Genomic DNA, 72,089 nt, shown 5'->3' on the forward strand with positions numbered 1-72,089 from the left:
GTCGACATAGCATTCCTTCAGGAAACACACCTCACCGGTTCCCATACCCAGCTTAAGGGCAAATGGTTCTCCCAGTCCTACTTCGCCTCAGCAGACTGTAAAAAACGGGGTGTGGCCATATTAATTCACCGTAACATCCCGTTTATCCACTCTAGGACAGTGACAGACCCAGATGGACGGTTCCTTATGGTAATGGGTACCCTCCGCTCTATGGCTCTCACTTTGGTCTCCACCTATGCCCCCAACCAAGACCACTCTCTGTTTTTTGACTCTCTCTCTAAACGCCTATCACGAGAAGCACAGGGAAGTATTATCATGGGTGGTGATTTTAATACCATCATTGACCCGTCGCTAGATAGATCCGGCCCCCCACCTCACACTTCCATGACGATCCTACCTCGGGCCTCCCGCACACTTACCGCCACCATGAAACACCACGGTCTCTGTGACACCTGGCGTTCCCAACACCCCCACACCAAAGATTTTACTCATTTCTCAGCTCCACACCAACACTATTCCAGGATCGACATGATCCACATCACCTCTGCCCTCGTGCCACTGATCTCGGATACGGGCATCACACCACTGACATGGACGGACCACGCTGGGGTCTACCTCCTCATAGATATTTACCGCACGCCTCGCAGAAAATACAAATGGCGTCTTGACGACTCGCTTCTGCAACACCCCTCAGCACTGGAGGAAATTAGACTAGCAATCACACACTACTTCACCGAAAATATGTCTCCCGACATCTCACTTTATGTCCTTTGGGAAGCTCACAAAGCTACGATTCGCGGCGCCTTACTGGCGAAATCGTCAGCAATTAGAAAAAAAAACGCGCAGGAGATATCCTCCCTCGAATCAGAAATAGCCACCTTACTATCCAAACATAAAGCATCCCCCGATCCTTCCCTGCTCACTCAGATTGACTCCCTCCGGGGACAACTTAATACCCTCCTTTCCAACCGCGCGGCACTAATTCTTCGGAAACTGCAACAACGCTTTTATGACAAAATGGATAAAATAGATTCCCTACTGGCCAACAAACTACGTCGCAAGCAGGCGCTGGGCGCAATAGATAAATTGTACTCGCCACAAAGGGGAACCTATACATATGACCCTGAAGTGATGGCCGAAGATTTCCGCCTGTTTTATAGCTCCCTTTATAACCTGCCTGACCCGCACCCTCTGTCTCCTGACGGAGCTGGGGGAGTACGCTCATACTTGTCTGATACACCCCTCCCAACCCTATCTGACACTCAGTTAGAAGCCCTTAATAGTCGAATCTCGGAGGAGGAGACAATAGCCGCCATACGTTCCATGCGCTCGTCAGCCGCTCCAGGTCCGGATGGTTTCACAGCCCAATATTATAAACTGTTCGCGAAGGAGCTGGCCCCACACCTATCCTCCCTATTTAACGGTATTCTTAAGGGAGCCTCCTTTCTGCCGGAGACGACCCGGGCCGACGTAGTGGTGATCCCAAAGCCTGATAAAGACCCGACTAGTTGCTTAAACTATAGACCAATCTCACTATTGAATGTCGATCTGAAGATTTACGCGAAAATATTAGCTAACCGTCTGGGTCCCTTGATGCCCGGACTGGTCCACCCGGACCAGGTCGGCTTCATCCCTGGACGCCAGGCGTCTGACAACACTAGAAGGGCTATAGATCTAATTTACTCAATTCAAAAATGGAAATCTCCCTCTCTCATTCTGGCTCTCGACGCGGAGAAGGCCTTCGACCGCATATCGTGGTCTTTTGCCTTTGCAGTCCTTGACAAAATGGGATTCTCTGGAAAATTCCTAGAGGGGATCAAAGCACTCTACCGCTCCCCATCGGCCCAGGTTATGGTTAATGGTCTCCTCCTCCAGTTTTGGGATTGCCAGTGGTACCAGGCAGGGATGCCCTCTCTCCCCTTTAATTTTCGCATTAGTCATGGAGCCCCTAGCAGCAAAGATCCGTAATAACATCACTATCCATGGCATATCCACAGGCCTATCCGAACACAAGATAGCGTTATACGCTGACGATGTCCTGATCTCCCTCACAGACCCAGCCCAATCTCTCCCCGCTCTCTTATCTGAGATCAGTTCATACTCACAGTTCTCTGGCTATAAAATAAATGTTAACAAAACAGAGGTCCTCAACATTCATCTCCCGGCAGCTCTCAAACATGACCTTCAAACTATCCTCCCCTGTAACTGGTATACAAATAAAATCAAGTACCTCGGTGTGTACTTGACCCACCATCACCACCAGCTTTTCCAAGCAAATTATCCCCGCTTGTTGCAGACAATCAAGGAAGATTTATTGGAATGGTCCAGCTATTTCATCTCATGGATAGGCAGAATTAACTCCGTCAAGATGAGCGTGCTCCCCCGACTTTTGTATTTATTTCAGACCCTCCCGATTTATGTTCCTACCTACGTCTTTAAGACCCTACAACGCCAATCCTCCCTTTTTATCTGGAATCATAAGTGTCCCCGCGTTAGACTTAAATTGCTTCAACGCCCCTCTAGAGGCGGGGGCCTGGGTATTCCGGACTAAAGAAATATTTCTATGCTGTGCAACTCTCTCAATGTGCACAATGGTGCAACGAGGGTGGGACGCGGAAGGTCTGGGTGGGGATAGAGGCAAAGGAGACGGGTCTAGCTACACTATCCTCCCTATTGTGGCTCCACCGGAACCAGCGCCCGCGTGCGGCCTTCTCGCACCCTGTAGTAAGTCGCTCGTTAGAGACATGGGACCTGACAAACAGACGGTTCAATTTGGCCCCATACCCGTCCCCGCTAATTCCATTATTTCATAATCCAGCCTTCCCCCCAGGTATGTGTAGAGCCTCGCATACATCCTGGCGCTCGAGTGGTATACTACATGTTAACGATATCACCTCCAATGCTACTTTCCCACAATTCGCAGATATCCGTGAAGGAACAGTAATCCCCTCTTCGGACTTCTTTCGTTATCTGCAAATTAGACATTTCCACTCCACCATTACCACTACCCTTCTCCACAGGCATCTATCCCCCTTCGAATACATTAGCTGGAAACGCACCAATACTAAGGGCCTCATATCAGATATTTACACCTTACTTGACGGCCACCCCACTATATCCCGGGCCCCCATGAGTTGGCATGGGAAATAGAGTTGGGATTTACTATAGACAATGAAGACTGGGTAGATATCTGGGATAATGCGGCCTCCAGCTCTATATGTGTGAGAATTAAAGAAAACGTCTATAAATTACTCTACCGCTGGTATTATGTCCCTTCCCGTCTACATAATATGTTCCCAGACACCCCAGATAGATGCTGGAGGGGTTGTGCGGATGTTGGTTCGTTCTTACACATATGGTGGACTTGCCCAAATTTTTTTAAAATCTGGGGTGAACTCATTACTTTACTCTCGCGCTTATTTGACACCTCCATCCCCCCTGACCCCAATACTTCTTGCTCCCCATGACTCTTCCTACTCTCAATAGACACCAAAACAAACTATTTCGACATGTAGTTTCGGCAATGACATGCCAAATAGCCACGGACTGGAAGAGCCCGACCCCCTCACCAATGCCGGTGATAATCTCCCGAATTTGGTATGTCCACAAAATGGAATATATGACCGCAGTCATACGTAACACGTCGAAACAATTTGATAAAGTATGGTCCCCGTGGCTAAACCTACAACAGGCTCCTTCCCCATTTGCAACCTGACATGGTACGCCGCGGTTCTATCCACCTCCTGCCCCTGAAGGCCACCCCTCCACCCCCCCTCTGCCCCCCCTCCTTTTTTTCCCGATTGGACGTGCTCTGTCTCCTATACCTTTCTGTCCCCTTCTACTCGCTCTCTGCGTATTCTTTTCTTCTCATTTCCTCTGCTGACTCTCTTTGACGGAAGGCCACTCCGTCGCCGAGAGTTACCCACTTCAAATGCCTTAACTTTAATCTTTAAAAATTAAAAAAAAAAAAAAAAAAAAAAGGATCCATTTTGTTGATGTAACAATTTATTGTAGTTGCATTTGTTCTTTAAACACCCATTTTGTCCGGGTGTTCTGTTATTAATGTAACCATTTTGTGATCCATCTAATAAAATGTGTTTAAAAAAAACAAACATGTTTTCTTAAAGGTGAAGAGCCGCATAGTAATACAGGCTTTATATTAATGAATTTAAAAAAAAAAGCTGTCTATATATGAAATTCTAGAAAAATGAATTATAACTTTTTTGTTTATGAAATTGTGTAAAGAGTATTAAACCCTTTCTATATACATTAATATATAGAATCATATGTACATTCTTTATCATTTTTTTATATTTTTTTGCTAGTGGTGCTACGCATCCCCAACACAAAAAAATTTTTTCTTTAGTTTACTGCCTTGAGGTTGGCAATTAGAGGGAAGCAGCAGCACACACTAACAAATTGATGAATAAGTAATTAACCTGAACTCCACCCAGGTCAGCGCACTTGTTTTGTTTGTGTTTTGTGTAAGAGATGAGATGCGAGTGAGGAGTGTGTAAGAGTTTGAGATGTGAGTGAGGCCTGTGTAAGAGAGGAGATGTGAGTGAGTGGTGTGTAAGAGATGAGATGTGAGTGAGGGCTGTGTAAGAGAGGAGATGTGAGTGAGGAGTGTGTAAGAGATGAGTTGTGAGTGAGGGCTGTGTAAGAGATGAGATGTGAGTGAGGCCTGTGTAAGAGAGGAGATGTGAGTGAGTGGTGTGTAAGAGATGAGATGTGAGTGAGGGCTGTGTAAGAGATGAGATGTGAGTGAGGAGTGTGTAAGAGAGGAGATGTGAGTGAGGCCTGTGTAAGAGAGGAGATGTGAGTGAGTGGTGTGTAAGAGATGAGATGTGAGTGAGGGCTGTGTAAGAGAGGAGATGTAAGTGAGGAGTGTGTAAGAGATGAGTTGTGAGTGAGGGCTGTGTAAGAGATGAGATGTGAGTGAGGCCTGTGTAAGAGAGGAGATGTGAGTGAGGGCTGTGTAAGAGATGAGATGTGAGTGAGGAGTGTGTAAGAGAGGAGATGTGAGTGAGGCCTGTGTAAGAGAGGAGATGTGAGTGAGTGGTGTGTAAGAGATGAGATGTGAGTGAGGGCTGTGTAAGAGAGGAGATGTGAGTGAGGAGTGTGTAAGAGATGAGTTGTGAGTGAGGGCTGTGTAAGAGATGAGATGTGAGTGAGGCCTGTGTAAGAGATGAGATGTGAGTGAGGAGTGTGTAAGAGATGAGTTGTGAGTGAGGGCTGTGTATGAGATGAGATGTAAGTGAGACCTGTGTAAGAGATAAGATGTGAGTGAGGGCTGTGTAAGAGATGAGATGTGAGTGAGGGCTGTGTAAGAGAGGAGATGTGAGTGAGGGCTGCATAAGAGATGAGTGAGGGCTGCGTAAGAGATGAGATGTGAGTGAGGAGTGTGTAAGAGAGGAGATGTGAGTGAGGCCTGCGTAAAAGAGGAGATGTGAGTGAGGAGTGTGTAAGAGAGGAGACGTGAGTGAGGCCTGTGTAAGAGATGAGTGAGGCGTGTGTAAGAGAGGAGATGCGAGTGAGGACTGTGTAAGAGATGAGACGCGAGTGAGGGCTGTGTAAGAGAGGAGATGTGAGTGAGGGCTGTGTAAGAGAGGAGATGCGAGTGTGTGTAAAAGAGAAAATGTGAGTGAGGCCTGTGTAAGAGGAGATGTGAGTGAGGGCTGTGTAAGAGAGGAGATGCGAGTGAGGACTGTGTAAGAGATGAGACGCGAGTGAGGGCTGTGTAAGAGAGGAGATGTGAGTGAGGACTGTGTAAGAGAGGAGATGTGAGTGAGGACTGTGTAAGAGAGGAGATGTGAGTGAGGACTGTGTAAGAGAGGAGATGTGAGTGAGGACTGTGTAAGAGAGGAGATGTGAGTGAGGGCTGTGTAAGAGAGGAGATGTGAGTGAGGGCTGTGTAAGAGAGGAGATGTGAGTGAGGACTGTGTAAGAGAGGAGATGTGAGTGAGGACTGTGTAAGAGAGGAGATGTGAGTGAGGACTGTGTAAGAAAGGAGATGTGAGTGAGGACTGTGTAAGAGATGAGATGTGAGTGAGGCCTGGGTAAGAGAGGAGATTTGAGTGAGGAGTGTGTAAGAGAGGAGGTATGAGTGAGGCCTGTGTAAGAGAGGAGATGTGAGTGAGGGGTGCGTAAGAGATGAGATGCGAGTGAGGGCTGTGTAAGAGAGGAGATGTGAGTGAGGAGTGTGTAAGAGATGAGATGTGAGTGAGGAGTGTGTAAGAGATAAGATGTGAGTGAGGAGTGTGTAAGAGATGAGATGTGAGTGAAGAATGTGTAAGAGATGAGATGTGAGTGAGGGCTGTGTAAGAGAGGAGATGTGAGTGAGGGGTGTGTAAGAGATGAGATGTGAGTGAGGAGTGTGTAAGAGAGGAGATGTGAGTGAGGCCTGTGTAATAGAGGAGATGTGAGTGAGGGGTGTGTAAGAGATGAGATGTGAGTGAGGGCTGTGTAAGATAGGAGATGTGAGTGAGGAGTGTGTAAGAGATGAGTGAGGGCTGTGTAAGAGATGAGTTGTGAGTGAGGGCTGTGTAAGAGATGAGATGTGAGTGAGGCCTGTGTAAGAGATGAGATGTGAGTGAGGAGTGTGTAAGAGATGAATTGTGAGTGAGGGCTGTGTATGAGATGAGATGTAAGTGAGACCTGTGTAAGAGATGAGATGTGAGTGAGGGCTGTGTAAGAGATGAGATGTGAGTGAGGGCTGTGTAAGAGAGGAGATGTGAGTGAGGGCTGCATAAGAGATGAGTGAGGGCTGCATAAGAGATGAGATGTGAGTGAGGGCTGCGTAAAAGAGGAGATGTGAGTGAGGACTGTGTAAGAGATGAGATGTGAGTGAGGCCTGCGTAAAAGAGGAGATGTGAGTGAGGAGTGCGTAAGAGAGGAGACGTGAGTGAGGAGTGTGTTAGAGAGGAGACGTGAGTGAGGCCTGTGTAAGAGATGAGTGAGGCGTGTGTAAGAGAGGAGACGCGAGTGAGGGCTGTGTAAGAGATGAGACGCGAGTGAGGGCTGTGTAAGAGAGGAGATGTGAGTTAGGGCTGTGTAAGAGAGGAGATGCGAGTGTGTGTAAGAGAGGAAATGTGAGTGAGGCCTGTGTAAGAGGAGATGTGAGTGAGGAGTGCGTAAGAGAGGAGATGTGAGTAAGGGCTGTGTAAGAGAGGAGATGCGAGTGAGGACTGTGTAAGAGATGAGACGCGAGTGAGGGCTGTGTAAGAGAGGAGAATTGAGTGAGGACTGTGTAAGAGATGAGATGTGAGTGAGGGCTGTGTAAGAGAGGAGATGTGAGTGAGGACTGTGTAATAGAGGAGATGTGAGTGAGGACTGTGTAAGAGATGAGATGTGAGTGAGGCCTGGGTAAGAGAGGAGATGTGAGTGAGGAGTGTGTAAGAGAGGAGGTGTGAGTGAGGCCTGTGTAAGAGAGGAGATGTGAGTGAGGGGTGCGTAAAAGATGAGATGCGAGTGAGGGCTGTGTAAGAGAGGAGATGTGAGTGAGGACTGTGTAAGAGATGAGATGTGAGTGAGGAGTGTGTAAGAGATAAGATGTGAGTGAGGAGTGTGTAAGAGATGAGATGTGAGTGAAGAATGTGTAAGAGATGAGATGTGAGTGAGGGCTGTGTAAGAGATGAGATGTGATTGAGACCTGTGTAAGAGATGAGATGTGAGTGAGGGCTGTGTAAGAGATGAGATGTGAGTATGGGCTGTGTAAGAGAGGAGATGTGAGTGAGGCCTGTGTAAGAGATTAGTGAGGCGTGTGTAAGAGAGGAGATGCGAGTGAGGAGTGTGTAAGAGATGAGACGTGAGTGAGGACTGTGTAAGAGATGAGACGCGAGTGAGGGCTGTGTAAGAGATGAGACGCGAGTGAGGGCTGTGTAAGAGAGGAGATGTGAGTGAGGGCTGTGTAAGAGAGGAGATGTGAGTGAGGGCTTTGTAAGAGAGGAGATGCGAGTGTGTGTAATAGAGGAGATGTGAGTGAGGCCTGTGTAAGAGGAGATGTGAGTGAGGGCTGTGTAAGAGATGAGATGTGAGTGAGGAGTGTTTAAGAGATGAGATGTGAGTGAGGGCTGTGTAAGAGATGAGATGTGAGTGAGGGCTGTGTAAGAGATGAGATGTGAGTGAGGGCTGTGTAAGAGATGAGATGTGAGTGAGGGCTGTGTAAGAGAGGAGATGTGAGTGAGGGCTGTGTAAGAGAGGAGATGTGAGTGAGACCTGTGTAAGAGATGAGATGTGAGTGAGGGCTGTGTAAGAGATGAGTTGTGAGTGAGGGCTGTGTATGAGATGAGATGTGAGTGAGACTTGTGTAAGAGATGAGATGTCAGTGAGGGCTATGTAAGAGATGAGATGTGAGTGAGGGCTGTGTAAGAGATGAGATGTGAGTGAGGGCTGCGTAAAAGAGGAGATGCAAGTGTGTGTAAGAGAGGAAATGTGAGTGATGCCTGTGTAAGAGGAGATGTGAGTGAGGGCTGTGTAAGAGAGGAGATGTGAGTGAGGAGTGTGTAAGAGAGGAGATGTGAGTAAGGGCTGTGTAAGAGAGGAGATGCGAGTGAGGACTGTGTAAGAGATGAGACGCGAGTGAGGGCTGTGTAAGAGAGGAGATGTGAGTGAGGACTGTGTAAGAGAGGAGATGTGAGTGAGGACTGTGTAAGAGAGGAGATGTGAGTGAGGGCTGTGTAAGAGAGGAGATGTGAGTGAGGGCTGTGTACGAGAGATGTGAGTGACGACTGTGTAAGAGAGGAGATGTGAGTGAGGACTGTGTAAGAGAGGAGATGTGAGTGAGGAGTGTGTAAGAGAGGAGATGTGAGTGTGGGCTGTGTAAGAGAGGAGATGCAAGTGAGGACTGTGTAAGAGATGAGAAGCGAGTGAGGGCTGTGTAAGAGAGCAGATGTGAGCGAGGAGTGTGTAAGAGAGGAGATGTGAGTGAGGACTGTGTAAGAGATGAGATGTGAGTGAGGACTGTGTAAGAGAGGAGATGTGAGTGAGGCCTTGGTAAGAGAAGAGATGTGAGTGAGGAGTGTGTAAGAGAGCAGATGTGAGTGAGGCCTGTGTAAGAGATGAGATGTGAGTGAGGGCTGTGTAAGAGATGAGATGTGAGTGAGGGCTGTGTAAGAGATGAGATGTGATTGAGACCTGTGTAAGAGATGAGATGTGAGTGAGGGCTGTGTAAGAGATGAGATGTGAGTGAGGGCTGTGTAAGAGATGAGATGTGAGTGAGGGCTGCGTAAAAGAGGAGATGTGAGTGAGGCCTGTGTAAGAGATGAGTGGGGCGTGTGTAAGAGAGGAGATGCGAGTGAGTAGTGTGTAAGAGATGAGACGTGAGTGAGGACTGTGTAATAGATGAGACGCGAGTGAGGGCTGTGTAAGAGATGAGACGCGAGTGAGGGCTGTGTAAGAGAGGAGATGTGAGTGAGGGCTGTGTAAGAGAGGAGATGCGAGTGTGTAATAGAGGAGATGTGAGTGAGGCCTGTGTAAGAGGAGATGTGAGTGAGGGCTGTGTAAGAGATGAGATATGAGTGAGGAGTGTTTAAGAGAGGAGATGTGAGTGAGGGGTGTGTAAGAGATGAGATGTGAGTGAGGGCTGTGTAAGAGAGATGTGAGTGAGGAGTGTGTAAGAGATGAGTTGTGAGTGAGGGCTGTGTAAGAGATGAGATGTGAGTGAGGGGTGTGTAAGAGATGAGATGTGAGTGACGGCTGTGTAAGAGAAGAGATGTGAGTGAGGAGTGTGTAAGAGATGAGTTGTGAGTGAGGGCTGTGTAAGAGATAAGATGTGAGTGAGGCCTGTGTAAGAGAGGAGATGTGAGTGAGGGGTGTGTAAGAGATGAGATGTGAGTGAGGGCTGTGTAAGAGAGGAGATGTGAGTGAGGAGTGTGTAAGTGATGAGATGTGAGTGAGGGCTGTGTAAGAGATGATATGTGAGTGAGGGCTGTGTAAGAGATGAGATGTGAGTGAGTAGTGTGTAAGAGAGGAGATGTGAGTGAGGAGTGTGTAAGAGATGAGATGTGAGTGAGGGCTATGTAAGAGATGAGATGTGAGTGAGGAGTGTGTAGGAGATGAGATGTGAGTGAGGAGTGTGTAAGAGATGAGATGTGAGTGAGGAGTGTGTAAGAGAGGAGATGTGAGTGAGGGCTGTGTAAGAGATGAGATGTGAGTGCAGAGTGTGTAAGAGATGAGATGTGAGTGAGGGCTGTGTAAGAGATGAGTGAGGGCTGTGTAAGAGATGAGATGTGAGTGAGGGCTGTGTAAGAGATGAGATGTGAGTGCAGAGTGTGTAAGAGATGAGATGTGAGTGAGGAGTGTGTAAGAGATGAGATGTGAGTGAGGGGTGTGTAAGAGATGAGATGTGAGTGAGGACTGTGTAAGAGATGAGATGAGATGTGAGTGAGGGCTGTGTAAGAGATGAGATGTGAGTGAGGGCTGTGTAAGAGAGGAGATGTGAGTGAGGAGTGTGTAGGAGATGAGATGTGAGTGAGGAGTGTGTAAGAGATGAGATGTGAGTGAGGAGTGTGTAAGAGATGAGATGTGAGTGAGGGCTGTCTAAGAGATGAGATGTGAGTGAAGAGTGTGTAAGAGATGAAATGTGAGTGAGGAGTGTGTAAGAGATGAGATGTGAGTGAGGGATGTGTAAGAGAGGAGATATGAGTGAGGGCTGCGTAAAAGAGTAGATGTGAGTGAGGCGTGTGTAAGAGAGGAGATGCGAGTGAGAAGTGTGTAAGAGATGAGACGTGAGTGAGGACTGTGTAAGAGATGAGACGCGAGTGAGGGCTGTGTAAGAGATGAGACTCGAGTGAGGGCTGTGTAAGAGATGAGACTCGAGTGAGGGCTGTGTAAGAGAAGAGATGTGAGTGAGGAGTGTGTAAGAGAGCAGATGTGAGTGAAGCCTGTGTAAGAGATGAGATGTGAGTGAGGGGTGTGTAAGAGAGGAGATGTGAGTGAGGGGTGTGTAAGAGATGAGATGTGAGTGAGGGCTGTGTAAGAGAGGAGATGTGAGTGAGGAGTGTGTAAGAGATGAGATGTGAGTGAGGGCTGCGTAAAAGAGGAGATGTGAGTGAGGCCTGTGTAAGAGATGAGTGGGGCGTGTGTAAGAGAGGAGATGCGAGTGAGGAGTGTGTAAGAGATGAGACGTGAGTGAGGACTGTGTAATAGATGAGACGCGAGTGAGGGCTGTGTAAGAGATGAGACGCGAGTGAGGGCTGTGTAAGAGAGGAGATGTGAGTGAGGGCTGTGTAAGAGAGGAGATGCAAGTGTGTAATAGAGGAGATGTGAGTGAGGCCTGTGTAAGAGGAGATGTGAGTGAGGGGTGTGTAAGAGATGAGATGTGAGTGATGGCTGTGTAAGAGAGATGTGAGTGAGGGGTGTGTAAGAGATGAGATGTGAGTGACGGCTGTGTAAGAGAAGAGATGTGAGTGAGGAGTGTGTAAGAGATGAGTTGTGAGTGAGGGCTGTGTAAGAGATAAGATGTGAGTGAGGCCTGTGTAAGAGAGGAGATATGAGTGAGGGGTGTGTAAGAGATGAGATGTGAGTGAGGGCTGTGTAAGAGAGGAGATGTGAGTGAGGAGTGTGTAAGTGATGAGATGTGAGTGAGGGCTGTGTAAGAGATGATATGTGAGTGAGGGCTGTGTAAGAGATGAGATGTGAGTGAGTAGTGTGTAAGAGAGGAGATGTGAGTGAGGAGTGTGTAAGAGATGAGATGTGAGTGAGGGCTATGTAAGAGATGAGATGTGAGTGAGGAGTGTGTAGGAGATGAGATGTGAGTGAGGAGTGTGTAGGAGATGAGATGTGAGTGAGGAGTGTGTAAGAGATGAGATGTGAGTGAGGAGTGTGTAAGAGAGGAGATGTGAGTGAGGGCTGTGCAAGAGATGAGATGTGAGCGCAGAGTGTGTAAGAGATGAGATGTGAGTGAGGGCTGTGTAAGAGATGAGTGAGGGCTGTGTAAGAGATGAGATGTGAGTGAGGGCTGTGTAAGAGATGAGATGTGAGTGCAGAGTGTGTAAGAGATGAGATGTGAGTGAGGAGTGTGTAAGAGATGAGATGTGAGTGAGGGGTGTGTAAGAGATGAGATGTGAGTGAGGACTGTGTAAGAGATGAGATGTGAGTGAGGGCTGTGTAAGAGATGAGATGTGAGTGAGGGCTGTGTAAGAGAGGAGATGTGAGTGAGGAGTGTGTAGGAGATGAGATGTGAGTGAGGAGTGTGTAAGAGATGAGATGTGAGTGAGGGCTGTCTAAGAGATGAGATGTGAGTGAAGAGTGTGTAAGAGATGAAATGTGAGTGAGGAGTGTGTAAGAGATGAGATGTGAGTGAGGGCTGTCTAAGAGATGAGATGTGAGTGAAGAGTGTGTAAGAGATGAAATGTGAGTGAGGAGTGTGTAAGAGATGAGATGTGAGTGAGGAGTGTGTAAGAGATGACATGTGAGTGAGGAGTGTGTAAGAGATGAGATGTGAGTGAGGGCTGTGTAAGAGATGAGATGTGAGTGAGGGCTGTGTAAGAGAGGAGATATGAGTGAGGGCTGCGTAAAAGAGTAGATGTGAGTGAGGCGTGTGTAAGAGAGGAGATGCGAGTGAGAAGTGTGTAAGAGATGAGACGTGAGTGAGGACTGTGTAAGAGATGAGACGCGAGTGAGGGCTGTGTAAGAGATGAGACGAGAGTGAGGGCTGTGTAAGAGATGAGACTCGAGTGAGGGCTGTGTAAGAGAGGAGATGTGAGTGAGGGCTGTGTAAGAGAGGAGATGTGAGTGAGGGCTGTGTAAGAGATGAGACTCGAGTGAGGGCTGTGTAAGAGAGGAGATGTGAGTGCAGAGTGTGTAAGAGATAAGATGTGAGTGAGGAGTGTGTAAGAGATGAGATGTGAGTGAGGGGTGTGTAAGAGATGAGATGTGAGTGAGGACTGTGTAAGAGATGAGATGAGATGTGAGTGAGGGCTGTGTAAGAGATGAGATGTGAGTGAGGGCTGTGTAAGAGAGTAGATGTGAGTGAGGAGTGTGTAGGAGATGAGATGTGAGTGAGGAGTGTGTAAGAGATGAGATGTGAGTGAGGAGTGTGTAAGAGATGAGATGTGAGTGAGGGCTGTCTAAGAGATAAGATGTGAGTGAAGAGTGTGTAAGAGATGAAATGTGAGTGAGGAGTGTGTAAGAGATGAAATGTGAGTGAGGGCTGTGTAAGAGAGGAGATGTGAGTGAGGGCTGTGTAAGAGAGGAGATACAAGTGTGTGTAAGAGAGGAGATGTGAGTGAGGCCTGTGTAAGAGGAGATGTGAGTGAGGCCTGTGTAAGAGATGAGATGTGAGTGAGGGCTGTGTAAGAGAGGAGATGTGAGTGAGGAGTGTGTAAGAGATGAGTTGTGAGTGAGGGCTGTGTAAGAGATGAGATGTGAGTGAGGAGTGCGTAAGAGATGAGATGTGAGTGAGGAGTGTGTAAGAGATGAGATGTGAGTGAGGAGTGTGTAAGAGATAAGATGTGAGTGAGGGCTGTGTAAGAGATGAGATGTGAGTGAAGAGTGTGTAAGAGATGAAATCTGAGTGAGGAGTGTGTAAGAGATGAGATGTGAGTGAGGGCTGTGTAAGAGAGGAGATGTGAGTGAGGAGTGTGTAAGAGATGAGATGTGAGTGAGGAGTGTGTAAGAGATGAGATGTGAGTGAGGAGTGTGTAAGAGATGAGATGTGAGTGAGGAGTGTGTATGAGATGAGATGTGAGTGAGGGCTGTGTTAGAGATGAGATGTGAGTGAGGCCTGTGTATAAGATGAGATGTGAGTGAGGGCTGTGTAAGAGATGAGATGTGAGTGAGGGCTGTGTAAGAGATGAGATGTGAGTGAGGGCTGTGTAAGAGATGAGTGAGGGCTGTGTAAGAGATGAGATGTGAGTGAGGGCTGTGTAATAGATGATATGTGAGTGAGGCCTGTGTAAGAGATGAGATGTGAGTGAGGCCTATGTTAGAGATGAGATGTGAGTGAGGGCTGTGTAAGAAATGAGATGTGAGTGAGGGCTGTGTAAGAGATGAGTGAGGGCTGTGTAAGAGATGAGTGAGGGCTATGTAAGAGATGAGTGAGGGTTGTGTAAGAGATGAGATGTGAGTGAGGGCTGTGTAAGAGATGAGTGAGGGCTGTGTAAGAGATGAGATGTGAGTGAGGGCTGCGTAAAAGAGGAGATGTGAGTGAGGACTGTGTAAGAGATGAGTGAGGCGTGTGTAAGAGAGGAGATGCGAGTGAGGAGTGTGTAAGAGATGAGACGCGAGTGAGGACTGTGTAAGAGATGAGACGCGAGTGAGGGCTGTGTAAGAGATGAGACGCGAGTGAGGGCTGTGTAAGAGATGAGACGCGAGTGAGGGCTGTGTAAGAGATGAGACGCGAGTGAGGGCTGTGTAAGAGAGGAGATGTGAGTGAGGGCTGTGTAAGAGGAGATGTGAGTGAGGGCTGTGTAAGAGAGGAGATGCGAGTGAGGAGTGTGTAAGAGATGAGACGCGAGTGAGGACTGTGTAAGAGATGAGACGCGAGTGATGGCTGTGTAAGAGATTAGATGTGAGTGAGGGCTGTGTAAGAGATGAGATGTGAGTGAGGGCTGTGTAAGAGATGAGATGTGAGTGAGGGCTGTGTAAGAGATGAGTGAGGCCTGTGTAAGAGATGAGATGTGAGTGAGGAGTGTGTAAGAGAGGAGATGCGAGTGAGGAGTGTGTAAGAGATGAGACGTGAGTGAGGACTGTGTAAGAGATGAGACGCGAGTGAGGGCTGTGTAAGAGATGAGACGCGAGTGAGGGCTGTGTAAGAGATGAGACGCGAGTGAGGGTTGTGTAAAAGAGGAGATGTGAATGAGGGCTGTGTAAGAGATGAGATGTGAGTGAGGAGTGTGTAAGAGATGAGATGTGAGTGAGGAGTGTGTAAAAGATGAGATGTGAGTGAGGAGTGTGTAAGAGATGAGATGCGAGTGAGGAGTGTGTAAGAGATGAGTGAGGCGTGTGTAAGAGAGGAAATGCGAGTGAGGGCTGTGTAAGAGAAGAGATGCGAGTGAGGCCTGTGTAAGAGATGAGATGTGTGTGAGGAGTGTGTAAGAGATGAGATGTGTGTGAGGAGTGTGTAAGAGAGGAGATGTGAGTGAGGAGTGTGTAAGAGATGAGATGTGAGTGAGGAGTGTGTAAGAGATGAGATGTGAGTGAGGAGTGTGTAAGAGATGAGATGTGAGTGAGGAGTGTGTAAGAGATGAGATGTGAGTGAGGGCTGTGTAAGAGATGAGATGTGAGTGAGGGCTGTGTAAGAGATGAGATGTGAGTGAGGAGTGTGTAAGAGATGAGATGTGAGTGAGGGTTGTGTAACCAGATGAAACGATCAGGAGGTGATTGATGGGAAGAGAAAGATCTCACATTTGTTTTTATTTTTTAAAGTAGTTCTTCAGTTTTCTGAGTTTTGATAGGTGGTCTCCTTTATTTTCACTTCGGTTTAATGCCGATATAACGCTGCAGTTATAATTCCATTTTATCACACTGATACATACAGTATGCACACCTAGATAATATATACACCCAGCCTCATTTCATGATTGCCAATTTCATATAATAGAGAAATAAAACAATGAACTATGGAATTTCCTTTTATTGTTAATTATATATACATATTTGCTAAGTAGGACAGCTTACGCTGTGCATATCCCACCCACTTTCACTCCACGTAAAATGGTAGACAGTATGTTACAGAAGATTGGAAATAGTGTGTAATTACTGGTGAATTTCAGACTGACAGTACTAAAACAAGCATCCAAGTGCCGACCCCCAACAGAGGGCGCCCCTAATGGGAAATTCACCACTATTGTCAAGAGATCAAGGTAGGAGTTCTCTCTCCTGCGGTAGATGGGCAAAACACAGCAGCCAGGAAACAGCACACAAGTCCAGGATTTCTCATGCAATCTAGCTGTAGCTGGTTTCCTTGTGCAGTGCAGAAAACATAAAAATACATCCTAGCCAGTCTGGGCATTAACTAAACAGTACAGATTCCCTTTCTCAGAGTGGTAGGACCTAATGGCCCTACCACATACACAGGCATATGCACAGTACTCACAGTCTCAGTAAATCATAAAGTCTGCTGCCTGTTCCCCCAGTAGTGAGACGCTGAGTAAAGCTCTGATACACCTTATATCTGAACCTTACAGGTGCACTTTTGCTCCTTCACCTCCTCCTCTGTACAAGTGACCATGAGGTCTATTTATTAAGTCTTGGACAGAGGTAAAGTGGAGAGAGATAAAGTGCCAGCCAATCAGCTCCTAACTGCCATTTTTCAAACACACAGCCTGCAATCTAGCAGTTTAAAGCGGATTAGCTGAGACTTTATCTCCATCCAAGACTTCGTAAATAGACCGCCATATCTGATCCAGCTCCATCTCCTTTGCCTCTGTCCAGGTGGCCATATCTCCTCCTCTCCCCTTATACTGAGCAGCTCCCTCACCTCCTCCTCTCCCCTTATATTGAGCAGCTCCCTCTCCTCCTCCTCCTCTCCCCTTATACTGAGCAGCTCCCTCTCCTCCTCCTCTCCCCTTATATTGAGCAGCTCCCTCTCCTCCTCCTCTCCCCTTATACTGAGCAGCTCCCTCTCCTCCTCCTCTCCCCTTATACTGAGCAGCTCCCTCTCCTCCTCCTCCCCTCCCCTTATATTGAGCAGCTCCCTCTCCTCCTCCTCTCCCCTTATACTGAGCAGCTCCCTCACCTCCTCCTCTTCCCTTATACTGAGCAGCTCCCTCTCATCCTCCTCTCCCCTTATACTGAGCAGCTCCCTCTCATCCTCCTCTCCCCTTATACTGAGCAGCTCCCTCTCCTCCTCCTCTCCCCTTATACTGAGCAGCTCCCTCACCTCCTCTTCTCCCCTTATACTGAGCAGCTCCCTCTCCTCCTCCTCTCCCCTTATATTGAGCAGCTCCCTCTCCTCCTCCTCTCCCCTTATACTGAGCAGCTCCCTCTCCTCCTCCTCTCCCCTTATACTGAGCAGCTCCCTCTCCTCCTCCTCCCCTCCCCTTATATTGAGCAGCTCCCTCTCCTCCTCCTCTCCCCTTATACTGAGCAGCTCCCTCACCTCCTCCTCTTCCCTTATACTGAGCAGCTCCCTCTCATCCTCCTCTCCCCTTATACTGAGCAGCTCCCTCTCATCCTCCTCTCCCCTTATACTGAGCAGCTCCCTCTCCTCCTCCTCTCCCCTTATACTGAGCAGCTCCCTCACCTCCTCTTCTCCCCTTATACTGAGCAGCTCCCTCACCTCCTCCTCTTCCCTTATACTGAGCAGCTCCCTCACCTCCTCTTCTTCCCTTATACTGAGCAGCTCCCTCTCATCCTCCTCTCCCCTTATACTGAGCAGCTCCCTCTCCTCCTCCTCTCCCCTTATACTGAGCAGCTCCCTCACCTCCTCCTCTTCCTTTATACTGAGCAGCTCCCTCACCTCCTCCTCTTCCCTTATACTGAGCAGCTCCCTCACCTCCTCCTCTCCTCAGGTGGCCATATCTCCTCCTCTCCCCTTATACTGAGCAGCTCCCTCACCTCCTCCTCTTCCCTTATACTGAAAAGCTCCCTCACCTCCTCCTCTTCCCTTATACTGAGCAGCTCCCTCACCTCCTCCTCTCCTCAGGTGGCCATATCTCCTCCTCTCCCCTTATACTGAGCAGCTCCCTCTCCTCCTCCTCTCCCCTTATATTGAGCAGCTCCCTCTCCTCCTCCTCTCCCCTTATACTGAGCAGCTCCCTCTCCTCCTCCTCTCCCCTTATACTGAGCAGCTCCCTCTCCTCCTCCTCTCCCCTTATACTGAGCAGCTCCCTCACCTCCTCCTCTCCCCTTATATTGAGCAGCTCCCTCTCCTCCTCCTCTCCCCTTATATTGAGCAGCTCCCTCTCCTCCTCCTCTCCCCTTATATTGAGCAGCTCCCTCTCCTCCTCCTCTCCCCTTATACTGAGCAGCTCCCTCTCCTCCTCCTCCTCTCCCCTTATACAGAGCAGCTTCCTCTCCTCCTCCTCTCCCCTTATACTGAAAAGCTCCCTCACCTCCTCCTCTCCCCTTATACTGAGCAGCTCCCTCTCCTCCTCCTCTCCCCTTATATTGAGCAGCTCCCTCACCTCCTCCTCCTCCTCTTCCCTTATACTGAGCAGCTTCCTCTCCTCCTCCTCTCCCCTTATACTGAAAAGCTCCCTCACCTCCTCCTCTCCCCTTATACTGAGCAGCTCCCTCTCCTCCTCCTCTCCCCTTATATTGAGCAGCTCCCTCACCTCCTCCTCCTCCTCTTCCCTTATACTGAGCAGCTCCCTCACCTCCTCCCCTCCCCTTATACTGAGCAGCTCCCTCACCTCCTCTTCTCCCCTTATACTGAGCAGCTCCCTCTCCTCCTCCTCTCCCCTTATACTGAGCAGCTCCCTCTCCTCCTCCTTTCCCCTTATACTGAGCAGCTCCCTCACATCCTCTTCTCCCCTTATACTGAGCAGCTCCCTCACCTCCTCTTCTCCCCTTATACTGAGCAGCTCCCTCTGCTCCTCCTCTCCCCTTATACTGAGCAGCTCCCTCTCCTCCTCCTTTCCCCTTATACTGAGCAGCTCCCTCACATCCTCTTCTCCCCTTATACTGAGCAGCTCCCTCACCTCCTCTTCTCCCCTTATACTGAGCAGCTCCCTCTGCTCCTCCTCTCCCCTTATACTGAAAAGCTCCCTCGCCTCCTCCTCTTCCCTTATACTGAGCAGCTCCCTCACCTCCTCCTCAGGTGGCCATATCTCCTCCTCTCCCCTTATACTGAGCAGCTCCCTCTCCTCCTCCTCTCCCCTTATACTGAGCAGCTCCCTCACCTCCTCTTCTCCCCTTATACTGAGCAGCTCCCTCTCCTCCTCCTCTCCCCTTCTACTGAGCAGCTCCCTCACCTCCTCCTCTCCCCTTATACTGAACAGCTCCCTCACCTCCTCCTCTTCCCTTATACTGAGCAGCTCCTTCACCTCCTCCTCTCCCCTTATACTGAACAGCTCCCTCACCTCCTCCTCTCCCCTTATACTGAGCAGCTCCCTCACCTCCTCCTCTCCCCAGGTGACCATATCTCCTCCTCTCCCCAGGTGACCATATCTTTTCTGCTCCCCTTATACTGAGCATCTCCCTCACCTCCTCCTCTTCCCTTATACTGAGCAGCTCCCTCTCCTCCTCCTCTTCCCTTATACTGAGCAGCTCCCTCTCCTCCTCCTCTTCCCTTATACTGAGCAGCTCCCTCTCCTCCTCCTCTTCCCTTATACTGAGCAGCTCCCTCACCTCCTCCTCTCCCCAGTTGGCCATATCTTTTCTGCTCCCCTTATACTGAGCAGTTCCCTCACCACCTCCTCTCCCCAGGTGGTCATATCTCCTCCTCTCCCTTTATACTAAGCAGCTCCCTCACGTCCTCCTCTCCCCAGGTGGCCATATCTTTTCTGCTCCCCTTATACTGAGCAGTTCCCTCACCTCCTCCTCTCCCCAGGTGGTCATAGCTCCTCCTCTCCCCTTATACTGAGCAGCTCCCTCACCTCCTCCTCTCCCCAGGTGGCCATATCTCTTCCTCTTCCCTTATACTGAGCAGCTCCCTTACCTCCTCCTCTCCCCTTATACTGAGCAGCTCCCTCACCTCCTCCTTTCCCCACGTGGCCATATCTCCTCCGCTCCCCTTATACTGAGCAGCACCCTCACCTCCTCCGAGCAGTTCCCTCACCTCCTCATCTCCCCAGGTGGTCATATTTCCTCCTCTCCCCTTATACTAAGCAGCTCCCTCACCTCCTCCTCTCCTCTTATACTGAGCAGCTCCCTCTCCTCCTCCTCTCCCCTTATACTGAGCAGCTCCCTCACCTCCTCCTCTCCCCTTATACTGAGCAGCTCCCTCACCTCCTCCTCTCCCCTTATACTGAGCAGCTCCCTCACCTCCTCCTCTCCCCTTATACTGAGCAGCTCCCTCACCTCCTCCTCTCCCCAGGTGGCCATATCTCTTCCTCTTCCCTTATACTGAGCAGCTCCCTTACCTCCTCCTCTCCCCTTATACTGAGCAGCTCCCTCACCTCCTCCTTTCCCCACGTGGCCATATCTCCTCCGCTCCCCTTATACTGAGCAGCACCCTCACCTCCTCCGAGCAGTTCCCTCACCTCCTCATCTCCCCAGGTGGTCATATTTCCTCCTCTCCCCTTATACTAAGCAGCTCCCTCACCTCCTCCTCTCCTCTTATACTGAGCAGCTCCCTCTCCTCCTCCTCTCCCCTTATACTGAGCAGCTCCCTCACCTCCTCCTCTCCCCTTATACTGAGCAGCTCCCTCACCTCCTCCTCTCCCCTTATACTGAGCAGCTCCCTCACCTCCTCCTCTCCCCTTATACTGAGCAGCTCCCTCACCTCCTCTTCTCCCCTTATACTGAGCAGCTCCCTCTCCTCCTCCTCTCCCCTTATACTGAGCAGCTCCCTCTCCTCCTCCTCCTCTCCCCTTATACTGAGCAGCTCCCTCACCTCCTCCTCTCCCCTTATACTGAGCAGCTCCCTCACCTCCTCCTCTTCCCTTATACTGAGCAGCTCCCTCTCCTCCTCCTCTTCCCTTATACTGAGCAGCTCCCTCTCCTCCTCCTCCTCCTCCTCCTCCTCTTCCCTTATACTGAGCAGCTCCCTCACCTCCTCCTCTCCCCAGGTGGCCATATCTTTTCTGCTCCCCTTATACTGAGCAGTTCCCTCACCACCTCCTCTCCCCAGGTGGTCATATCTCCTCCTCTCCCCTTATACTGAGCAGCTCCCTCACGTCCTCCTCTCCCCAGGTGGCCATATCTTTTCTGCTCCCCTTATACTGAGCAGTTCCCTCACCCCCTCCTCTCCCCAGGTGGTCATAGCTCCTCCTCTCCCCTTATACTGAGCAGCTCCCTCACCTCTTCCTCTCCCCAGGTGGCCATATCTCTTCCTCTTCCCTTATACTGAGCAGCTCCCTTACCTCCTCCTCTCCCCTTATACTGAGCAGCTCCCTCACCTCCTCCTTTCCCCACGTGGCCATATCTCCTCCGCTCCCCTTATACTGAGCAGCTCCCTCACCTCCTCCGAGCAGTTCCCTCACCTCCTCCTCTCCCCAGGTGGTCATATCTCCTCCTCTCCCCTTATACTGAGCAGCTCCCTCACCTCCTCCTCTCCCCTTATACTGAGCAGCTCCCTCACCTCCTCCTCTCCCCTTATACTGAGCAGCTCCCTCACCTCCTCCTCTCCCCTTATACTGAGCAGCTCCCTCACCTCCTCCTCTCCCCTTATACTGAGCAGCTCCCTCACCTCCTCCGAGCAGTTCCCTCACCTCCTCCTCTCCCCAGGTGGTCATAGCTCCTCCTCTCCCCTTATACTGAGCAGCTCCCTCACCTCCTCCTCTCCCCTTATACTGAGCAGCTCCCTCACCTCCTCCTCTCCCCTTATACTGAGCAGCTCCCTCACCTCCTCCTCTCCCCTTATACTGAGCAGCTCCCTCTCCTCCTCCTCTCCCCTTATACTGAGCAGCTCCCTCACCTCCTCCTCTCCCCTTATACTGAGCAGCTCCCTCACCTCCTCTGAGCAGTTCCCTCACCTCCTCCTCTCCCCAGGTGGTCATATCTCCTCCTCTCCCCTTATACTGAGCAGCTCCCTCACCTCCTCCTCTCCCCTTATACTGAGCAGCTCCCTCACCTCCTCCTCTCCCCTTATACTGAGCAGCTCCCTCATCTCCTCCTCTCCCCTTATACTGAGCAGCTCCCTCACCTCCTCCTCTCCCCTTATACTGAGCAGCTCCCTCTCCTCCTCCTCTCCCCTTATACTGAGCAGCTCCCTCACCTCCTCCTCTCCCCTTATACTGAGCAGCTCCCTCACCTCCTCCGAGCAGTTCCCTCACCTCCTCCTCTCCCCAGGTGGTCATATCTCCTCCTCTCCCCTTATACTGAGCAGCTCCCTCACCTCCTCCTCTCCCCTTATACTGAGCAGCTCCCTCACCTCCTCCTCTCCCCTTATACTGAGCAGCTCCCTCACCTCCTCCTATCCCCTTATACTGAGCAGCTCCCTCACCTCCTCCGAGCAGTTCCCTCACCTCCTCCTCTCCCCAGGTGGTCATATCTCCTCCTCTCCCCTTATACTGAGCAGCTCCCTCTCCTCCTCCTCTCCCCTTATACTGAGCAGCTCCCTCACCTCCTCCTCTCCCCTTATACTGAGCAGCTCCCTCACCTCCTCCTATCCCCTTATACTGAGCAGCTCCCTCACCTCCTCCTATCCCCTTATACTGAGCAGCTCCCTCACCTCCTCCGAGCAGTTCCTTCACCTCCTCCTCTCCCCAGGTGGTCATATCTCCTCCTCTCCCCTTATACTGAGCAGCTCCCTCACCTCCTCCTATCCCCTTATACTGAGCAGCTCCCTCACCTCCTCCTATCCCCTTATACTGAGCAGCTCCCTCACCTCCTCCGAGCAGTTACTTCACCTCCTCCTCTCCCCAGGTGGTCATATCTCCTCCTCTCCCCTTATACTGAGCAGCTCCCTCACCTCCTCCTCTCCCCTTATACTGAGCAGCTCCCTCACCTCCTCCTCTCCCCTTATACTGAGCAGCTCCCTCTCCTCCTCCTCTCCCCTTATACTGAGCAGCTCCCTCACCTCCTCCTCTCCCCTTATACTGAGCAGCTCCCTCACCTCCTCCGAGCAGTTCCCTCACCTCCTCCTCTCCCCAGGTGACCATGTTTTAGTTTTTTTTTTTGCTTTGCCTTCACTGTGCGCTCTTACGGCTTTGTGTGGCCCTCGCGGGTGACAGATAATCTGGGTTGGACCTTTTCACACCGCTCAGTATCCTAGGTCATTACCATGTTCTACTCTGCTTGCTACCCAGGGTGGATTGGCGGGGCTCTCAACACAGGTTATATTTCAAGGTCCCTTTTACACCGAGCCGTGACCCGGAATGACGTGTTATTTTGGCAGTGTGAAAGGGGTAGAACTAATGGGCCCTACTCACTTGGCGATGTGCCGCCGAGGTGCCCGACGGCCGATACGGCCGACGTGCGACCCGGCGGCAGGGGGGCAGTGAAGTTTCTTCACTCCCCCCGTCACCCGGCTGCATTGAAGTGCAGGCAAATATGGACGAGATCGTCCATATTGGCCTGCATGCACAGCCGACGGGGCACCAGCGATGAACGAGCGCGGGGCCGCGCATCGTTCATCGCTTCAGTCTCCACACTGAAAGATATGAACGAGTTCTCCTTCATTTATGAACGAGATCGTTCATATCTTTCAGAATATCGCCAAGTGTGTAGGGCCTATAAGAAACTCATAACACATCTCTGCTAATGTCAGGTAGAAGTAGGCCTCTCCATTTCTGTCTGGTCTGACCCTAAAGGTTATGGCCAGTCTCAGCATGAATGCAATCTCAATCATTAACCCATTGGCTACAATTCCTAAACGGACTGAGATGTGTGTGTGTGTGTGTGTGTGTGTGTGTGTGTGTGTGTGTGTGTGTGTGTGTGTGTGTGTGTATATATATATATATATATATATATATATATATATATACACATACATACATACATACACACACACACACACACACACACACACACACACACATACATATATATACACACATATATACACACATATATACATATATACACACACACATTTTTTTTTTTCCTTCACATTTATACACACACACATTTTTTTTTTTCCTTCACATTATAATCTGCCCTTCTACCACAATTGTTATTTTTTATGTTCCTTCTTATATGCTGTATCTGACGATTAGGAAGTATCAGAACCACCTTCTATTCCACGGTCATGGGCTGTGCTCGATAAGTGACAGAAGATGTCTGTTCGCGTTTGGCGATTTCTCCACTCTCCAAGTCTTGCTACATCTCCCCTGGCACCAGCGATTACAGCCCTACAGCTGTGGCCAGAACAATACCAAGCAGGTCCGACATTCGCCAACGTTGCGTCACTGTACTGCACATTGGGAGGCGCCGACAACTCTTCTCAACATTTCCAGGGACTTTTCTGTTACGGACGCAGATTGGTATCTGACGGGTGGCAGCCATCGATGGGACTTGTTTTTTCCCATCCGGCGCTGGGATTGTGGTGGTTGCCGCCATTGCACGTTTCTTTATGACACCTGCGGCCTCAGGGCACCTGCTGGTAGGAGGACTCGGTCTCTATAGCAGAGATGCTTTACATAAACATCATCCGCCCACTTCACATCACTCTATGGGAAAGTCGTCTGATGGTTACCATGCAGATTGCAGGGCATGCTGAGAGTACGGCAACACCGCCATACCTATCTGTAGCTGCGCAGGGGCGAAACGCAGGCAGAATGCCCCCCAGCCAGATACATTCACTCACTCATCATGATCTCTCTATGGGTAATGCTCAGCTTCTACAACTAGCATGGATGGGGGAACATCTTACCAAGCGCACAGAGGGTGGGATAATGGGGCCCTATTCAGACCTGATCACAGCAGCAAAAATGTTCTCTAATGAGCAAAACCATGCTGCACTGCGGAGGGGGGGTGACCATTAGTTAACAAATTTGCTGCTGCGATCAGGTCTGGATTAGGCCCATGTGCAGGAAAGGCCGCACTTATCACTAGTCTGTAAGTAGCTGCTAGGGAGGACAGGGATCCACCTTCCCCTGAGAGGATGACATACCGGCTATAGGGGTATTTCCCAGCGCTTATTTCACACCAGAATAATAATAATAATAATAATAATAATAATAATAATAATAAGTGTAATACACAATGATATTAATAAAGAATATTTATTTTTTTATCCAGCATTAAATCCGCGTTATCTATAACATTCGCCGGCTTCTGTCCCTAGAAGCCTGGACTGCGTGCGCGGATCACGGTCCCCTGGCCGGACGGCTGTATCAGACAGGCAGAGAGCAGATTCCCCGGGTAGGAACCGCGTCTGGTCCGCAACCCTACGAATCTGTCCATGGACATCAGAACGGTTCCGCAGCTGCAGCACAGAGACAGCGGGGGTCTATGAGGCCGTTAGAGTTCTTCATGGGAGAGGCGGAGGAGCTGTGCCTCCCCCGCAGCCAGAAGCACGGTATCCACCATCAGCTGACCTCTACTGCTCCGGCCAATGGTAGAGAGCAGCAGCTGCGCCGATGGAGCGTAGTTTGGGATGTGCAGAGAGACGTTTTCCTGTGAAGCTGAACGGCCAATAACGACTAGAAGAGTGGAACAACCCCAGTGACGCAAGACGATGTAGGAGGAGTTATTAGATAGGTCCTGGAGCCAACCCGCGTAGAGGGCGGGGTTATGGAAACGCAGGAAGAGCAGGGAGCGGAGCCAGGATGGGGGAGGCTGCGACTGTGGAGACAGGAGACATATTTCTCATTTCCATACAGTATCCATCAATACCTGCCCTTGAGATCACCTACCTGCAGCGCCGGACCGGCAATATTATACATCACCCACCCCCCAAGCTGGCAGTAACTGGGGGGGGGGGGGGGGGGTATCGATATTATAATGTCACAGCCCCTCCAGCTATACATCACCCACCCCCCACACTGGGGCATTAGGTATACTCAGCGCTTACTGTGCAGGTGTCAGTCTGCACGGCAGTAACTGGGGGGGGGGGGGGCAATATTATAATGTCACGGCCCCTCCAGCTATACATCACCCACCCCCCAAGCTGGCAGTAACTGGGGGGGGGGGGGGGGGATCGATATTATGTCACAGCCCCTCCAGCTATACATCACCCACCCCCCAAGCTGGCAGTAACTGGGGGGGGGGGGGGGGGGGGGATCGATATTATAATGTCACAGCCCCTCCAGCTATATATCACCCACCCCGCACGCTGGCAGTAACTGGGGGGGGGGGGGGGGGGTATCGATATTATAATGTCACAGCCCCTCCAGCTATACATCACCCACCCCCCATGCTGGCAGTAACTGGGGGGGGGGGGGGGGGAAATCGATATTATGTCACAGCCCCTCCAGCTATACATCACCCACCCCCCACGCTGGCAGTAACTGGTGGGGGGGGGGGGGGAAATCGATATGTCACAGCCCCTCCAGCTATACATCACCCCCCCCCCACGCTGGCAGTAACTGGGGGGGGGGGAATCGATATTATAATGTCACAGCCCCTCCAGCTATACATCACCCACCCCCCACGCTGGCAGTAACTGGGGGGGGGGGGGGAATCGATATTATAATGTCACAGCCCCTCCAGCTATACATCACCCACCCCCCACGCTGGCAGTAACTGGGGGGGGGGGGGGAAATCGATATTATAATGTCACAGCCCCTCCAGCTATACATCACCCACCCCCCACGCTGGCAGTAACTGGGGGGGGGGGAATCAATATTATAATGTCACGGCCCCTCCAGCTATACATCACCCACCCCCCACGCTGGCAGTAACTGGGGGGGAATCAATATTATAATGTCACGGCCCCTCCAGCTATACATCACCCACCCCCCACGCTGGCAGTAACTGGGGGGGGGGGGGAAATCAATATTATAATGTCACGGCCCCTCCAGCTATACATCACCCACCCCCCACGCTGGCAGTAACTGGGGGGGGGGAATCATTATAATGTCACAGCCCCTCCAGCTATACATCACCCACCCCCCACGCTGGCAGTAACTGGGGGGGGGGGGGGGAATCGATATTATAATGTCACAGCCCCTCCAGCTATACATCACCCACCCCCCACGCTGGCAGTAACTGGGGGGGGGGGGGGGGGGAATCAATATTATAATGTCACGGCCCCTCCAGCTATACATCACCCACCCCCCACGCTGGCAGTAACTGAGGGGGGGGGGAGAATCAATATTATAATGTCACGGCCCCTCCAGCTATACATCACCCACCCCCCACGCTGGCAGTAACTGGGGGGGGGGAATCAATATTATAATGTCACAGCCCCTCCAGCTATACATCACCCACCCCCCACGCTGGCAGTAACTGGGGGGGGGGGGGGGGAAATCAATATTATAATGTCACGGCCCCTCCAGCTATACATCACCCACCCCCCACGCTGGCAGTAACTGGGGGGGGGGGGGGGTATCGATATTATAATGTCACAGCCCCTCCAGCTATACATCACCCACCCCCCACGCTGGCAGTAACTGGGGGGGGGGGGGTATCGATATTATAATGTCACAGCCCCTCCAGCTATACATCACCCACCCCCCACGCTGCGCTGCGGCATTAGGTATACTCAGCGCTTACTGTGCAGGTGTCAGTCTACACGGCAGTAACTAGGGGGGGGGGCAATATTATAATGTCATGGCCCCTCCAGCTATACATCACCCACCCCCCACGCTGGGGCATTATGTATACTCAGCGCTTACTGTGCAGGTGTCAGTCTGCACGGCAGTAACTGGGGGGGGGGGCAATATTATAATGTCATGGCCCATCCAGCTATACATCACCCACCCCCCACACTGGGGCATTAGGTATACTCAGCGCTTACTGTGCAGGTGTCAGTCTACACGGCAGTAACTAGGGGGGGGGGGCAATATTATAATGTCACGGCCCCTCCAGCTATACATCACCCACCCTCACGCTGGGGCATTAGGTGTACTCAGCGCTTACTGTGCAGGTGTCAGTCTGCACGGCAGTAACTGGGGGGGGGGGGGGGAATCAATATTATAACGTCACAGCCCCTCCAGCTATACATCACCCACCCCCCACGCTGCGGCATTAGGTATACTCAGCGCTTACTGTGCAGGTGTCAGTCTACACGGCAGTAACTGGGGGGGGGGGGGGGGCAATATTATAATGTCACGGCCCCTCCAGCTATACATCACCCACCCCCCACGCTGGCAGTAACTGGGGAGGGGGGGGGGAAATCGATATTATAATGTCACAGCCCCTCCAGCTATACATTACCCACCCCCCACACTGGCAGTAACTGGGGGGGGGGGGGGGAAATCGATATTATGATGTCACAGCCCCTCCAGCTATACATCACCCACCCCCCACGCTGGCAGTAACTGGGGGGGGGGGGGGGGAATCGATATTATAATGTCACAGCTCCTCCAGCTATACATCACCCACCCCCCACACTGGCAGTAACTGGGGGGGGGATCGATATTATAATGTCACAGCCCCTCCAACTATACATCACCCACCCCCCACGCTGGGGCATTAGGTCTACTCAGCGCTTACTGTGCAGGTGTCAGTCTACACGGCAGTAACTGGGGGGGGGGCAATATTATAATGTCACAGCCCCTCCAGCTATACATCACCCACCCCCCACGCTGGCAGTAACTGGGGGGGGGGGGGGGGGATCGATATTATAATGTCACAGCCCCTCCAGCTATACATCACCCACCCCCCACGCTGCGGCATTAGGTATACTCAGCGCTTACTGTGCAGGTGTCAGTCTACACGGCAGTAACTAGGGGGGGGGGGCAATATTATAATGTCACGGCCCCTCCAGCTATACATCACCCACCCCCACGCTGGGGCATTAGGTGTACTCAGCGCTTACTGTGCAGGTGTCAGTCTGCACGGCAGTAACTGGGGGGGGGGGGGGGGGGGGGAATCAATATTATAACGACACAGCCCCTCCAGCTATACATCACCCACCCCCCACGCTGCGGCATTAGGTATACTCAGCGCTTACTGTGCAGGTGTCAGTCTACACGGCAGTAACTGGGGGGGGGGGGGGGGGGGCAATATTATAATGTCACGGCCCCTCCAGCTATACATCACCCACCCCCCACGCTGGCAGTAACTGGGGAGGGGGGGGGGAAAATCGATATTATAATGTCACAGCCCCTCCAGCTATACATTACCCACCCCCCACACTGGCAGTAACTGGGGGGGGGGGGGGGAAATCGATATTATGATGTCACAGCCCCTCCAGCTATACATCACCCACCCCCCACGCTGGCAGTAACTGGGGGGGGGGGGGGAAATCGATATTATAATGTCACAGCTCCTCCAGCTATACATCACCCACCCCCCACACCGGCAGTAACTGGGGGGGGGATCGATATTATAATGTCACAGCCCCTCCAACTATACATCACCCACCCCCCACGCTGGGGCATTAGGTCTACTCAGCACTTACTGTGCAGGTGTCAGTCTACACGGCAGTAACTGGGGGGGGGGCAATATTATAATGTCACAGCCCCTCCAGCTATACATCACCCACCCCCCACGCTGGCAGTAACTGGGGGGGGGGGGGGGATCGATATTATAATGTCACAGCCCCTCCAGCTATACATTACCCACCCCCCACACTGGCAGTAACTGGGGGGGGGGGGGGGGGGGAAATCGATATTATGATGTCACAGCCCCTCCAGCTATACATCACCCACTCCCCACACTGGCAGTAACTGGGGGGGGGAATCGATATTATAATGTCACAGCCCCTCCAACTATACATCACCCACTCCCCACACTGGCAGTAACGGGGGGGGGGGGGGGGGGGGGAATCGATATTATAATGTCATGGCCCCTCCAGCTATACATCACCCACCCCCCACGCTGGCAGTAACTGGGGGGGGGGGTGGGGGGATCGATATTATAATGTCACAGCCCCTCCAGCTATACATCACCCACCCCCCACGCTGCGGCATTAGGTATACTCAGCGCTTACTGTGCAGGTGTCAGTCTACACGGCAGTAACTAGGGGGGGGGGGCAATATTATAATGTCACGGCCCCTCCAGCTATACATCACCCACCCCCACGCTGGGGCATTAGGTGTACTCAGCGCTTACTGTGCAGGTGTCAGTCTGCACGGCAGTAACTGGGGGGGGGGGGGGGGGGAAATCAATATTATAATGTCACGGCCCCTCCAGCTATACATCACCCACCCCCACGCTGGGGCATTAGGTATACTCAGCGCTTACTGTGCAGGTGTCAGTCTACACGGCAGTAACTGGGGGGGGGGGGGGGGGGGGGCAATATTATAATGTCACGGCCCCTCCAGCTATACATTACCCACCCCCCACGCTGGCAGTAACTGGGGAGGGGGGGGGATCGATATTATAATGTCACAGCCCCTCCAGCTATACATTACCCACCCCCCACACTGGCAGTAACTGGGGGGGGGGGGGGGGGGGAGGAATCGATATTATAATGTCACAGCCCCTCCAGCTATACATCACCCACCCCCCACGCTGGGGCATTAGGTCTACTCAGCGCTTACTGTGCAGGTCTCAGTCTACACGGCAGTAACTGGGGGGGGGGGGATATTATAATGTCACAGCCCCTCCAGCTATACATCACCCACCCCCCACGCTGGCAGTAACTGGGGGGGGGGGGGAAATCGATATTATAATGTCACAGCTCCTCCAGCTATACATCACCCACCCCCCACACTGGCAGTAACTGGGGGGGGGATCGATATTATAATGTCACAGCCCCTCCAACTATACATCACCCACCCCCCACGCTGGCAGTAACTGGGGGGGGGGGGGGGGGAAATCGATATTATAATGTCACAGCTCCTCCAGCTATACATCACCCACCCCCCACACTGGCAGTAACTGGGGGGGGGATCGATATTATAATGTCACAGCCCCTCCAACTATACATCACCCACCCCCCACGCTGCGGCATTAGGTATACTCAGCGCTTACTGTGCAGGTCTCAGTCTACATGGCAGTAACTGGGGGGGGGGGGGGCAATATTATAATGTCACAGCCCCTCCAGCTATACATCACCCACCCCCCACGCTGGCAGTAACTGGGGGGGGGGGGGATCGATATTATAATGTCACAGCCCCTCCAGCTATACATCACCCACCCCCCACGCTGGCAGTAACTGGGGGGGGGGGGGGATCGATATTATAATGTCACAGCTCCTCCAGCTATACATCACCCACCCCCCACACTGGCAGTAACTGGGGGGGGGAATCGATATTATAATGTCACAGCCCCTCCAACTATACATCACCCACTCCCCACACTGGCAGTAACGGGGGGGGGGGGGGGGGGGGAATCGATATTATAATGTCATGGCCCCTCCAGCTATACATCACCCACCCCCCACGCTGGCAGTAACTGGGGGGGGGGGGGGGGGAAATCGGTATTATAATGTCACAGCCCCTCCAGCTATACATCACCCACCCCCCACGCTGGGGCATTAGGTCTACTCAGCGCTTACTGTGCGGGTCTCAGTCTACACGGCAGTAACTGGGGGGGGGGGGGGCAATATTATAATGTCACAGCCCCTCCAGCTATACATCACCCACCCCCCACGCTGGCAGTAACTGGGGGGGGGGGGGGGAATCGATATTATAATGTCATGGCCCCTCCAGCTATACATCACCCACCCCCCACGCTGGCAGTAACTGGGAGGGGGGGGGGGGGGGGGGGGAATCGATATTATAATGTCACAGCCCCTCCAGCTATACATCACCCACCCCCCACGCTGGCAGTAACTGGGGGGGGGGGAAATCGATATTATGTCACAGCCCCTCCAGCTATACATCACCCACCCCCCACGCTGGCAGTAACTGGGAGGGGGGGGGGGGGGGAAATCGATATTATAATGTCATGGCCCCTCCAGCTATACATCACCCACCCCCCACGCTGGCAGTAACTGGGGGGGGGGAAATCGGTATTATAATGTCACAGCCCCTCCAGCTATACATCACCCACCCCCCACGCTGGGGCATTAGGTCTACTCAGCGCTTACTGTGCGGGTCTCAGTCTACACGGCAGTAACTGGGGGGGGGGGGGGGCAATATTATAATGTCACAGCCCCTCCAGCTATACATCACCCACCCCCCACGCTGGCAGTAACTGGGAGGGGGGGGGGGGAATCGATATTATAATGTCATGGCCCCTCCAGCTATACATCACCCACCCCCCACGCTGGCAGTAACTGGGGGGGGGGGGATCGATATTATGTCACAGCCCCTCCAGCTATACATCACCCACCTCCCACGCTGGGGGCCACTTCATGGACAGGAATGGCGGTACCCCCACACGGCTTCTTTCCTTCATAGGGGCAGTTTATAGAACTGCAAGGCATAAAATGGCAGCCAGCCACAAAGTGGCGTCACCTCCGCAGCAGCGGCGTATATTTTCCCCTCTTTGGCAGGAACATTTTTCATTTCTGTCAGCCTCCGCGGGGAAATCTTGCAGCGGCTGCCGCAGGAAGCGCCCGTGTGGGTGTGTACTCCGCTCAGGGGGTCACATGAAGCAGCGTTACTCGCAGATAGGCCTCTGCACCAGGAGGAACCTTTCTGCTGTGTACTAGTTTCCATCTGATCCCCTGAGGGAACACTGCGCACCCACACGGACACGGTGGTAGCCGCTGTAGAACGTGTTTCTATCCTGATCTGGTCAATAAATGGAGGGAGTGAGCCTCGTGTGTACGGCGTATTCCGATATATGTTCCTGGGTCACCCGCCACTTTCTGACTGGTCTAAACATCTGCGCATTAGACGGCCTGTCCGGCCTCCGCGGGGCGCGACACATGTTCGCAGGCGGCCTCCGCGGGACGCATCACATGTTCGCAGGCGGTTCTTTTCCCAGCACCTTTGTCTATGGGCAGTGATGTAAGGTGCGGGTTCTGCATGACGCTGATGTTCCCATAGGAGTGTGAGTCTGGGCCGGAGGGGCTGCGCTGCGTGGGGGCCGCCATCATGTCACTTATTCAGTGTTTTAGCTGCCCCCCATCCATTGTCTAGAGAAGGGTCACAGGGGACCCCAAAGGTGACAGCGCTGTGACGCACCTGGCTGAGTGACAGGATGACCGTTCCCGGCTGGGTGACCGCCATAAATTGTCGCATTCCCAGCGAATCGTTGTCCCCGGGTGACACCTAGAGAAACAGAACAGAGGGGTTACTCCGAGTTCAACAGTGCCCCCTCTCACCTCCCGAGAGTGACCTCTCACCTCCCAGGCAGTCTGCACAACCTCTGACCTCCCAGGGGCATCCTGCAGGTTCCAGTCAGGAAAGGGGCAGGTGTGGAAGATCTGGGACTTATTGATGGCGGTATCAGCACACAGCCAATCAGGAAGCAGGATGAGCCTAGGTGCAGAGCGGGGTTACTATAGGTTACTGCAGGTTGTGCACAGAGATCATTGCCTCATATTAGGCGTCACCTTTCCTCTCCGGTGACATTTTCTAGTTCCTCGCGGAGAATATCCGACACCTGAGAATGGAGGGAAAACACAAAGGACTCCGTCACTGGAATGTGGTGTAATTATAGGACTCTGCGCGTCTCTAATCACGCTATGTACAGAACAGATTGTGGGGGAATGTACTAAGCCTTCAAAAGTGATAAAGTATCAGCCAATCAGCTCCTGACTGCCGTAGCACAGGCTGCGTTTGAAAAATGACCGTGAAGAGCTGATTAGTTGGTACTTTATCTCTCTCCAGGCTTAGTAAGTGTTATTGTGCGCACAGCTGGGAGCGGGGGATCTCGCTGGAGACTTCAGGAGCTTTCCCACGGTACCCCTGGTTTCCCATCTCCTCACCCAGTGCCTCGGGCCTCACCGTTATCACAGCCTCTCGCTGCCCCCCGGACAGGCGGAATCCAGAGGCTCCATCATCTATCCAGCTCCTGGCAGCGTCCTGTACAAAACACATGAAGGCGCATCAGCAATGATGTCACAGATTTGTATGTGGTCGCTTTCCTGCATGTGTGATAACAGAGAGCAATAGCATGCACTCCACTGTGCAACAGGTCTACAATGTCATCCACCTCCTGTCACTGGGGGTCATTCCGAGTTGATCGCTCGTTAGCTACTTTTTGCAGCGCTGCGATCAGATAGTCGCCGCCTACAGGGGAGTGTATTTTGGCTTTGCAAGTGTGCGATCACATGTGTAGCCGAACGGTACAAAGAAGTTTTGTGCAGCCCAGAACTTACTCAGCCGCTGCGATCACTTCAGCCTGTCCGGGGCCGGAACTGACGTCAGACACCTGCCCAGTGAACCCTTGGACACGCCTGCGTTTTCCCAAACACTCAAAACGGTCAGTTGACACCCACAAACGCCCTCTTCCTGTCAATCTCCTTGCGATCGCCGTTCGAATGGATTCTTCGTAAAATCCAACGCTCAGCAACGATTCGCTTTGCACCCGTGCGACGCGCCTGCGCATTGCATACGCAGGCTCAGTTCAGACCTGATCGCAGCGCAGCGAAAAAAAAACTAGCGCGCGATCAGGTCGGAATGACCCCCACTGTATGGGAACACATGTGTGAAGGTTAGAAGGACCATAAGGGGCCATTCAGGGCAATGTGACAAAGTCACTGGTATTTCTACATATACATCGCATGGCTTCTGGGACCCCGAGGTTATTGACCTCATAGGGAAAAAGGGTCCGGTCACGTTATTTTTAATTTCTATCTCTTATCTGAACTTTGTCACCTTTGATTTTATTTATCAGGACTTGGGAACTCTTACTTATGCTTTATAGTTTAATTAATGTACTGTAAATGGGGTAACAATATCAAAGTTAATGGAAATCTACTTTTCGGATATGGGATCACCGCCATTGTGTCATAACAAGACCCTTGTACAGCAGTCAGTCTCCCCTCTCCCTCCAGTCACCCGCTGCTGCTGCTGTGACTAGAGCAACACTGCCACCTACTGTTTACTATACAGTGGAAATGACATTACAGCAAAAGCTACACACGTCCTTCCAACAACAACACTGTAAAAATGTCAATTAGAATGTTGGACTCACTGAGGCATTTTGGGGCCATTCAATAATTGTGCGATAACATTGCTCACTATACTGCACACTGCCATATGGGTGCGAGGTATGCTGAGCAATATTGTACTGGCGTTGCTGCGCCGTTCCAAGTTTTCCCTCACCGCTCTGACAGCGCAGATAATTGAATCGGCCCCTCTGAGTGACAGCACTTGCCCTACGTCATACATATGTCAGGGGCAAACAGCGCTTATAGTTACAGAATACACATGGCGCAGAATATACCACACATAGCGCAGAACCATTATTCTCAATGAGGACTGCGGTCTGACGCCATTAGCAAAAGAGATCTACAGGTGGAGGCAGCCATATTGTGCCTCCACCCCTCACTAACATTTCACATGAACCGTCAGTAAGGGCAGTGATAGCCGTTAGTAAAGAGACAGCGAGTCGTCACTTTACCACCAAGGTCTCCACTGGGACAGGCTCCTCTATGATCTGCTGCCCTGGAAAGAGGAATCATTCCATCAATATAATGCTGAATAGGCCCCATAGCAGGCTGCATATAATATAATATAATAATATATAATATAATAATAATAATATAATAGAAGCCAGTGACTGTATGAGACATTCTCACCCCGAGATCCTGGATCTGCTGCACGTTATATTCATCCAGCAGCTGAAGCTCCAGCATAATGTGAAGATCTGCAAATGCCCAGAGGTCAGAGGTCAGTGCATCTGGGTACCGGGGTCTTACAGAAAACATACTGGGATGGGACGGTTTGTATGGACGAGAATTCTGTCAGTTCCCTGGGGCCGTTGTGAGAAACCATTCTCTGTAAAGTGCTGCGCAATGTAATGGAGATACAGTACTGTGCAAAAGTTCTAGGCAGGTGTGGAGAAAACGCTGCACAGTGAGAATGCTTTCATACATAGAAGTGTTAAAAATAAACTATTATCAATTAACAAAATGTAAAGTGAATGAAGAGAAATCTAAATCGCATCAATACTTGGTGTGACCGCCATTACCTTCATATCAGCATCAGTTCTTCTAGGTACACTTGCACACAGTGTATGAAGGAACTCGCCAGGGAGGTTGTAACAAACATCTTGGAGAAGTAACCACAGATCTTCTGTGGATGTAGCTTTCTCAGATCTTCCGTCTCTTCATGTAATCCCAGACAGACTGGATGATGGTGAGATCAGGGCTTTGCGTCGGCCATATCATCACTTCCAGGACTCCTTGTTCTTCTTTACACTGAAGATAGTTCTTACTCTTAATGACATTGGCTGTATGTTTGGGGTTGTTGTCCTGCTGCAGAATAAATTTGAAGCCAATCAGACGCCTCCCTGATGGTATGTATGATGGTTCTTCAGTGTAAAGAAGAACAAGGAGTCCTGGAAGTGATAATTTGGACCCCACAGAGTCCTGATCTCACCATCATCCAGTCTGTCTGGGATTACATGAAGAGACGGAAGATCTGAGCAAGCTACATCCACAGAAGATCTGTGGTTACTTCTCCAAGATGTTTGTTACAACCTCCCTGCCGAGTTCCTTCACATACTGTGTGCAAGTGTACCTAGAAGAATTGATGCTGTTATGAGGGGAAAGGACGGTCACACCGAATATTGATGTGATTTAGACCACATTGCTGAAATAATATACAGAGAGCCCAGCTCTCCCCATAGTATGCTCACTCACCTTCATACATAAGTACACATATAATGGGGTTTTACTTCATGGAGTGTAGAATGCAGCCCAACATCTCACTGCAAGTCCTACCCGTCACCCGGGTGTATATATATGTACTGATGTATGAAGGTGAGGGAGCTTACTACGGGGAGTGCTGGGCTCTCGCTGTGTTATACATCACGTTATATATACACACACGACATACATACACTCGCGGCCGGCCACGCTGAGCGGCACGGTTCGGTAACGTGACGATGACTTACTGTGCCACCGTCCCTCAGCCACCAGACTCCTCAGATTGCGCTCCGTCACATTGTCCCAGGCGAGGATCAGACCGCCGCACCCCAGCGCAGACACCTCCTCTATCCTGCGCCTCAGCTCTGCAAGAGACCAGACACCTGTGATGGGTCCTGACTGGGGGTGGGGGGGAATGATCCCTACTCCCGGGGAAGAAGATCTGCGGCAGTGACAGTCTGCGAGCTCACACCTGACGCGTTTCCATCTCCCTCAGCACCACTCGCCCCATTTCCAGCATCAACGTGATATGCACCCTGAATATGGACATTTAACCCAGTCACTGGCACAGACTACTACATGTAGGAGGATGAGACCCTTCTCACAGCCACCAATCATATCTATACAGTGATATCCGCCAATCAGGCGTGAGCTCCGCGTATCACAGCCACCAGGCATATATCTATACAGTGATATCCGCCAATCAGGCGTGAGCTCCGCGTATCACAGCCACCAGGCATATATCTATACAGTAATATCCGCCAATCAGGCGTGAGCTCCGCGTATCACAGCCACCAGGCATATATCTATACAGTAATATCCGCCAATCAGGCGTGAGCTCCGCGTATCACAGCCACCAGGCATATATCTATACAGTGATATCCGCCAATCAGGCGTGAGCTCCGCGTATCACAGCCACCAGGCATATATCTATACAGTGATATCCGCCAATCAGGCGTGAGCTCCGCGTATCACAGCCACCAGGCATATATCTATACAGTGATATCCGCCAATCAGGCGTGAGCTCCGCGTATCACAGCCACCAGGCATATATCTATACAGTAATATCCGCCAATCAGGCGTGAGCTCCGCGTATCACAGCCACCAGGCATATATCTATACAGTAATATCCGCCAATCAGGCGTGAGCTCCGCGTATCACAGCCACCAGGCATATATCTATACAGTAATATCCGCCAATCAGGCGTGAGCTCCGCGTATCACAGCCACCAGGCATATATCTATACAGTAATATCCGCCAATCAGGCGTGAGCTCCGCGTATCACAGCCACCAGGCATATATCTATACAGTGATATCCGCCAATCAGGCGTGAGCTCCGCGTATCACAGCCACCAGGCATATATCTATACAGTAATATCCGCCAATCAGGCGTGAGCTCCGCGTATCACAGCCACCAGGCATATATTTATACAGTGATATCCGCCAATCAGACGTGAGCTCCGTGTATCACAGCCACCAATCATATCTATACAGTAATATCCGCCAATCAGGCGTGAGCTCCGCGTATCACCGCCACCTGTCCTCTTTAGAAGGTTTGATACATCTCCCTCTTATCCCGGCGGCTGCCACAGATGGCGTTATGTGTGCGCCCCTTCTGTCGTACTCACCGGTCAGGTTGCTAGGCTGCGGTCCTGTGGTGTAGCAGAGCACGGAACGCTGGTACCACGCTGTCCGGGGTGGGGGCTCGTATGCTCGCACAAGCAGTAATATGGCCGCACCCGTCATCAGAGCCAGCGACACCCAGAAGAGGAGTAAGAGTGCGCGGCGAACACACACCCAGAAACGCGCATTCTTCTCTGCACCCTGTGACTCCAGGAGAGGCTGTGACTCCATGGTTCCCGGTGTCCTGCGTCCTGCTCCGTGTTCCCGGCGTCCTGCTCCTGGTGTCCTGCGTCCTGCTCCACTTATAGCGCGATTTCTGCTGAGCACAAAGTGACCAGAGGGTGTGAGGAGGCGGCACCTCAGCGCCACATTCTGCAGGACGGCGCAACAGCTTACACACAGACATACCAGGGAAGCTCTGCGCTCATATATCCTACACACAGACATACCAGGGGAGCTCTGCGCTCATATACCCTACACACAGATATACCAGGGGAGCTCTGCGCTCATATACCCTACACACAGATATACCAGGGGAGCTCTGCGCTCATATACCCTACACACAGACATACCAGGGGACACACGGGGAGCTCTGCACTCATACCCTACACACAGACATACCAGGGGACACACGGAGAGCTCTGCGCTCATATACCCTACACACAGATATACCAGGGAGCTCTGCGCTCATATACCCTACACACAGACATACCAGGGGAGCTCTGCACTCATATACCCTACACACAGACATACCAGGGGACACACGGAGAGCTCTGCGCTCATATACCCTACACACAGACATACCAGGGGAGCTCTGCGCTCATATACCCTACACACAGATATACCAGGGAGCTCTGCACTCATATACCCTACACACAGACATACCAGGGGAGCTCTGCGCTCATATACCCTACACACAGATATACCAGGGAGCTCTGCACTCATATACCCTACACACAGACATACCAGGGGACACACGGAGAGCTCTGCGCTCATATACCCTACACACAGATATACCAGGGGACACACGGAGAGCTCTGCGCTCATATACCCTACACACAGACATACCAGGGGAGCTCTGCGCTCATACACCCTACACACAGACATACCAGGGGGCACATGGAGAGCTCTGCGCTCATATACCCTACACACGGAGAGGTCTGCGCTCATATACCATACATACAGATATACCAGGGGGCACACGGAGAGCTCTGCACTAATATACCCTACACACAGATATACCAGGTGGTAAACGGGGAGCTCTGCGCTCATATACCCTACACACAGACATACCAGGGGGCACACTGGGAGCTCTGCGGTCATATACCCTACACACAGATATACCAGGTGGTAAACGGGAAGCTCTGCGCTCATATACCCTACACACGGAGAGCTCTGCGCTCATATACCCTACACACAGATATACCAAGGAGCTCTGCGTTCATATACCCTACACACAGACATACCAGGGGACACACGGAGAGCTCTGCGCTCATATACCCTACACACAGACATACCAGGGAGCTCTGCGCTCATATACCCTACACACAGACATAGCAGGGGACACACGGAGAGTTCTGCGCTCCTATACCCTACACACAGACATACCAGGGGACACACGGAGAGCTCTGCACTCATATACTCTACACACAGATATACCAGGTGGTAAACGGGGAGCTCTGCGCTCATATACCCTACACACAGATATACCAGGGAGCTCTGCGCTCATATACCCTACACACAGATATACCAGGTGGTAAACGGGGAGCTCTGCGCTCATATACCCTACACACAGACATACCAGGGAGCTCTGCGCTCATATACCCTACACACAGACATACCAGGGGGCACACGGAGAGCTCTGCGCTCATATACCCTACACACAGACATACCAGGGAGCTCTGCGCTCATATACCCTACACACAGACATACCAGGGGGCACACGGAGAGCTCTGCGCTCATATACCCTACACACAGACATACCAGGGGGCACATGGAGAGCTCAGCACTCATATACCCTACACACAGATATACCGGGGGACACACGGAGAGCTCTGCGCTCATATACCCTACACACAGACATACCAGGGGACACACAGAGAGATCTGCACTCATATACCCTACACACAGACATACCAGGGGGCACACGGAGAGCTCTGCACTCATATACACTACACACAGACATACCAGGGGGCACACGGAGAGCTCTGCACTCATATACCCTACACACAGACATGCCAGGGGGCACACGGGGAGCTCTGCGCTCATATACCCTACACACAGACATACCAGGGAGCTCTGCACTCATATACCCTACACATAGACATGCCAGGGGGCACACTGAGAGCTCTGCGCTCATATACCCTACACACAGACATACCAGGGAGCTCTGCACTCATATACCCTACACACAGACATGCCAGGGGGCACACGGGGAGCTCTGCGCTCATATACCCTACACACAGATATACCAGGGGGCACACGGAGAGCTCTGCACTCGTATACCCTACACACAGATATACCAGGGGGCACACGGGGAGCTCTGCACTCATATACCCTACACACAGACATACCAGGTAGCTCTGCGCTCATATACCCTACACACCGACATACCAGGGAGCTCTGCACTCATATACCCTACACACCGATAAACCAGGGGGCACACGGAGAGCTCTGCGCTCATATACCCTACACACAGACATACCAGGGGAAACACGGAGAGCTCTGCACTCATATACCCTACACACAGACATACCAGGGAGCTCTGCGCTTATATACCCTACACACAGACATACCAGGGGGCACACGGAGAGCTCTGCGCTCATATACCCTACACACAGACATACCAGGGGACACACGGAGAGCTCTGCACTCATATACCCTACACACAGACATACCAGGGAGCTCTCCGCTCATATACCCTACACACAGACATACCAGGGGGCACACGGAGAGCTCTGCGCTCATATACCCTACACACAGATATACCAGGGGACACACGGAGAGCTCTGCGCTCATATACCCTACACACAGATATACCAGGTGGTAAACGGGGAGCTCTGCGTTCATATACCCTACACACAGATATACCAGGGAGCTCTGCGCTCATATACCCTACACACCGACATACCAGGGGACACACGGACAGCTCTGCGCTCATATACCCTACACACAGATATACCAGGGGACACACGGGGAGCTCTGCGCTCATATACCCTACACAGAGACATACCACGGGAGCTCTGCGCTCATATACCCTACACACCGACATACCAGGGGACACACGGAGAGCTCTGCGCTCATATACCCTACACACAGATATACCAGGTGGTAAACGGGGAGCTCTGCGTTCATATACCCTACACAAAGACATATCAGGGGACACACGGAGAGCTCTGCGCTCATATACCCTACACACAGACATGCCAGGGGGCACACGGGGAGCTCTGCGCTCATATACCCTACACACAGATATACCAGGGGGCACACGGAGAGCTCTGCACTCGTATACCCTACACACAGACATGCCAGAGGACACACGGAGAGCTCTGCACGCATATACCCTACACACAGACATACCAGGAGACACACGGAGAGCTCTGCACTCATATACCCTACACACAGATATACCAGGTGGTAAACGGGGAGCTCTGCGTTCATATACCCTACACACAGACATATCAGGGGACACACGGAGAGCTCTGCGCTCATATACCCTATACACAGACATACCAGGGGCACACGGGGAGCTCTGCGCTCATATACCCGACACACAGATATACCAGGGAGCTCTGCGCTCATATACCCTACACACAGATATACCAGGGGGCACACGGAGAGCTCTGCGCTCATATACCCTACACACAGACATACCAGGTAGCTCTCTGCTCATATACCCTACACACAGACATACCAGGGGACACACGGAGAGCTCTGCACTCATATACCCTACACACAGTCATGCCAGGGGGCACACGGGGAGCTCTGCGCTCATATACCCTACACACAGATATACCAGGTGGTAAACGGAGAGCTCTGCACTCATATACCCTACACACAGACATACCAGGGGGCACACGGAGAGCTCTGCGCTCATATACCCTACACACAGACATACCAGGGAGCTCTGCGCTCATATACCCTACACACAGACATACCAGGGAGCTCTGCGCTCATATACCCTACACACAGACATATCAGGGGACACACGGAGAGCTCTGCACTCTTATACCCTACACACAGACATACCAGGGGACACACGGAGAGCTCTGCATTCATATACCCTACACACAGACATACCAGGGAGCTCTCCGCTCATATACCCTACACACAGACATACCAGGGAGCTCTGCACTCATATACCCTACACACAGACATACCAGGGGACACACGGAGAGCTCTGCGCTCATATACCCTACACACAGACATATCAGGGGACACACGGAGAGCTCTGCACTCTTATACCCTACACACAGACATACCAGGGGACACACGGAGAGCTCTGCACTCATATACCCTACACACAGACATACCAGAGAGCTCTGCGCTCATATACCCTACACACCGACATACCAGGGGGTACACGGAGAGCTCTGCGCTCATATACCCTACACACAGACATACCAGGGGAAACACGGAGAGCTCTGCACTCATATACCCTACACACAGACATACCAGGGAGCTCTGCGCTCATATACCCTACACCACAGGTTCTCAAACTCGGTCCTCAGGACCCCACACAGTGCATGTTTTGCAGGTTTCCTCACAGAATCGCAAGTGAAATAATTAGCTCCACCTGCGGACCTTTTAAAATGGGTCAGTGAGTAATTAATACATCTGTGCATTTGCTGGGTTACCTGCAAAACATGCACTGTGTGGGGTCCTGAGGACCGAGTTTGAGAACCCCTGCCCTACACACAGACATACCAGGAGACACGGAGAGCTCTGCGCTCGTATACCCTACACACAGACATACCAGGGGAAACACGGAGAGCTCTGCACTCATATACCCTACAAACAGACATACCAGGGGAAACACGGAGAGCTCTGCACTCATATGCCCTACACACAGACATACCAGGGAGCTCTGCGCTCATATACCATACACACAGACATACCAGGGGAAACACGGAGAGCTCTGCACTCATATACCCTACAAACAGACATACCAGGGGAAACACGAAGAGCTCTGCACTCATATGCCCTACACACAGACATACCAGGGAGCTCTGCGCTCATATACCATACACACAGACATACCAGGGGGCACACGGGGAGCTCTGCACTCATATACCCTACACACAGACATACCAGGGGACACACGGAGAGCTCTGCGCTCATATACCCTACACACAGACATACCAGGGGAAACACGGAGAGCTCTGCGCTCATATACCCTACACACAGACATACCAGGGGGCACACGGGGAGCTCTGCGCTCATATACCCTACACACAGACATACCAGGGGACACACGGAGAGCTCTGCACTCATATACCCTACGCACAGACATACCAGGAGACACGGAGAGCTCTGCGCTCATATACCCTACACACAGACATACCATGGAGCTCTGCGCTCATATACCCTACAGACAGATATACCAGGGGACACACGGGGAGCTCTGCGCTCATATACCCTACACACAGACATACCAGGGGAGACACGGAGAGCTCTGCGCTCATATACCCTACACACAGATATACCAGGGGGCACACGGAGAGCTTTGCGCTCATATACCCTACACACAGATATACCAGGGGGCACACGGGGAGCTCTGCACTCATATACCCTACACACAGACATACCAGGTGGTAAACGGGGAGCTTTGCGCTCATATACCCTACACACAGACATACCAGGAGACACGGAGAGCTCTACGCTCATATACCCTACACACAGACATACCAGGGAGCTCTGCGCTCATATACCCTACACACAGACATACCAGGGGGCACACGGGCAGCTCTGCACTCATATACCCCACACACAGACATACCAGGGGACACACGGAGAGCTCTGCGCTCATATACCCTACACACAGACATACCAGGGGGCACACGGAGAGCTCTGCGCTCATATACCCTACACACAGACATACCAGGGGGCACACGGAGAGCTCTGCGCTCATATACCCTACACACAGATATACCAGGGAGCTCTGCGCTCATATACCCTACACACAGACATACTAGGAGACACGGAGAGCTCTGCGCTCATATACCCTACACACAGACATACTAGGAGACACGGAGAGCTCTGCGCTCATATACCCTACACACAGACATACCAGGGGGCACACGGAGAGCTCTGCGCTCATATACCCTACACACAGACATACCAGGGGGCACACGGAGAGCTCTGCGCTCATATACCCTACACACAGATATACCAGGGAGCTCTGCGCTCATATACCCTACACACAGACATACTAGGAGACACGGAGAGCTCTGCGCTCATATACCCTACACACAGACATACCAGGGGACACACGGAGAGCTCTGCTCTCATATATATACCCTACACACAGACATACCAGGGGACACACGGGGAGCTCTGCGCTCATATACCCTACACACAGACATACCAGGAGACACACGGAGAGCTCTGCGCTCATATACCCTACACACAGACATACCAGGGGACACACGGGGAGCTCTGCGCTCATATACCCTACACACAGACATACCAGGGGACACACGGAGAGCTCTGAGCTCATATACCCTACACAGAGCCGGCCATAGGCAAACTAGGCAATTGCCTAGGGCATTTGATATGCCTAGGGGTATCAGCAGCTTCTGCTGATTAAAATGATATGCGGCATGCCTATATTCTGCGTGTAGCATTTCATATGCAGATACAGCCGTCAGCCACAGTCTCACACAGTATATAGGCATGCTGCATATCATTTTAATCAGCAGAAGCTGCTTGTGCATCCTAGCCACATAGCAATGCAAATAAGATGCATTTTCATTAGAAAAAAGGTGCCCGACGTTAGCATTGAGGCATGATTTATGAGGACACATCTGTATCCAAGCAGAGGCAGAGGTCACAGTGTTAGTGGCAGTGTGAGTGCTGTGTGCATGTGAGTGGGTTGGTCGTGTAGTAGTGTTCAGAATATGTGTAAGGAGCATTATGTGTGTCATGTAAAAATGCATTAATAATGTGCAACATATGTGTAAGGGGCACTGTGTTATGTGTATAAGGGCATTAATAATGTGCGGCATATGTGTAACAGGGTACTAATGTATGTGTGTCATTATGTGTATAGGGGCACTAATAATGTGTGGCATATGTGTAAGGAACATTATGTGTAAAAGGGTATTAATAAAGGTAGTCATAATGTGTAAGGCGCATTATGTTTATAAAGACATTAATAATGTGTCCCATATGTGTAAGGGGCATTACTGTGTGGAATTATGTGTATAAATGCATTATTAATGTGTGGCATTATGTGTATAAGGTGCTCTACTATGTGGCGTTGCGTATAGAAAGGGCACTACTGTGTCATCTAATGAGAATAAAGAGCAATAGGGTGTGGTGTAATGTGAATAAGGAGCAATAAGGTGTGGTGTAATGTGAATAAGGAGCAAGTCAGTGTGATGTAATGTGAATAAGGGGCTCTACTGTGAGGAGTAACGTTTATAAGGTAAAGTGATACTACTGTGGGATGTAATATGAATTATGGACACTATCGCAAGATAAAATGTGAATAAAGTTGCAGTACTGTGTGGCGTAATTGGAATTGGGGTTACTATTGTGTGGCCATGCCCCTTGCCAGCAAAAACACACCCCTTTTTGGGCTGAGCGCCAAATGTGCGAACTGTTCCTATTTAAAATATAGGGGGTACAAACACCAAAATAAGGACTGCTATGGGTGAGGGGTGATGGTGCTGGGAAAGAGGTGCAAGGTCAGAGGCGGAACCAGTGGTGGTGCTAGGGGGCACCAGCCAAAATCTTGCCTAGGGCATCATATTGGTTAGGGCCGGCTCTGACCCTACACACAGATATACCAGGGAGCTCTGCGCTCATATACCCTACACACAGACATACCAGGGGGCACACAGGGAGCTCTGCGCTCATATACCCTACACACAGACATACCGGGTAGCTCTGCGCTCATATACCCTACACACAGACATACCAGGGGACAAACGGAGAGCTCTGCACTCATATACCCTACACACAGATATACCAGGGGACACACGGGGAGCTCTGCACTCATATACCCTACACACAGACATACCAGGGGAGACACGGGGAGCTCTGCGCTCATATACCCTACACACAGACATACCAGGGGACACACGGGGAGCTCTGAGCTCATATACCCTACACACAGATATACCAGGGGACACACGGGGAGCTCTACACTCATATACCCTACAGAGAGATATACCAGGGTACACACGGGGAGCTCTGCGCTCATATACCCTACACACAGACATACCAGGGGAGACACGGGGAGCTCTGAGCTCATATACCCTACACACAGACATACCAGGGGGCACACGGGGAGCTCTGCGCTCATATATCCTACACACAGACATACCAGGGGACACACGGAGAGCTCTACACTCATATACCCTACACACAGACATACCAGGGGACACACGGAGAGCTCTGCACTCATATACCCTACACACAGATATACCAGGGGACACACGGGGAGCTCTGCACTCATATACCCTACACACAGACATACCAGGGGAGACACGGGGAGCTCTGCGCTCATATACCCTACACACAGACATACCAGGGGACACACGGGGAGCTCTGAGCTCATATACCCTACACACAGATATACCAGGGGACACACGGGGAGCTCTACACTCATATACCCTACACAGAGATATACCAGGGTACACACGGGGAGCTCTCCGCTCATATACTCTACACACAGACATACCAGGGGAGACACGGGGAGCTCTGAGCTCATATACCCTACACACAGATATACCAGGGAGCTCTGCGCTCATATACCCTACACACAGACATGCCAGGGGGCACACAGAGAGCTCTGCGCTCATATGCCCTACACACAGACATACCAGGTGGTAAACGGGGAGCTCTGCGCTCATATACTCTACACACAGACATGCCAGGGGAGCTCTGCGCTCCTATACCCTACACACAGACATACCAGGGGAGCTCTGCGCTCATATACCCTACACACAGACATACCAGGGGAGACACGGGGAGCTCTGCGCTCATATACCCTACACACAGACATACCAGGAGACACACGGAGAGCTCTGCACTCATATACCCTACACACAGACATACCAGGGGAGACACGGGGAGCTCTGCGCTCATATACCCTACACACAGATATATCAGGGGAGCTCTGCGCTCATATACCCTACACACAGACATACCAGGGAGCTCTGCGCTCATATACCCTACACACAGACATACCAGGGGAGACACGGGGAGCTCTGCGCTCATATACCCTACACACAGACATACCAGGGGACACACGGGGAGCTCTGCGCTCATATACCCTACACACAGACATACCAGGGGAGCTCTGCGCTCATATACCCTACACACAGACATACCAGGGAACACACGGGGAGCTCTGCGCTCATATACCCTACACACAGACATACCAGGGGAGCTCTGTGCTCATATATTCTACACACAGACATACCAGGGGAGACACGGGGAGCTCTGCACTCATATACCCTACACACAGACATACCAGGAGACACACGGAGAGCTCTGCACTCATATACCCTACACACAGATATACCAGGTGGTAAACGGGGAGCTCTGCGCTCATATACCCTACACACAGATATACCAGGTGGTAAACGGGGAGCTCTGTGCTCATATACCCTACACACAGACATACCAGGGGAAACACGGAAATCTGCACTCATATACCCTACACACAGACATACCAGGGAGCTCTGCGCTCATATACCCTACACACAGACATACCAGGGGGCACACGGGGAGCTCTGCACTAATATACCCTACACACAGACATACCAGGTGGTAAACGGGGAGCTCTGCGCTCATATACCCTACACACAGACATACCAGGGGCCACACAGAGAGCTCTGCGCTCATATACCCTACACACAGACATACCAGGGGGCACACGGAGAGCTCTGCGCTCATATACCCTACACACAGACATACCAGGGGACACACGGAGAGCTCTGCGCTCATATACCCTACACACAGACATACCAGGGGACACACGGAGAGCTCTGCGCTCATATACCCTACACACAGACATACCAGTTAGCTCTGCGCTCATATACCCTACACACAGACATACCAGGGGGCACACGGAGAGCTCTGTGCTCATATACCCAACACACAGATATACCAGGTAGCTCTCCACTCATATACCCTACACACAGACATACCAGGGGGCACACGGGGAGCTCTGCACTCATATACCCTACACACACACACAGACATACCAGGGGGCAAACGGACAGCTCTGCGCTCATATACCCTACACACAGACATACCTGGGGGCACACGGAGAGCACTGCGCTCATATACCCTACACACCGACATACCAGGGGGCACACGGAGAGCTCTGCGCTCATATACCCTACACACCGACATACCAGGGGGCACACGGGGAGTTCTGCGCTCATATACCCTACACACAGACATACCAGGGGGCACACGGGGAGCTCTGCGCTCATATACCCTACACACAGACATACCAGGGGGCACACGGAGAGCTCTGCACTCATATACCCTACACACAGACATACCAGGGGGCACACGGAGAGCTCTGCGCTCATAGCCCCTACACACAGACATACCAGGGGGCACACGGAGAGCTCTGCACTCATATACCCTACACACAGACATACCAGGGGGCACACGGAGAGCTCTGCACTCATATACCCTACACACAGACATACCAGGGGACACACGGAGAGCTCTACACTCATATACCCTACACACAGACATACCAGGGGACACACGGAGAGCTCTGCACTCATATACCCTACACACAGATATACCAGGGGACACACGGGGAGCTCTGCACTCATATACCCTACACACAGACATACCAGGGGAGACACGGGGAGCTCTGCGCTCATATACCCTACACACAGACATACCAGGGGACACACGGGGAGCTCTGAGCTCATATACCCTACACACAGATATACCAGGGGACACAAGGGGAGCTCTACACTCATATACCCTACACAGAGATATACCAGGGTACACACGGGGAGCTCTCCGCTCATATACCCTACACACAGACATACCAGGGGAGACACGGGGAGCTCTGAGCTCATATACCCTACACACAGACATGCCAGGGGGCACACAGAGAGCTCTGCGCTCATATGCCCTACACACAGACATACCAGGTGGTAAACGGGGAGCTCTGCGCTCATATACTCTACACACAGACATGCCAGGGGAGCTCTGCGCTCCTATACCCTACACACAGACATACCAGGGGAGCTCTGCGCTCATATACCCTACACACAGACATACCAGGGGAGACACGGGGAGCTCTGCGCTCATATACCCTACACACAGACATACCAGGGGACACACGGAGAGCTCTGCACTCATATACCCTACACACAGACATACCAGGGGAGACACGGGGAGCTCTGCGCTCATATACCCTACACACAGATATATCAGGGGAGCTCTGCGCTCATATACCCTACACACAGACATACCAGGGAGCTCTGCGCTCATATACCCTACACACAGACATACCAGGGGAGACACGGGGAGCTCTGCGCTCATATACCCTACACACAGACATACCAGGGGACACACGGGGAGCTCTGCGCTCATATACCCTACACACAGACATACCAGGGGAGCTCTGCGCTCATATACCCTACACACAGACATACCAGGGAACACACGGGGAGCTCTGCGCTCATATACCCTACACACAGACATACCAGGGGAGCTCTGTGCTCATATATTCTACACACAGACATACCAGGGGAGACACGGGGAGCTCTGCACTCATATACCCTACACACAGACATACCAGGAGACACACGGAGAGCTCTGCACTCATATACCCTACACACAGATATACCAGGTGGTAAACGGGGAGCTCTGCGCTCATATACCCTACACACAGATATACCAGGTGGTAAACGGGGAGCTCTGTGCTCATATACCCTACACACAGACATACCAGGGGAAACACGGAAATCTGCACTCATATACCCTACACACAGACATACCAGGGAGCTCTGCGCTCATATACCCTACACACAGACATACCAGGGGGCACACGGGGAGCTCTGCACTAATATACCCTACACACAGACATACCAGGTGGTAAACGGGGAGCTCTGCGCTCATATACCCTACACACAGACATACCAGGGGCCACACAGAGAGCTCTGCGCTCATATACCCTACACACAGACATACCAGGGGGCACACGGAGAGCTCTGCGCTCATATACCCTACACACAGACATACCAGGGGACACACGGAGAGCTCTGCGCTCATATACCCTACACACAGACATACCAGGGGACACACGGAGAGCTCTGCGCTCATATACCCTACACACAGACATACCAGTTAGCTCTGCGCTCATATACCCTACACACAGACATACCAGGGGGCACACGGAGAGCTCTGCGCTCATATACCCAACACACAGACATACCAGGTAGCTCTCCACTCATATACCCTACACACAGACATACCAGGGGGCACACGGGGAGCTCTGCACTCATATACCCTACACACACACACACAGACATACCAGGGGGCAAACGGACAGCTCTGCGCTCATATACCCTACACACAGACATACCTGGGGGCACACGGAGAGCACTGCGCTCATATACCCTACACACCGACATACCAGGGGGCACACGGAGAGCTCTGCGCTCATATACCCTACACACCGACATACCAGGGGGCACACGGGGAGTTCTGCGCTCATATACCCTACACACAGACATACCAGGGGGCACACGGGGAGCTCTGCGCTCATATACCCTACACACAGACATACCAGGGGGCACACGGAGAGCTCTGCACTCATATACCCTACACACAGACATACCAGGGGGCACACGGAGAGCTCTGCGCTCATAGCCCCTACACACAGACATACCAGGGGGCACACGGAGAGCTCTGCGCTCATATACCCTACACACAGACATACCAGGGGGCACACGGAGAGCTCTGCACTCATATACCCTACACACAGACATACCAGGGGGCACACGGAGAGCTCTGCACTCATATACCCTACATACAGACATATTGTGTCCTCCTGGAGGGGTCATGTTGGGAGGTATGACATAGGTATGAGCACTGGGTCAGTATTAGGGTACAGCACAGGTGATGGTAATCATACCGTAAGAGGGAAGAGCAGGAGCAGAGCATTGTGTCCTCCTGGAGAGGTCATGTTGGGAGGTATGACATAGGTATGAGTACTGGGTCAGTATTAGGGTACAGCACAGGTGATGGTAATCATACCGTAAGAGGGAAGAGCAGGAGCAGAGCATTGTGTCCTCCTGGAGAGGTCATGTTGGGAGATATGACATAGGTATGAGCACTGGATCAGTATTGGGGTACAGCACAGGTGATGGTAATCATACAGTAAGAGGGAAGTGCAGGAGCAGAGCATTGTGTCCTCCTGGAGAGTTCATGTTGGGAGGTATTGGGGCATACTGAAATGTTAGCAGATATTGGAAAGTTCCAAAAGCCATTTAATTCTTGTCAGTGAGTGGGGGAGTTTATGGCCCCAAAACCAGTTCTGTCAGACAATGCCACATGTAGGAGGTTACGACAGGAAGTGTAGGGGGTTTTTAGGACAAGGAAAAGACACAGGCTAGAATTCAGTGTGAGCTGAGGACTGGGATGGAGGGCACAGGCTAGTGTCCAGGAGAAACGCAGTCTGGGAACTGTGGAACAAGCATGGTACTCCACAGTTCCTGGAATTATAGAACAGCATATAGGTGCTGCTAGGAAGAGCAAAATATATGCAGATTTGCAATGTTAGAGCAGCAACAGATTGAGCAGTCAGTGGAAGAAACAGATGGGATCCCAACCTTGCAGGTGTACCCAAGAAGCAGGACGGGAGGTGTGATTATTCGGGAGAGGACCATCTGGGTGAGTGGTAGGAAACCACGTTTGGCGGAAGGCCCCCAGTAACGTGTCCATGAGAGATCCGGGTTTAGATAGAGCCCCTAGCGAATTGGGGAGAGCACACCGAAAAGAATCTCAGTTTGCGGTCGCCGCACTACCTATTCCCAGAGAGTGCGCTGGTATGTAATATAATCAATTGTTTATGCTGTTATTGCCATTGAAGAGAATTAAAAGAAATGTAACCTGAAGTAACCCATATGAATATTGTGCTGGAGAGAGAACAAGGAGTTAAATGTTATTGTCGTGATAACCTGTCTGAAGTGTGAATAAACTGCTTGCTTATGTGATGAGACGGCCTGGCGTGACAATGCTTTTAAAAATCACTGATGGACCTGGCGCTGCCCGGCTATCACAGTATGACATAGGTATGAGCACTGGGTCAGTGTTAGGGTACAGAACAGGTGGTGGTAATCATACAGTAAGAGGGAAGAGCAGGAGCAGAGCATTGTGTCCTCCTGGAGAGGGTCATGTTGGGAGGTATGACATAGGTAGGAGCACTGGGTCAGTATTAGGGTACAGCACAGGTGATAGTAATCATACAGTAAGAGGGAAGTGCAGGAGCAGAGCATTGTGTCCTCCTGGAGAGGTCATGTTGGGAGGTATGACATAGATATGAGCACTGGGTCAGTATTAGGGTACAGCACAGGTGATGGTAATCATACAGTAAGAGGGAAGAGCAGGAGCAGAGCATTGTGTCCTCCTGGAGAGGTCATGTTGGGAGGTATGACACAGGTATGAGCACTGGGTCAGTATTAGGGTACAGCACAGGTGATGACAATCATACAGTAAGAGGGAAGTGCAGGAGCAGAGCATTGTGTCCTCCTGGAGAGGGTCATGTTGGAAGGTATGACATAGGTATGAGCACTGGGTCAGTATTAGGGTACAGCACAGGTGATGGTAATCATACAGTAAGAGGGAAGAGCAGGAGCAGAGCATTGTGTCCTCCTGGAGAGGGTCATGTTGGAAGGTATGACATAGGTATGAGCACTGGGTCAGTATTAGGGTACAGCACAGGTGATGGTAATAATACAGTAAGAGGGAAGAGCAGGAGCAGAGTATTGTGTCCTCCTGGAGAGGTCATGTTGGGAGGTATGACATAGGTATAAGCACTGGGTCAGTATTAGGGTACAGCACAGGTGATGGTAATCATACAGTAAGAGGGAAGAGCAGAGCATTGTGTCCTCCTGGAGAGGTCATGTTGGGAGGTATGACATAGATATGAGCACTGGGTCAGTATTAGGGTACAGCACAGGTGATGGTAATCATACAGTAAGAGGGAAGAGCAGGAGCAGAGCATTGTGTCCCTCCTGGAGAGGATCATGTTGGGAGGTATGACATAGTTATGAGCACAGGGTCAGTATTGGGGTACAGCACAGGTGATGGTAATCATACAGTAAGAGGGAAGAGCAGGAGCAGAGCATTGTGTCCTCCTGGAGAGGTCATGTTGGGAGGTATGACACAGGTATGAGCACTGGGTCAGTATTAGGGTACAGCACAGGTGATGGTAATCATACAGTAAGAGGGAGGAGCAGAGCATTGTGTCCTCCTGGAGATGTCATGTTGGGAGGTATGACATAGGTATGAGCACTGGGTCAGTATTAGGGTACAGCACAGGTGATTGTAATCATACAGTAAGAGGGAAGAGCAGGAGCAGAGCATTGTGTCCTCCTGGAGAGGTCATGTTGGGAGGTATGACATAGGTATGAGCACTGGGTCAGTATTAGGGTACAGCATAGGTGATGGTAATCATACAGTAAGAGGGAAGAGCAGGAGCAGAGCATGGTGTCCTCCTGGAGATGTCATGTTGGGAGGTATGACATAGGTATGAGCACTGGGTCAGTATTAGGATACAGCACAGGTGATGGTAATCATACAGTAAGGTAAGAGCAGGAGCAGAGCATTGTGTCCTCCTGGAGAGGTCATGTTGGGAGGTATGACATAGGTATGAGCACTGGGTCAGTATTAGGGTACAGCACAGGTGATGGTAATCATACAGTAAGAGGGAAGAGCAGGAGCAGAGCATTGTGTCCTCCTGGAGAGGGTCATGTTGGGAGGTATGACATAGGTATGAACACTGGGTCAGTATTAGGGTACAGCACAGGTGATGGTAATCATACAGTAAGAGGGAAATGCAGGAGCAGAGCATTGTGTCCTCCTGGAGAGGGTCATGTTGGGAGGTATGACATAGGTATGAGCACTGGGTCAGTATTAGGGTACAGCACAGGTGATGGTAATCATACAGTAAGAGGGAAGAGCAGGAGCAGAGCATTGTGTCCTCCTGGAGAGGTCATGTTGGGAGGTATGACATAGGTATGAGCACTGGGTCAGTATTAGGATACAGCACAGGTGATGGTAATCATACAGTAAGAGGGAAGAGCAGGAGCAGAGCATTGTGTCCTCCTGGAGAGGGTCATGTTGGGAGGTATGACATAGGTATGAGCACTGGGTCAGTATTGGGGTACTGCACAGGTGATGGTAATCATACAGTAAGAGAGAAGAGCAGGAGCAGAGCATTGTGTCCTCCTGGAGAGGTCATGTTGGGAGGTATGACATAGGTATGAGCACTGGGTCAGTATTAGGGTACAGCACAGGTGATGGTAATCATACAGTAAGAGAGAAGAGCAGGAGCAGAGCATTGTGTCCTCCTGGAGAGGTCATGTTGGGAGGTATGACATAGGTATGAGCACTGGGTCAGTATTAGGGTACAGCACAGGTGATGGTAATCATACAGTAAGAGGGAAGAGCAGGAGCAGAGCATTGTGTCCTCCTGGCGAGGTCATGTTGGGAGGTATGACATAGGTATGAGCACTGGGTCAGTAAGTATTAGGGTACAGCACAGGTGATGGTAATCATACAGTAAGAGGGAAGTGCAGGAGCAGAGCATTGTGTCCTCCTGGAGAGGTCATGTTGGGAGGTGTGCTGCAATGTTCTGATCATGAGCCAGTGAGTGGAAATCTCCAGAGTTCACAGCACAGACAGGGAGGGAGGCAGGATATTACCTGTGTACAATAATATTATCACCCAGCTGGAGACTCCTGGATCAACTTTGCGGTAATGATCTATAACCTGGTCACAGCCCAGGTACTGTCCACGCTCCGTGCCTCATCCCAGCACTGACTGTATGAGACCAGGGCCCATCTTTGTCTGCTTCCCTGGTAATGGTGCTCTGCTCATGCATCAGGCTACATATAGGCTGGAAGCAAAGGGTTAAACACCTGCACAGGTGGAGCAGGGGGGGGGAATTACCAGGATGCAGCCCTCACTGACACTACTGCTACATAGTGATCCTATTGCATACCTCCCAACATTACCCTCTCCAGGAGGACACAATGCTCTGCTCCTGCTCTTCCCTCTTACTGTATGATTACCATCACCTGTGCTGTACCCTAATACTGACCCAGTGCTCATACTTATGTCATACCTCCCAACATGACCTCTCCAGGAGGACACAATGCTCTGCTCCTGCTCTTCCCTCTTACTGTATGATTACCATCACCTGTGCTGTACCCTAATACTGACCCAGTGCTAATACCTATGTCATACCTCCCAACATGACCTCTCCAGGAGGACACAATGCTCTGCTCCTGCTCTTCCCTCTTACTGTATAATTACCATCACCTGTGCTGTACCCTAATACTGACCCAGTGCTCATACCTATGTCATACCTCCCAACATGACCCTCTCCAGGAGGACACAATGCTCTGCTCCTGCACTTCCCTCTCACTGTATGATTACCATCACCTGTGCTGTACCCTAATACTGACCCAGTGCTAATACCTATGTCATACCTCCCAACATGACCTCTCCAGGAGGACACAATGCTCTGCTCCTGCTCTTCCCTCTTACTGTATGATTACCATCACCTGTGCTGTACCCTAATACTGACCCAGTGCTCATACTTATGTCATACCTCCCAACATGACCTCTCCAGGAGGACACAATGTTCTGCTCCTGCACTTCCCTCTTACTGTATGATTACCATCACCTGTGCTGTACCCTAATACTGACCCAGCGCTCATACCTATGTCATACCTCCCAACATGACCTCTCCAGGAGGACACAATGCTCTGCTCCTGCTCTTCCCTCTTACTGTATGATTACCATCACCTGTGCTGTATCCCAATACTAACCCAGTGCTCATACCTATGTCATACCTCCCAACCTGACCTCTCCAGGAGGACACAATGCTCTGCTCCTGCTCTTCCCTCTTACTGTATGATTACCATCACCTGTGCTGTACCCTAATACTGACCCAGTGCTCATACTTATGTCATACCTCCCAACATGACCTCTCCAGGAGGACACAATGTTCTGCTCCTGCACTTCCCTCTCACTGTATGATTACCATCACCTGTGCTGTACCCTAATACTGACCCAGTGCTAATACCTATGTCATACCTCCCAACATGACCTCTCCAGGAGGACACGATGCTCTGCTCCTGCACTTCCCTCTTACTGTATGATTACCATCACATGTGCTGTACCCTAATACTGACCCAGTGCTCATACCTATGTCATACCTCCCAACATGACCTCTCCAGGAGGTACACAATGCTCTGCTCCTGCTCTTCCCTCTTACTGTATGATTACCATCACCTGTGCTGTACCCTAATACTGACCCAGTGCTCATACCTATGTCATACCTCCCAACATGACCCTCTCCAGGAGGACACAATGCTCTGCTCCTGCTCTTCCCTCTTACTGTATGATTACCATCACCTGTGCTGTACCCTAATACTGACCCAGTGCTCATACCTATGTCATACCTCCCAACATGACCTCTCCAGGACACAATACTCTGCTCCTGCTCTTCCCTCTTACTGTATGATTACCATCACCTGTGCTGTACCCTAATACTGACCCAGTGCTCCTACCTATGTCATACCTCCCAACATGACCTCTCCAGGAGGATACAATACTCTGCTCCTGCTCTTCCCTCTTACTGTATGATTACCATCACCTGTGCTGTACCCTAATACTGACCCAGTGCTCATACCTATGTCATACCTCCCAACATGACCTCTCCAGGAGGATACAATACTCTGCTCCTGCTCTTCCCTCTTACTGTATGATTACCATCACCTGTGCTGTACCCTAATACTGACCCAGTGCTCATACCTATGTCATACCTCCCAACATGACCTCTCCAGGAGGACACAATGCTCTGCTCCTGCTCTTCCCTCTTACTGTATGATTACCATCACCTGTGCTGTACCCTAATACTGACCCAGTGCTCATACCTATGTCATACCTCCCAACATGCCCTCTCCATGAGGACACAATGCTCTGCTCCTGCTCTTCCCTCTTACTGTATGATTACCATCACCTGTGCTGTACCCTAATACTGACCCAGTGCTCATACCTATGTCATACCTCCCAACATGACCTCTCCAGGAGGACACAATGCCCTGCTCCTGCTCTTCCCTCTTACTGTATGATTATCATCATCTGTGCTGTACCCTAATACTGACCCAGTGCTCATACCTATGTCATACCTCCCAACATGACCCTCTCCAGGAGGACACAATGCTCTACTCCTGCTCTTCCCTCTTACTGTATGATAACCATCACCTGTGCTGTACCCTAATACTGACCCAGTGCTCATACCTATGTCATACCTCCCAAAATGACCTCTCCAGGAGGACACAATGCTCTGCTCCTGCTCTTCTCTCTTACTGTATGATTACCATCACCTGTGCTGTACCCTAATACTGACCCAGTGCTCATACCTATGTCATACCTCCCAACATGACCCTCTCCAGGAGGACACAATGCTCTGCTCCTGCTCTTCCCTCTTACTGTATGATTACCATCACCTGTGCTGTACCCTAATACTGACCCAGTGCTCATACCTATGTCATACCTCCCAACATGACCCTCTCCAGGAGGACACAATGCTCTGCTCCTGCTCTTCCCTCTTACTGTATGATTACCATCACCTGTGCTGTACCCTAATACTGACCCAGTGCTCATACCTATGTCATACCTCCCAACATGACCTCTCCAGGACACAATACTCTGCTCCTGCTCTTCCCTCTTACTGTATGATTACCATCACCTGTGCTGTACCCTAATACTGACCCAGTGCTCCTACCTATGTCATACCTCCCAACATGACCTCTCCAGGAGGATACAATACTCTGCTCCTGCTCTTCCCTCTTACTGTATGATTACCATCACCTGTGCTGTACCCTAATACTGACCCAGTGCTCATACCTATGTCATACCTCCCAACATGACCTCTCCAGGAGGATACAATACTCTGCTCCTGCTCTTCCCTCTTACTGTATGATTACCATCACCTGTGCTGTACCCTAATACTGACCCAGTGCTCATACCTATGTCATACCTCCCAACATGACCTCTCCAGGAGGACACAATGCTCTGCTCCTGCTCTTCCCTCTTACTGTATGATTACCATCACCTGTGCTGTACCCTAATACTGACCCAGTGCTCATACCTATGTCATACCTACCAACATGACCTCTCCATGAGGACACAATGCTCTGCTCCTGCTCTTCCCTCTTACTGTATGATTACCATCACCTGTGCTGTACCCTAATACTGACCCAGTGCTCATACCTATGTCATACCTCCCAACATGACCTCTCCAGGAGGACACAATGCCCTGCTCCTGCTCTTCCCTCTTACTGTATGATTATCATCATCTGTGCTGTACCCTAATACTGACCCAGTGCTCATACCTATGTCATACCTCCCAACATGACCCTCTCCAGGAGGACACAATGCTCTGCTCCTGCTCTTCCCGCTTACTGTATGATTACCATCACCTGTGCTGTACCCTAATACTGACCCAGTGCTCATACCTATGTCATACCTCCCGACATGACCTCTCCAGGAGGACACAATGCTCTGCTCCTGCTCTTCCCTCTTACTGTATGATTACCATCACCTGTGCTGTACCCTAATACTGACCCAGTGCTCATACCTATGTCATACCTCCCAACATGACCTCTCCAGGAGGACACAATGCTCTGCTCCTGCACTTCCCTCTTACTGTATGATTACCATCACCTGTGCTGTACCCTAATACTGACCCAGTGCTCATACCTATGTCATACCTCCCAACATGACCCTCTCCAGGAGGACACAATGCTCTGCTCCTGCTCTTCCCTCTTACTGTATGATTACCATCACCTGTGCTGTACCCTAATACTGACCCAGTGCTCATACCTATGTCATACCTCCCAACATGACCTCTCCAGGACACAATACTCTGCTCCTGCTCTTCCCTCTTACTGTATGATTACCATCAACTGTGCTGTACCCTAATACTGACCCAGTGCTCATACCTATGTCATACCTCCCAACATGACCTCTCCAGGAGGACACAATGCTCTGCTCCTGCTCTTCCCTCTTACTGCATGATTACCGTCACCTGTGCTGTACCCTAATACTGACCCAGTGCTCCTACCTATGTCATACCTCCCAACATGACCTCTCCAGGAGGATACAATACTCTGCTCCTGCTCTTCCCTCTTACTGTATGATTACCATCACCTGTGCTGTACCCTAATACTGACCCAGTGCTCATACCTATGTCATACCTCCCAACATGACCTCTCCAGGAGGATACAATACTCTGCTCCTGCTCTTCCCTCTTACTGTATGATTACCATCACCTGTGCTGTACCCTAATACTGACCCAGTGCTCATAACTATGTCATACCTCCCAACATGACCTCTCCAGGAGGACACAATGCTCTGCTCCTGCTCTTCCCTCTTACTGTATGATTACCATCACCTGTGCTGTACCCTAATACTGACCCAGTGCTCATACCTATGTCATACCTCCCAACATGACCTCTCCAGGAGGACACAATGCTCTGCTCCTGCACTTCCCTCTTACTGTATGATTACCATCACCTGTGCTGTACCCTAATACTGACCCAGTGCTCATACCTATGTCATACCTCCCAACATGACCTCTCCAGGAGGACACAATGCTCTGCTCCTGCTCTTCCCTCTTACTGTATGATTACCATCACCTGTGCTGTACCCTAATACTGACCCAGTGCTCATACCTATGTCATACCTACCAACATGACCTCTCCAGGAGGACACAATGCTCTGCTCCTGCTCTTCCCTCTTACTGTATGATTACCATCACCTGTGCTGTACCCTAATACTGACCCAGTGCTCATACCTATGTCATACCTCCCAACATGACCTCTCCAGGAGGACACAATGCTCTGCTCCTGCTCTTCCCTCTCACTGTATGATTACCATCACCTGTGCTGTACCCTAATACTGACCCAGTGCTCATACCTATGTCATACCTCCCAACATGACCTCTCCAGGAGGACACAATGCTCTGCTCCTGCACTTCCCTCTTACTGTATGATTACCATTACCTGTGCTGTATCCTAATACTGACCCAGCGCTCATACCTATGTCATACCTCCCAACATGACCTCTCCAGGACACAATGCTCTGCTCCTGCTCTTCCCTCTTACTGTATGATTACCATCCCCTGTGCTGTACCCTAATACTGACCCAGTGCTCATACCTATGTCATACCTCCCAACATGACCTCTCCAGGAGGACACAATGCTCTGCTCCTGCACTTCCCTCTTACTGTATGATTACCATTACCTGTGCTGTATCCTAATACTGACCCAGCGCTCATACCTATGTCATACCTCCCAACATGACCCTCTCCAGGAGGACACAATGCTCTGCTCCTGCTCTTCCCTCTTACTGTATGATTACCATCACCTGTGCTGTACCCTAATACTGACCCAGTGCTCATACCTATGTCATACCTCCCAACATGACCTCTCCAGGAGGACACAATGCTCTGCTCCTGCTCTTCCCTCTTACTGTATGATTACCATCACCTGTGCTGTACCCTAATACTGACCCAGTGCTCATACCTATGTCATACCTCCCAACATGACCCTCTCCAGGAGGACACAATGCTCTGCTCCTGCTCTTCCCTCTTACTGTATGATTACCATCACCTGTACTGTACCCTAATACTGACCCAGTGCTCATACCTATGTCATACCTCCCAACATGACCTCTCCAGGAGGACACAATGCTCTGCTCCTGCACTTCCCTCTTACTGTATGATTACCATCACCTGTGCTGTACCCCAATACTGACCCAGTGCTCATACCTATGTCATACCTCCCAACATGACCCTCTCCAGGAGGACACAATGCTCTGCTCCTGCTCTTCCCTCTTACTGTATGATTACCATTACCTGTGCTGTATCCTAATACTGACCCAGCGCTCATACCTATGTCATACCTCCCAACATGACCTCTCCAGGAGGACACAATGCTCTGCTCCTGCTCTTCCCTCTTACTGTATGATTACCATCACCTGTGCTGTACCCTAATACTGACCCAGTGCTCATACCTATGTCATACCTCCCAACATGACCTCTCCAGGAGGACACAATGCTCTGCTCCTGCTCTTCCCTCTTACTGTATGATTACCATCACCTGTGCTGTACCCCAATACTGACCCAGTGCCCATACCTATGTCATACCTCCCAACATGACCTCTCCAGGAGGACACAATGCTCTGCTCCTGCTCTTCCCTCTTACTGTATGATTATCATCATCTGTGCTGTATCCTAATACTGACCCAGTGCTTATACCTATGTCATACCTCCCAACATTACCTCTCCAGGAGGACACAATGCTCTGCTCCTGCTCTTCCCTCTTACTGTATGATTATCATCATCTGTGCTGTATCCTAATACTGACCCAGTGCTCATACCTATGTCATACCTCCCAACATGACCTCTCCAGGAGGACACAATGCTCTGCTCCTGCACTCCCCTCTTACTGTATGATTACCATCACCTGTGCTGTACCCTAATACTGACCCAGTGCTCATACCTATGTCATACCTCCCAACATGACCTCTCCAGGAGGACACAATGCTCTGCTCCTGCACTCCCCTCTTACTGTATGATTACCATCACCTGTGCTGTACCCTAATACTGACCCAGTGCTCATACCTATGTTATACCTCCCAACATGACCTCTCCAGGAGGACACAATGCTCTGCTCCTGCACTTCCCTCTTACTGTATGATTACCATCACCTGTGCTGTACCCTAATACTGACCCAGTGCTCATACCTATGTCATACCTCCCAACATGACCTCTCCAGGAGGACACAATGCTCTGCTCCTGCTCTTCCCTCTTACTGTATGATTACCATCACCTGTGCTGTACCCTAATACTTACTGACCCAGTGCTCATACCTATGTCATACCTCCCATCATGACCTCGCCAGGTGGACACAATGCTCTGCTCCTGCACTTCCCTCTTACTGTATGATTACCATCACCTGTGCTGTACCCTAATACTTACTGACCCAGTGCTCATACCTATGTCATACCTCCCAACATGACCCTCTCCAGGAGGACACAATGCTCTACTCCTGCTCTTCCCTCTTACTGTATGATAACCATCACCTGTGCTATACCCTAATACTGACCCAGTGCTCATACCTATGTCATACCTCCCAACATGACCTCGCCAGGAGGACACAATGCTCTGCTCCTGCTCTTCCCTCTTACTGTATGATTACCATCACCTGTGTTGTACCCTAATACTGACCCAGTGCTCATACCTATAGTATGTCATACCTCCCAACATGACCTCTCCAGGAGGACACAATGCTCTGCTCCTGCTCTTCCCTCTTACTGTATGATTACCATCACCTGTGCTGTACCCTAATACTGACCCAGTGCTCATACCTATGTCATACCTCCCAACATGACCTCTCCAGGAGGACACAATGCTCTGCTCCTGCTCTTCCCTCTTACTGTATGATTACCATCACCTGTGCTGTACCCCAATACTGACCCTGTGCTCATAACTATGTCATACCTCCCAACATGATCCTCTCCAGGAGGGACACAATGCTCTGCTCCTGCTCTTCCCTCTTACTGTATGATTACCATCACCTGTGCTGTACCCTAATACTGACCCAGTGCTCATATCTATGTCATACCTCCCAACATGACCTCTCCAGGAGGACACAATGCTCTGCTCCTGCTCTTCCCTCTTACTGTATGATTACCATCACCTGTGCTGTACCCCAATACTGACCCTGTGCTCATAACTATGTCATACCTCCCAACATGATCCTCTCCAGGAGGGACACAATGCTCTGCTCCTGCACTTCCCTCTTACTGTATGATTACCATCACCTGTGCTGTACCCTAATACTGACCCAGTGCTCATATCTATGTCATACCTCCCAACATGACCTCTCCAGGAGGACACAATGCTCTGCTCTTCCCTCTTACTGTATGATTACCATCACCTGTGCTGTACCCTAATACTGACCCAGTGCTTATACCTATGTCATACCTCCCAACATGACCTCTCCAGGACACAATGCTCTGCTCCTGCTCTTCCCTCTTACTGTATGATTACCATCACCTGTGCTGTACCCTAATACTGACCCAGTGCTCATACCTATGTCATACCTCCCAACATGACCCTCTCCAGGAGGACACAATTCTCTGCTCCTGCTCTTTCCTCTTACTGTATGATTACCATCACCTGTGCTATACCCTAATACTGACCCAGTGCTCATACCTATGTCATACCTCCCAACATGACCCTCTCCAGGAGGACACAATGCTCTGCTCCTGCTCTTCTCTCTTACTGTATGATTACCATCACCTGTGCTGTACCCTAATACTGACCGAGTGCTCATACCTATGTCATACCTCCCAACATGACCTCTCCAGGAGGACACAATGCTCTGCTCCTGCTCTTCCCTCTTACTGTATGATTACCATCACCTGTGCTGTACCCTAATACAGACCCAGTGCTCATACCTATGTCATACCTCCCAACATGACCCTCTCCAGGAGGACACAATGCTCTGCTGCTGCTCTTCCCTCTTACTGTATGATTATCATCACCTGTGCTGTACCCTAATACTGACCCAGTGCTCATACCTATGTCATACCTCCCAACATGACCCTCTCCAGGAGGACACAATGCTCTGCTCCTGCTCTTCCCTCTTACTGTATGATTACCATCACCTGTGCTGTATCCTAATACTGACCCAGTGCTCATACCTATGTCATACCTCCCAACATGACCTCTCCAGGAGGACACAATGCTCTGCTCCTGCACTTCCCTCTTACTGTATGATTACAATCACCTGTGCTGTATCCTAATACTGACCCAGTGCTCATACCTATGTCATACCTCCCAACATGACCTCTCCAGGAGGACACAATGCTCTGCTCCTGCTCTTCCCTCTTACTGTATGATTACCATCACCTGTGCTGTACCCTAATACTGACCCAGTGCTCATACCTATGTCATACCTCCCAACATGACCCTCTCCAGGAGGACACAATGCTCTGCTCCTGCATTTCCCTCTTACTGTATGATTACCATCACCTGTGCTGTACCCTAATACTGACCCAGTGTTCATACCTATGTCATACCTCCCAACATGACCCTCTCCAGGAGGACACAATGCTCTGCTCCTGCACTTACCTCTTACTGTATGATTACAATCACCTGTGCTGTACCCTAATACTGACCCAGTGCTCATACCTATGTCATACCTCCCAACATGACATCTCCAGGAGGACACAATGCTCTGCTCCTGCTCTTCCCTCTTACTGTATGATTACCATCACCTATGCTGTACCCTAATACTGACCCAGTGCTCATACCTATAGTATGTCATACCTCCCAACATGACCTCTCCAGGAGGACACAATGCTCTGCTCCTGCACTTCCCTTTTACTGTATGATTGTCATCACCTGTGCTCTACCCTAATACTGACCCAGTGCTCATACCTATGTCATACCTCCCAACATGACCTCTCCAAGAGGACACAATGCTCTGCTCCTGCACTTCCCTCTTACTGTATGATTACCATCACCTGTGCTGTACCCTAATACTGACCCAGTGTTCATACCTATGTCATACCTCCCAACATGACCCTCTCCAGGAGGACACAATGCTCTGCTCCTGCTCTTCCCTCTTACTGTATGATTACCATCACCTGTGCTGTACCCCAATACTGACCCAGTGCTCATACCTATGTCATACCTCCCAACATGACCCTCTCCAGGAGGACACAATGCTCTGCTCCTGCTCTTCCCTCTTACTGTATGATTACCATCACCTGTGCTGTACCCTAATACTGACCCAGTGCTCATACCTATGTCATACCTACCAACATGACCTCTCCATGAGGACACAATGCTCTGCTCCTGCTCTTCCCTCTTACTGTATGATTACCATCACCTGTGCTGTACCCTAATACTGACCCAGTGCTCATACCTATGTCATACCTCCCAACATGACCTCTCCAGGAGGACACAATGCCCTGCTCCTGCTCTTCCCTCTTACTGTATGATTACCATCACCTGTGCTGTACCCTAATACTGACCCAGTGCTCATACCTATGTCATACCTTCCAACATGACCTCTCCAGGAGGACACAATGCTCTGCTCCTGCTCTTCCCTCTTACTGTATGATTACCATCACCTGTGCTGTACCCTAATACTGACCCAGTGCTCATACCTATGTCATACCTTCCAACATGACCTCTCCAGGAGGGACACAATGCTCTGCTCCTGCACTTCCCTCTTACTGTATGATTATCATCATCTGTGCTGTACCCTAATACTGACCCAGTGCTCATACCTATGTCATACCTCCCAACATGACCCTCTCCAGGAGGACACAATGCTCTGCTCCTGCTCTTCCCGCTTACTGTATGATTACCATCACCTGTGCTGTACCCTAATACTGACCCAGTGCTCATACCTATGTCATACCTCCCGACATGACCTCTCCAGGAGGACACAATGCTCTGCTCCTGCTCTTCCCTCTTACTGTATGATTACCATCACCTGTGCTGTACCCTAATACTGACCCAGTGCTCATACCTATGTCATACCTCCCAAAATGACCTCTCCAGGAGGACACAATGCTCTGCTCCTGCTCTTCTCTCTTACTGTATGATTACCATCACCTGTGCTGTACCCTAATACTGACCCAGTGCTCATACCTATGTCATACCTCCCAACATGACCCTCTCCAGGAGGACACAATGCTCTGCTCCTGCTCTTCCCTCTTACTGTATGATTACCATCACCTGTGCTGTACCCTAATACTGACCCAGTGCTCATACCTATGTCATACCTCCCAACATGACCTCTCCAGGACACAATACTCTGCTCCTGCTCTTCCCTCTTACTGTATGATTACCATCACATGTGCTGTACCCTAATACTGACCCAGTGCTCATACCTATGTCATACCTCCCAACATGACCTCTCCAGGAGGTACACAATGCTCTGCTCCTGCTCTTCCCTCTTACTGTATGATTACCATCACCTGTGCTGTACCCTAATACTGACCCAGTGCTCATACCTATGTCATACCTCCCAACATGACCCTCTCCAGGAGGACACAATGCTCTGCTCCTGCTCTTCCCTCTTACTGTATGATTACCATCACCTGTGCTGTACCCTAATACTGACCCAGTGCTCATACCTATGTCATACCTCCCAACATGACCTCTCCAGGACACAATACTCTGCTCCTGCTCTTCCCTCTTACTGTATGATTACCATCACCTGTGCTGTACCCTAATACTGACCCAGTGCTCCTACCTATGTCATACCTCCCAACATGACCTCTCCAGGAGGATACAATACTCTGCTCCTGCTCTTCCCTCTTACTGTATGATTACCATCACCTGTGCTGTACCCTAATACTGACCCAGTGCTCATACCTATGTCATACCTCCCAACATGACCTCTCCAGGAGGATACAATACTCTGCTCCTGCTCTTCCCTCTTACTGTATGATTACCATCACCTGTGCTGTACCCTAATACTGACCCAGTGCTCATACCTATGTCATACCTCCCAACATGACCTCTCCAGGAGGACACAATGCTCTGCTCCTGCTCTTCCCTCTTACTGTATGATTACCATCACCTGTGCTGTACCCTAATACTGACCCAGTGCTCATACCTATGTCATACCTACCAACATGACCTCTCCATGAGGACACAATGCTCTGCTCCTGCTCTTCCCTCTTACTGTATGATTACCATCACCTGTGCTGTACCCTAATACTGACCCAGTGCTCATACCTATGTCATACCTCCCAACATGACCTCTCCAGGAGGACACAATGCCCTGCTCCTGCTCTTCCCTCTTACTGTATGATTATCATCATCTGTGCTGTACCCTAATACTGACCCAGTGCTCATACCTATGTCATACCTCCCAACATGACCCTCTCCAGGAGGACACAATGCTCTGCTCCTGCTCTTCCCGCTTACTGTATGATTACCATCACCTGTGCTGTACCCTAATACTGACCCAGTGCTCATACCTATGTCATACCTCCCAACATGACCTCTCCAGGAGGACACAATGCTCTGCTCCTGCTCTTCCCTCTTACTGCATGATTACCGTCACCTGTGCTGTACCCTAATACTGACCCAGTGCTCCTACCTATGTCATACCTCCCAACATGACCTCTCCAGGAGGATACAATACTCTGCTCCTGCTCTTCCCTCTTACTGTATGATTACCATCACCTGTGCTGTACCCTAATACTGACCCAGTGCTCATACCTATGTCATACCTCCCAACATGACCTCTCCAGGAGGATACAATACTCTGCTCCTGCTCTTCCCTCTTACTGTATGATTACCATCACCTGTGCTGTACCCTAATACTGACCCAGTGCTCATACCTATGTCATACCTCCCAACATGACCTCTCCAGGAGGACACAATGCTCTGCTCCTGCACTTCCCTCTTACTGTATGATTACCATCACCTGTGCTGTACCCTAATACTGACCCAGTGCTCATACCTATGTCATACCTCCCAACATGACCTCTCCAGGAGGACACAATGCTCTGCTCCTGCTCTTCCCTCTTACTGTATGATTACCATCACCTGTGCTGTACCCTAATACTGACCCAGTGCTCATACCTATGTCATACCTACCAACATGACCTCTCCAGGAGGACACAATGCTCTGCTCCTGCTCTTCCCTCTTACTGTATGATTACCATCACCTGTGCTGTACCCTAATACTGACCCAGTGCTCATACCTATGTCATACCTCCCAACATGACCTCTCCAGGAGGACACAATGCTCTGCTCCTGCTCTTCCCTCTCACTGTATGATTACCATCACCTGTGCTGTACCCTAATACTGACCCAGTGCTCATACCTATGTCATACCTCCCAACATGACCTCTCCAGGAGGACACAATGCTCTGCTCCTGCTCTTCCCTCTTACTGTATGATTACCATCACCTGTGCTATATCCTAATACTGACCCAGTGCTCATACCTATGTCATACCTACCAACATGACCTCTCCAGGAGGACACAATGCTCTGCTCCTGCTCTTCCCTCTTACTGTATGATTACCATCACCTGTGCTGTACCCTAATACTGACCCAGTGCTCATGCCTATGTCATACCTCCCAACATGACCTCTCCAGGACACAATGCCCTGCTCCTGCTCTTCCCTCTTACTGTATGATTACCATCACCTGTGCTGTACCCTAATACTGACCCAGTGCTCATACCTATGTCATACCTCCCAACATGACCTCTCCAGGAGGACACAATGCTCTGCTCCTGCACTTCCCTCTTACTGTATGATTACCATTACCTGTGCTGTATCCTAATACTGACCCAGCGCTCATACCTATGTCATACCTCCCAACATGACCCTCTCCAGGAGGACACAATGCTCTGCTCCTGCTCTTCCCTCTTACTGTATGATTACCATCACCTGTGCTGTACCCTAATACTGACCCAGTGCTCATACCTATGTCATACCTCCCAACATGACCTCTCCAGGAGGACACAATGCTCTGCTCCTGCTCTTCCCTCTTACTGTATGATTACCATCACCTGTGCTGTACCCTAATACTGACCCAGTGCTCATACCTATGTCATACCTCCCAACATGACCCTCTCCAGGAGGACACAATGCTCTGCTCCTGCTCTTCCCTCTTACTGTATGATTACCATCACCTGTACTGTACCCTAATACTGACCCAGTGCTCATACCTATGTCATACCTCCCAACATGACCTCTCCAGGAGGACACAATGCTCTGCTCCTGCACTTCCCTCTTACTGTATGATTACCATCACCTGTGCTGTACCCCAATACTGACCCAGTGCTCATACCTATGTCATACCTCCCAACATGACCCTCTCCAGGAGGACACAATGCTCTGCTCCTGCTCTTCCCTCTTACTGTATGATTACCATTACCTGTGCTGTATCCTAATACTGACCCAGTGCTCATACCTATGTCATACCTCCCAACATGACCCTCTCCAGGAGGACACAATGCTCTGCTCCTGCACTTCCCTCTTACTGTATGATTACCATCACCTGTGCTGTACCCTAATACTGACCCAGTGCTCATACCTATGTCATACCTCCCAACATGACCTCTCCAGGAGGACACAATGCTCTGCTCCTGCTCTTCCCTCTTACTGTATGATTACCATCACCTGTGCTGTACCCCAATACTGACCCAGTGCCCATACCTATGTCATACCTCCCAACATGACCTCTCCAGGAGGACACAATGCTCTGCTCCTGCTCTTCCCTCTTACTGTATGATTATCATCATCTGTGCTGTATCCTAATACTGACCCAGTGCTTATACCTATGTCATACCTCCCAACATTACCTCTCCAGGAGGACACAATGCTCTGCTCCTGCTCTTCCCTCTTACTGTATGATTATCATCATCTGTGCTGTATCCTAATACTGACCCAGTGCTCATACCTATGTCATACCTCCCAACATGACCTCTCCAGGAGGACACAATGCTCTGCTCCTGCACTCCCCTCTTACTGTATGATTACCATCACCTGTGCTGTACCCTAATACTGACCCAGTGCTCATACCTATGTCATACCTCCCAACATGACCTCTCCAGGAGGACACAATGCTCTGCTCCTGCACTCCCCTCTTACTGTATGATTACCATCACCTGTGCTGTACCCTAATACTGACCCAGTGCTCATACCTATGTTATACCTCCCAACATGACCTCTCCAGGAGGACACAATGCTCTGCTCCTGCACTTCCCTCTTACTGTATGATTACCATCACCTGTGCTGTACCCTAATACTGACCCAGTGCTCATACCTATGTCATACCTCCCAACATGACCTCTCCAGGAGGACACAATGCTCTGCTCCTGCTCTTCCCTCTTACTGTATGATTACCATCACCTGTGCTGTACCCTAATACTTACTGACCCAGTGCTCATACCTATGTCATACCTCCCATCATGACCTCGCCAGGTGGACACAATGCTCTGCTCCTGCACTTCCCTCTTACTGTATGATTACCATCACCTGTGCTGTACCCTAATACTTACTGACCCAGTGCTCATACCTATGTCATACCTCCCAACATGACCCTCTCCAGGAGGACACAATGCTCTACTCCTGCTCTTCCCTCTTACTGTATGATAACCATCACCTGTGCTATACCCTAATACTGACCCAGTGCTCATACCTATGTCATACCTCCCAACATGACCTCGCCAGGAGGACACAATGCTCTGCTCCTGCTCTTCCCTCTTACTGTATGATTACCATCACCTGTGTTGTACCCTAATACTGACCCAGTGCTCATACCTATAGTATGTCATACCTCCCAACATGACCTCTCCAGGAGGACACAATGCTCTGCTCCTGCTCTTCCCTCTTACTGTATGATTACCATCACCTGTGCTGTACCCTAATACTGACCCAGTGCTCATACCTATGTCATACCTCCCAACATGACCTCTCCAGGAGGACACAATGCTCTGTTCCTGCTCTTCCCTCTTACTGTATGATTACCATCACCTGTGCTGTACCCCAATACTGACCCTGTGCTCATAACTATGTCATACCTCCCAACATGATCCTCTCCAGGAGGGACACAATGCTCTGCTCCTGCTCTTCCCTCTTACTGTATGATTACCATCACCTGTGCTGTACCCTAATACTGACCCAGTGCTCATATCTATGTCATACCTCCCAACATGACCTCTCCAGGAGGACACAATGCTCTGCTCCTGCTCTTCCCTCTTACTGTATGATTACCATCACCTGTGCTGTACCCCAATACTGACCCTGTGCTCATAACTATGTCATACCTCCCAACATGATCCTCTCCAGGAGGGACACAATGCTCTGCTCCTGCTCTTCCCTCTTACTGTATGATTACCATCACCTGTGCTGTACCCTAATACTGACCCAGTGCTCATATCTATGTCATACCTCCCAACATGACCTCTCCAGGAGGACACAATGCTCTGCTCTTCCCTCTTACTGTATGATTACCATCACCTGTGCTGTACCCTAATACTGACCCAGTGCTTATACCTATGTCATACCTCCCAACATGACCTCTCCAGGACACAATGCTCTGCTCCTGCTCTTCCCTCTTACTGTATGATTACCATCACCTGTGCTGTACCCTAATACTGACCCAGTGCTCATACCTATGTCATACCTCCCAACATGACCCTCTCCAGGAGGACACAATTCTCTGCTCCTGCTCTTTCCTCTTACTGTATGATTACCATCACCTGTGCTATACCCTAATACTGACCCAGTGCTCATACCTATGTCATACCTCCCAACATGACCCTCTCCAGGAGGACACAATGCTCTGCTCCTGCTCTTCTCTCTTACTGTATGATTACCATCACCTGTGCTGTACCCTAATACTGACCCAGTGCTCATACCTATGTCATACCTCCCAACATGACCTCTCCAGGAGGACACAATGCTCTGCTCCTGCTCTTCCCTCTTACTGTATGATTACCATCACCTGTGCTGTACCCTAATACAGACCCAGTGCTCATACCTATGTCATACCTCCCAACATGACCCTCTCCAGGAGGACACAATGCTCTGCTGCTGCTCTTCCCTCTTACTGTATGATTATCATCACCTGTGCTGTACCCTAATACTGACCCAGTGCTCATACCTATGTCATACCTCCCAACATGACCC

At 50.8% G+C, this 72,089-nt stretch overlaps 1 protein-coding gene across 2 annotated transcripts; it reads right to left on the bottom strand.

Moving 5' to 3' along the window:
* Window positions 1-24,697: 24,697 nt before the first annotated feature.
* LOC134949685 (uncharacterized) lies at window positions 24,698-55,196 on the bottom strand. Of its 2 annotated transcripts, none has more exons than XM_063938438.1 (9): window positions 55,027-55,196; window positions 37,888-38,198; window positions 36,508-36,624; window positions 35,189-35,256; window positions 33,390-33,467; window positions 32,996-33,045; window positions 32,786-32,921; window positions 32,625-32,711; window positions 24,698-25,278 (listed from the first exon to the last, which is right to left on the bottom strand). In XM_063938438.1, exons 2-9 carry the CDS (start codon window positions 38,111-38,113, stop codon window positions 24,955-24,957), a joined length of 1,086 nt encoding a protein of 361 aa, XP_063794508.1. In that variant the 5' UTR covers window positions 38,114-38,198; window positions 55,027-55,196; the 3' UTR covers window positions 24,698-24,954. The 2 variants fall into 2 exon arrangements, with proteins under 2 accessions (XP_063794508.1, XP_063794509.1); XM_063938439.1 differs by having other exon boundaries at window positions 37,888-38,201.
* Window positions 55,197-72,089: the final 16,893 nt, after the last annotated feature.

Source organism: Pseudophryne corroboree, chromosome 8 (assembly GCF_028390025.1).
Source record: "Pseudophryne corroboree isolate aPseCor3 chromosome 8, aPseCor3.hap2, whole genome shotgun sequence".
In the NCBI taxonomy this organism is placed as follows: domain Eukaryota; kingdom Metazoa; phylum Chordata; class Amphibia; order Anura; family Myobatrachidae; genus Pseudophryne; species Pseudophryne corroboree.

Coding starts and splice junctions, on each gene's coding strand:
- LOC134949685 (XM_063938438.1), bottom strand. CDS start 38,113: ATGGAGTCACAGCCTCTCCTGGAGTCACAGGGTGCAGAGAAGAATGCG. Junction 36,625..37,887: donor GCAGCCTAGCAACCTGACCG/GTGAGTACGACA, acceptor GGTCTCTTGCAG/AGCTGAGGCGCAGGATAGAG. Junction 33,468..35,188: donor AGCAGATCCAGGATCTCGGG/GTGAGAATGTCT, acceptor TGTTTTGTACAG/GACGCTGCCAGGAGCTGGAT.